Here is a 72,089-nt window from a genome sequence, read left to right as displayed (position 1 = left end):
GTACCTTATTAGTGCTAGTGACACTCTTCAACAAATCGAACATGTGTGAACCTTTGATCAGTAGTCCTTTAAAAACAAATTCACCCTGTTCATTCCAAGCCGTTACCCGCAGTTTCTGAACCATTTTGTGCAGGATATATTGTGCATGTCTTTTGCTTCTGGCCGGCATGTTTCTCAAAACATCCGTTACAACATCTCCCTCTGAACTCTCTACAGGTTCGGTCACCGCAACATCTTTATCAACCGTTCCCCCCGCATCAGCCCCAGAACCATTTTCTTGAGAGGCCATGGTTAAAGTTAAAATGTTTTGATCTTTTTCACCCTGTCTAACCAGACGGAGGTAGCGCTGTAACGTGTTGGTATACAACTGGGCTTTGGAATACTGATTTAAATCGGCCCTGGCCTGTATAGCTTTCATTTCAGAGTCCAGGTTGTTTTCGGCCGTTTGTCTAATGGGCTCTGGTCCGACAACATTTTTTCTCAGTTTCTCAAGCTGCTCCTGAGGGATCAAAAACATTTTCTGAGCATATTCCATTATTAACCCACTCTGGAAGCTAGAAGACTGGTTAGGAAAGGCACGGCTATGCTCAACAGCGGTCCTATAAAACCCCCGGTTTGATTAATCTTCTTTCTTTTTCTTTTAATAGAATACTTCTTATTAGCGATGATCTTGATAACCGCTTTTTGTTTTTTGAGTTTAGAATGTTGAGAAGGGGTTAGGGGTATATTACCGCGTAAGATGTTAAAAGCTATTTCACACAGGGTCTCGATCAAATCCGAGGGGGCCCCTGCCAGCACAGCTTTCCTATGGCGCGGGCTCCTCTCAAATAACATTTGCAAAAGCGGCAGATTTCTTTTAATCCGAACAGACATTCTTATTTATTTCCTTTTCTTTAGCACATAGACTGCCGGCCAATCGTGCGGGCACAAACCTGTTCTTAGGCGAAAGTCTTCTGGGGTTTGTGCATTTAATTCCGCAATCAAGTACCCGTAGGGTTTTTTGGTGGCATCCTCAAATGCCTCCAAAAAGAACTTGGTCTGGTTAGGGTACATTTGACGAGCCAAGACGGTGACCTGTAGTTTATCTCTGGGGTTTTTAAAAAGAATTATATAATTGGCATATAAATTAATAGTGCGGCTTTTTTTACCTTGAAAAAATAGATTTTGAACTAAATAAATAATACTTAAATTCCTATGATGAGTGTACTTTGTGAAAGCTTTTTCCACTTCACTGTTGTCACCGGCCTGCTCCATCAGGTCATCAAGGATCACTAGGTTAGTATTACCGGGCGGGAACAAGTCATCGCCACACAACGAGGCGGGGAGACCTTGCATAAATTTCAGATTATTTTTTTTCCAAGCCAAATCATCGTAGAGAGGTTGCCAGCAAGAGAAACACCACACTATGTTGTCAAGAGCTTGGGACACGGTTGCGTCCACATCTTCTATGATGTTCTTTATAAGATAGCTCTTCCCCGAATTGGAGGGACCGGCTATAATACAGGAGAAAGGGTGTTGAAGTCTGTTTTCAAAACCACCGCTAATATCCATAAGGCAGAGTGGTATAATCAGTCTTCAACACTCTTTTATTGTACACCACCCTGAACCGTTTGTTTAGTGATCTATTTTCCAACGTGTACCCCTTTTTATTGCGATAGATCTGATTTCCGGCTGTAATAATCTCACGAGGAGGCGCGTCTTTCTCGGTTACAAAACTTTCTACCAGGGTCGTCAGAGACTTGATGTTAATGAGCTTGTTGTTACAATGGTTCAGAGTGAAACCCTTAACTTTCATACAGGTCTTACCCGCAGCCGTTCTGTATGCGTAAGTCTTAGGACCCCCTGAAACAAACTCCACTATGTGGTCCTGAGGATCTAGTTCGCTCGTTAACTCCCCAAGGTAGTCCCCGAGGGGAGGGACCCAATCCCCTGGCCTGGTGACAAAGATTACAGAGTCAGTATCATGATAGAGCGTGCGTTCCTGCAACTGATCCATTAAGTTGTACAGTTCAAGCCGGGCGTAAGCCGAGGTAAAAACCGCTATGAAAACATTAACGTTCCCCTGTTTGGTGGGGAAATCTTTAGGGGCCCTCCACTGGACCTGTGCCACGTGGTCATTTAAGAATTGAAAGTGTGATACTGCATGTTGTTTGGAAAACATAAATTCTATGAACAGTTCAGGGGTTTTAATCAAGGTTGTGTTTAGACGGTAATTTCTTTCCCCAAACTTACCCCACAGACTGTTTAAAATCAGTTTGGACATTTGTCTCTTGGCGGGGTTTACAGTTATGTTCCCCGGCTCTAGACGGATCCCTTCCTTTTCAAAATATTGCTGAACGTATCGCTCTTTGGCCGCGGAGTCAACACACCATGAGGGATAGCCCGATGCCTCCTGTTTCCCTTTCAGATGGGTCATAATGTAATCAGCAAAAAGAGTATCAGTTTTTTCAGAAAAATGCCAAACCTCATACACCTTACCGACTCTGTAACCTTTCTCCACCGCCTTGTCAAGCTCAATGCTACACCAGACACCCGTCAGCGCTCTCTCTTCATCACTGTGCAGACAAGAGGTAGTTTGATTTTCAGTTTCCACACACGTTCTACACAGAGGGAACATCAATTTTCCCGAACACCTGTAAGGCAACACGGGTAAGAACAGCTCGCGAGGAGGGTACATGGTGACTTTGATCAAACTAAAGTAATGTCCGATTTCGAGAAAGTCACGATAAACAATGGTTGGACGCCCCACCGGGTACATTTTGGTCTTGTTGACATAAGGGTACAGACTGGTGAAATCATAGTAATCTACTCTCTCACCCTCCTTTACCTCATAATGTAAACAGAGGGCATTGGTACGACCCCCAAATAACGCATCCCGGGGCTCTAGACATTCAGGAAAGTCCAAGGTTTCCATAAACCATTGTACCCCCGCATCCTGTTGCTTCAGGGTCGTCCACTCGTGTTCCCAAATCACCAGCACGTTCAAACCATAGGTGTTTTTTAAAGTTTCAATTCGTTCCTGGAAATCATAGTAGATATCACCGCAGAGTTTTTGTGATTCGGGGTTAAAGGTGTTTGGGTCGAAGCACTGAGGACAGCCATGGTAAATACAACCAGCAAACTCATAAGCGGTACGCCGCCCGAACACGTCGCTAAAACCGTCTAAGTAGTAAGGCCCCATTTTGACTTCCCCTTGATTTAAAGCATGTCTGATGAATATGTTATCCCGGGCACTCAGGTATTCCAGCCACTGTATGGAGACAGTCGAAAAGTTATTTTGTCTAGCACGATAGTTGTCAGAAGTGGTGACCGCTATAGTGTTTCTCTGCAAGAAATTGGACCGATACATTTTCATGCAGAGAGACACTATGGTCACACTTTGCAAAGGGTCGAGACCCGATGTGTTGATAACCTCGGCGCAGAAACGCACACAGGCTTCTTTAAGGATCACCACATCATTTTTACAATAAGCGGCCATCTCTTCTCGGAAATCAAAAACACCTCACTTAACCGTATTGTACCATTTAAAGAATTCCTCCCTCTCATGAGACATCATAGTATCAACCCCATAATAAGAGGCGGGCGGGTAGGACCCTCGATAATTTTGAGTGTCCTTAGTATTAAAAAAATGGCAGAACCAACCTTTCTTCTGAGCCTCAAAACCCAGAGCCTTAGGCAAAGCGCTCAATTTCATGGGGAGGAAATTTAACGAGTCTATGTAACGTTAGTTGAAAGCTTCGTCGGTGAAACACATGATCTTGCTACCCTGAGCTATTATTTTTGGGGTCACCCCATTTTCCACCAGATACTTCATCAAAATGTAAGAATCATAACCCTTAGCATTGTGGGCAATAAATGTGTAATTGAGGTATTTTGGACCGCGATACCGCGTAAAGAAATCCCTGACACAACTCTCACCGCTAGCTGACCACTCACGATCCAACATGTCAATACAGTGTATATAATTAGCAACGTGGACCCCGTTTTCTTGCCGGCATTCAAAAGCAAAAAAGACATACCGGTTGTGCGGCGGCTCCTTTTTAACCGGCTGAATAAAGCACTGGTGTTCGGACCCCGAGGTTAAATCAGCATTACAGATCCTGCATCTCGGCTCCAGACATTTGTGTGGTTTAACCTCATGAAAATGGTACTGGAGGCAACACTGCGGGCAATATTTAGTTTGATCACAATAACTCAGTTTTTTAACCCCCTCAGCAGCGGCCCTCTGTACCTTATGCTCGGAAAAACAGAACGTTGAGAGACAAATCCTTAAGCAATCTTTACATTGGATGGTAGGGGCCAAACCCTTACGACATTGCGGATTGAAACAGACGTTACAGTAACCGTCACAGCGGTGCTTAAGCTTATCATTGAAGGCCTTATAACACCAATGACAAACATACGAACAACCCAAAAAAGCCGTCAAACTCTTTATTCCAAATTAATGTCTATCACCTAGGAAGAGAAACAGTGTCTGTGTATGGGTTTCAGGATGTGTCTGAAATTTAACAAATACTTCCTTTACCTCACAACGGTACCACACAACAATTTTTAAAGACAACAACTCCTCAAACTTGGTAATGTCTGAAAAGGCAACCATCTGTTGAGAGTTTAAGCCGGCCCTCTGATGAAGCATTAAAGCCTCTTGCAGAGCTTGGGGTTCAGGCATGTCGGGGGTGAGTAGTTTTATTAAACTGTAAGCAAAACAGAGCTTATTGTCCCCACTGGAACTCACCACTAATTGCCTGAGCTTGGTCCTAATTATGTCGTTCTTCAAGCATTTCGACAGTCTTCTAAGCGCCCCACCCTCAGGGTTACGAACCACATTCATTACCAGAGACAGACTTTCATCAGCTAAGATGGCTGCGTTACTTTGCAATAACGCTTCGATTTTAGCCAGACATCTAAATTATCTCCACTCAGCATTGCAGATAGGTTGCTAAACAAAGCATCCCCTCTGAGTTCTAACTGTACAACATCTCGAGGTCTGACCCTTTCAGCAACCTGTTCAAGCATTTTCTGCAAGGCCTCGTGTATGTTGACAAATATTTCTGCATAATTGTCACAATTTAAAAGTTCTGCAAAAGTAAAACGCTGAATCATTTCAAAATTGTTATAGGCCGGTCTATCTATAATCACGGGATCACTGGTACTCTTGGACACATCATCATTTTGAACCAAGCCTTCACCCCCTACATTCTCACAGAGCATGTCCTCCACAGCCTTATCAGTCTCAGAACCCTCCACATTCCGAACACCCCCACTGCTGACATCTACAAAACCCCCTTTTTGAGGAGGCTCATTTAAAGCCTGTAAAAGTCCTTCAAAGATATCCAACCGGTTAATGTCAAGACCCTCCTCTATAGTGATGGCTGCTTCTGCCGCCATCCTGTGTTCTAATTGTCTCAAATCATTTATAATAGGGGCAGAATTTGGTCGGGGTAGCTCCTCCAAAGCCTCCACCATTTCAAACAAATCGGGGTGAACTAGGGGGTGAACCTCTATAAGCGCTACCGGTGGGAGGTGGTTATTTAGATCATTGACCATCTGTAACAGGTCGGGGTTCACCGGTAAGTGTGTTAATTCACATTCTATCGGTGGTAATTGGGGGTTATTTAAATCATTTATCATTTGTAATAGTTCCAGGTTCATTGGGACATCAGAGGAGTTCACAACAGGGCCGGGGATGTTCTCTCGGGAAGGTCTTTTTGGGGCCCTAGCTTGTTCATAATCCTTTAGTTTGTGAGTTCTTTTACCAAGTCAGGACATTTTTTAATTTATTTTTTATTTTTCCAACAACCCACAATAGTAAGGCGTTTTGTGTCTATTAAAACATTAAATACGGTACAATTCGTTAGTAAGGGTATTAATAAGGGTGTTTTGGCTCTCTATCACCAGGTTTTGCCCCAGTAACACAAGTCTTTGATTTTGTAACAAAGTATGTAGCAACTCATGCCGACCTTCAGGAAGTAGCTCCGGGGGCTGGTGGCCTGGCTCAGCTTCAAAGGATGGTCGCTCCGGTAAATCTCGGTCGAAGGAGGCAGGGAGCGAGCGTATACTCATGGACGGAGACCAAGAAGGCCTTTGCGGTGACACCCTGGCCAAGCGCGGGGTACTGTTCCGCGTTTCTGTAGCCAAGAAACGGGTCTGGGGGGACGATGTTGAAACCAGGCCGTCGTTGGGTGGTGTGTCAGCCCTGACTGACGGCGACCCCTGAGGTTGTTGGATGCCTGTATTTGTTCCGCCCGACAATGCGGCGGGCTGAATCTGGGGTGTTGAATTACCCCCAGAAGGCTGTGGCCTGAGTAGATGTTGGGGGGTCTCCAAGACCACCGTGGGGGATCCTCTCGGTGATCTCACCGGGGAAGATGTTTGATCCCACTTAGACGGGGTAATTGTCCTCAATAGCTCATCCACAGAATGACTATCCCAAGAGTCTTGGGAAGAATAAAAATATACATTACATTTACATCTTTAAACGGCGACAGAAATCAAACTTAAAACAACATGTCCAGGACATTCAAAACCTTTAGCTTTTTTAGACCTTTGAAAATAGCCTTAGACATTCACTACAACACCTTATTATTTACAGACAATATATTTATTAGGACTTGATAATAAATGTAAAACAGAGAAGCCGCTGTAAATAAACTGTTTCTTAAATGTTTCTTTAAAAACTGTAATATTGTTAATAAAACACACACACACACAACAACATTTCATTTTTAAACGAACCTTCCAAGTGTAAACGCTTCCTGATCCCGGGACTTCCTGTTTCACAAACGTTTTCACGATCTGTTTAAATATTAAATACAATGAACACCTTCAAGCCTTTTCCTACAACCACTTTAAAACAGAAGTATAATAGCGGGAGATAAGCCAAACAACTTACTAAACCCTTTCAGACGGCTTTACTTCCTAACCAGACGGTACGGCAATCGGTCATTTCTAAACACGTTCCCCAGAAACAAGCCTAGACCTGTCCGGACTTCTAAAGATCTTTCCCAGAAGCCCCCGCCCTACAGGAAACGGTCACCCATGGCTTAAATATTAGCCCTCAACGGGCAAACAAAGCCCTTTTAAAAACATTAAAGTTTGAAAGATCTTACTTACCTCCACAGAATAATCGTTTCTTATGTTTTTCGGCTGGTTTAGCTTTTTGCACCGCTGTGAAGGTAAGAGACATGTTTAACCTTTAACCACACCGCTTTATAAAAAGCTTTAACCTCTTACAGGCTGCAGATATATACTCACAGCTATCAGATACCGGGGCTGACGGCCTTTCAGATTCTTGAAAGGTTACTGTTCTCGTAGGTAAAACGAAACAAGCCCTCGATGTGGAAGGCCTTTCGTTGTCTCGAACCACGTTTCTTAATACTGTTAGACAGGATAATTTTTTTAAATTAACAAAACTGGACTCAAACATCTTACAGAAACGTTATACAAACAAACAGGGGTTTAGTTCTTACCCGGTCGGCAGACAGCCTGTCTAGGGACAACCACTTCTCTTGGTCGATCCTCGGAGACATTAATCACAGGCCTTTCGATAGTATCTGTGTAATTAAAGAGACCGGCATTAATATATATTAAAACGTTTTCATAACTCTAATGAGCCTCTTCAAAACCACACACACCCATACATAAGAACCCATGAGCGCAAACACAAAAATCTTACCGTCGTTGTTCCAGATTATCTCCTCAGCGTTGGGAAATAACTGCTGTTGACTGGCTGAAAAATAATTTTACAGAACTTAAAACAGATGTTATAGCCTTATTTACAATACATGCACACAACACGCTCTGAGTCAATGAAAATAATCTGAAGACTTGCCTAAAAACTCGTTTAAATCGAAGTCGCTGATGTTGTTTCCGGACATTGTTGATCTTTAGTCTTAAATCGAAAGGTCAGTATGAGTCTGTCGAGCTGAAGACCAGACCTTCATACTTATACTGATGGCCACATGCCGGATCTGCTTGTAAGGCATTGTTCTGGTCTGGCCTTTGTGCCGCCCTGTTACCAATTAACATATCAAAACCAACCAATAAAATGACACTGCATCAAATTTCAAATAGAAACCAAGATGGAGACGATCTCTCTCCTCTCTACTCTAAACTTTTATTAGAACCTTTTGGTCTCTCAAAAAAACATTTTTAAGCATCAAGACCTATAGTCAACAACCACTAAGAATATTTCAGGCCTTTATAAGCGCTAAAAAACAACCTGAGCCAAGAAAATAACTATAAAGATCTAAAATAACTAGCGCTTTTACAGTGATTTTTTTTTTTTTTAATAGCGATGCTTTGTTTGGTAATAAACAAGTCACAAACTACTCAGAACAGCGTTTATCCCCGCAAAAGAGATATTTGGGTTTATTTTACAAAGCTTATAAATTATATAGGTTAAAAGTATTCTGAATGTTTTGATACCACACGCCATACCTACTGTTGTCTGAGCCCACACCCGCCCCCCATGGTGTGAGTGATTTAGCCTTGAGTGTTGTGATCTATTTAGCATTGAGTGATCAGTTGTTTTTATTTTTTAAACGATTCCTTATCATCAGGGATTGAGACTGCTAAAATACCTTAAAAGCATATCCTTATCTTAAGTCTAACTCTTATGAGCTTTAAGACCCTAGAATGTATTTAAGTAAAACGACTGAACACATTATGTGAGAGATAAAATATAACCACAGCTTTTTTTTTTTTTTTTTTACAAACACAATTAACCTATACACACAAACACCCACACACACACCCTCTTTTTTAATTTTATTTTTAATTAAATTTGAGGGGAGAGACAGAGCCAGATACAGTGTGGATAACATAAGTACCCTATGCAAAACAGGCATTGTTAGGACCTGGGATCATAACAGACAACAGAACTTGTTGATCTTATAAAATGATTGGGCGAGAGAGAGAGAGAGACAGACAGAGACAGTGTGAATATGATAAACGCACTATTCAAAACTGGCATTGTTAAGACCTGGGACCATTACAGACAACAGAACTTGTTGATCTTATAACGGTTTAGATTTACTAAACCATTACATGTATATTTAAAAAAGACCCCCAACCACTACAGGAAGAGCCGACCCATTCACACTCTACAGTTGACCAACAAGAACAACAAGAACAACAGGTTATGGGCGGCCTTGTTGTTCAGGGTTTTATGGGTGTACACTTTCTGACGGATATGACGTAGGAATAATTAAGGAAATAACTCTACCTAGAATCACGCCCCCCAATTATGACGTAGGAATATTAATAAGCTTAGGGCATACGTCATAACAAAATAGGCCGCACCCAAAAAAAACAACTATCTACTCATAAGAGTAACAGCAATGTCGCCGATCCTGCTACGGTCGTATTGTCACAGCAACAACATGTATCGATTTTAAAAGTGTCAGTTCCTGCGCCTCGCAAAGCTACCCTTCTGCGATCGTTTGTTCTCAAGGTCGGGATTACTTGCCACTCCGAGGAAGAGAAAACAACGGCCAGCCTTGGGGCAGAGAGATGGGGACGGGTAACACGGCACTGGCACGCGTGCACCGTGGGTTGTTTCCGCCCGGTTTTGAACCGGGGACCTTTCGCGTGTGAGGCAAACATCATAGCCACTACACTACGGAAACCAACCCGTCCTGGTGTTTCGAATGGCTCCCATCGAAGCCGGCTGGTAAAACGCACACAGGCGTTTCCCGTGGGCCAGCCTGTGAGATAAAGGTTTCTATTTTCACTGACCTATTTTGCATTGCTCAAGGGCACATCAGGACACTTTGGAAACTCTTTCAAAGGAAGAACGCCCTGAGCTATGACAAGACTTACACTTACCCCAACAAGGTGATGCTCAATGGCTTGTTCAAACAGCTGCTGCTTGTCTTGTGCCACCATCAGACAATCACAGAGCTATTGTGCCTTCTACACCTTACGGTAGCTTTACTTTAACAATAATAATGACGGCGACCACGACGACAACAAGAACAACAACAACAACAATAACATCATCATCAGATTTTAATTAAAAGTGGCTACACCAGCGTTTACAATTTCAACCTGTCGACGGACGGACGCTCTGAGTCCACCAATTTCGGGAACTCCAATGAAGAAAAACCACCTACCGCCTCCGGGGAACCACGAGGGTAAGCAGGACGAAAAGGGCCGGCCCACAGCAGGCTCTTTCCGCCCGGTTTCAAACCGGGGATCTTTCGTGCGTTAGGCGAACGTGATAACCGCTACACTTCGGAAACTGACACCGTCACCTGTTGCTTAGAACGGTTACCGTTGGAGACTGCTGGTAAAACCGACCCGTCCTGGCGTTTCGAATGGCTCCCATCGAAGCAGGCTGGTAAAACGCGCACAGGCGTTTCCCGTGGGCCAGCCTGTGAGATAAAGGTTTCTATTTTCACTGACCTTTTTTGCATTGCTCAAGGGCACATCAGGACACTTTGGAAACTCTTTCAAAGGCAGGACGCCCTGCGCTCAGACAGTGCCTGCACTTATACCAACAAGGTGATGCTGAATGGCTTGTTCAAACGGCTGGTGGTCTTCCGTCACCACCAGACTATCAGAGCTATACTGCGCCTTCAACTACATAAGAGTAACAGCAATGTCGCCGATCCTGCTACGGTCGTATTGTAACAGCAACAACATGTATCGATTTTAAAAGTGTCAGTTCCAGCGCCTCGCAAAGCTACCCTTCTTCGATCGTTTGTTCTCAAGGTCAGGATTTCTTGCCACTCCGAGGAAGAGAAAACGATGGCCGGCCGCGTTACAGGGACAGGTAACACGGCACTAGCACACGTGCACCGCGGGTTGTTTCCGCCCAGTTTCGAACCGGGGACCTGTCGCGTGTGAGGCGAACGTGATAGCCACTACACTACGGAAACCGACCCGTCCTGGCGTTTCGAATGGCTCCCATCGAAGCAGGCTGGTAAAACGCGCACAGGCGTTTCCCTTGGGCCAGCCTGTGAGATAAAGGTTTCTAATTTCACTGACCTATTTTGCATTGCTCAAGGGCAAGAGGATCCAGAAAAACAGGTTACTGAAATGATGTTTGACGCCGTGGACTGGCCGTTCTTGAAAGAGGTCATAAACTGTATAAATGATGGTTTTGACATCTTGACCAAATGTTCGCAACTGGATTTGGTTAGAAGGAGAATATGCTGGATTATGGATTATATATCCCCCTTGAATGACGACGACGATGATAAAACAGACGACGTGTGGGGTTTTGGAGGGGGGTCTGACGGCTCAGGGGCTACTCTCTTCTAAGAGGGCGGTGTGTCATGACGTAGTGAAGAGATAGGATAAAAGGCGCAACAATTCATTCATGGTTTAAAATTAAAGAGAATGTCTTACCCGAAAGCTGCGGACGTCGACAGGCTCTACAGGCCTCTTCAAACCCGGGATCACCCCTGGTTCTATTCCCCAGATTTTGTATACACTCTGGAACCCTTTGACTGCGGTTACTCTCCAAGACCTCAGACCCCGGTCCCTCAGGACGAAACAACATGCGGTGCGATGGATGTCCAAATGAGTCTCGGGGATCCCCAGCCTCTGGAGCTCATGGAGGGCCTCGATTTTGCCGAACTGTCTACCGTCTGTGCGTCTCAGGAGGGGGTCAGTCCAATGGATGTAGAAACACCCCACAAACCACCAGGCGAACCAATGAGCATCGGACAGTCCCGGGGGCGTGATGAAGACGAAGGATTTATGCCCGGGGTATGTGACCAAGTAAGCAGAGTGGTTAAAAGCACCCTGGTGTATATTCTGAGTGCTCTCATCGACCGAGCTCTGAAAGAAGTCTGTCGGGGGTGTGAAGTGAATCACCCCAGTCAGTTGAGACACAGTTGTTTGTTTGAACCAGACCGTTACTATTTCCTGTTCTATTTCAACGTGTTTTACAGAAGACTGAACAAACCGTGGCTGAAACCGGCACTAATCAAGGCGCTGTCTTACTCCCACATACATGTCACTGCGGGACAAGTCCAGAAAATCATAGATGAGATTTTGCTGGAGCTGAAAAAGGAGCCGTTTATAATAGAGAAACTTGGGCAGCTGCTCAATGACCTGGATGAGCCGAGTAGAAAAACCGCTGGCAAGCTAAAAGCTTATTTCTTCCGTAAAGAAGTTAAAGCTGGGGACAGCGACGAAGAATTCGACATCTACGCCACTGATTCAGACTCTGACCTGAACTAAGGGACTTTGAACATGGGGAATGTTCTGGACTGCTTCTGCAACTGGTTCTGTCATCAACACTCTGCAGCTAACCTGAGAGCGCTATTACACCATGTGCTTGACAGAAAAGTAGCCAACGCGAGCCTTTTCTCTACAGATTTAACCATCGATGAGGATCAACTTTCAAACCTGGAAAAGTTAATGGCTGCTGTAACAAAGATCGGGGGGTACGAACACTGGGATGAAGCGCTCAAGGGGGCCAAGAATGATATTAGGCCATTTCATCAACATCTGTATGACCTTTTACTGAGCATGTTTAATACACCTCTGTTTAATTTTAAAATAGGTCATATTGTTGTTTATTTACATATGTAACTGAGGTGTGTGCCTACAAGATAAAGAAACAGGTATATTTGTTGATATAGATCAAGTAACCAATCATCTGATTTCTTTTTGTCTGGACCGTAGAAAAAATTGTTGTGTATGTTATACTTTTCTCAAATGTCTAAAAAGGGGTATCTGCTCTCCTGAAGTTGAATAAAAAACCTTGTAAAAAACTTTGCGCATAGTGTGGGTCTGTGTGGTTATTTGACAGAATGACTCGGCAAGCTCCCCAAATGCAGGAACTATACTACAACCCAGCCAAGATTGGGGGTTTGGCGGGTAAGAAGGGTTTTCAAAGAGGACTCGCTGAGGCCGGAGTGAAGGTTAATGATGTGGTTGTTTCAGAATGGTTACGGGAACAAGACGCCTATACCTTACATAAACCTCTCAGGATTAACTTTAAAAGAAACCGCGTATATGCAACTGACATAGACTCACAATGGCAAATGGATCTAGTCGATATGTCAAATTTATCAAAACATAACAATGGTCACAAATTGATGTTGATGTGTATCGATGTTTAATCAAAATATGCCTGGGCTCGAATTCTACATAATAAAACAGGTTGAGCGGTGACGAGGGTCTTTGAGGATATATTGTCCCAGGGTCGATGTCCTAAAAAACTGCAGACTGATTAAGGAAAAGAGTTTCTCAACAGAGAATTTCAGAATCTACTGAAGAGACACAAAATACATCATTTCACCACCGGAAATGAGCTTAAAGCATCGGTAGTGGAGAGGTTTAACCGCACCATAAAGACCAAAATGTGGAGATATTTTACAGCGGTCAACACGTTCAAGTATTTTGATAAAGTTCAGGATTTTATTGATGCTTACAACCAAGGGTATCACACCAGTATTAAAATGAAGTCTATAGATGTTGATCAAAGTAATTCTTTTCAGGTCTATACAAAATTATACGGACCATTTATTAAGAAGGGAAAAACTACTTATAAGTTCAACATCGGTGATGTGGTTCGCGTTTCAAAGCTAAGGAGTACTTTTGCCAAAGGTTATGAACAAACATTTTCTGACGAATATTTTACAGTTACCGAACAGTTGGCTAGAGCCCCCCCCGTGTACCGGTTAAAAGACTATGACGGGGAGGATATAGAAGGAACGTTTTACGAAGCCGAGTTACAAAAAATTATTGTGGGTAAAGACAGTGTATACAGAGTTGAAAAGATATTAGCTGAAAAAACCCAGAACCGGAAAAAATATGTGTTGGTGAAATGGCTTGGATGGCCTGAAAAGTTCAATAGTTGGGTCCCGGAACAACAGGTTTGCGATATTCAATCCTTATAACAACATGCCCGCGGGTGTGTTGGGGGCATTACTCTCGATACTCAAGATGGAATCAGGAGGCTTCTACGTGACTCTACCCAGTAACGCCTCTCTCGATATATACCCTAAAAATGAAATATCCAGTTACACGGTACAATTTGGAAAATCTATAGATCTAAGAGGGTCGTGGGAAGTGGGGTTGGCGGAAATACAGTATCCTTACACTTGGGCTGTTTTACAAGATAAGGATGCCACCTTCGCCATTTTTGATGATGTTAAAAAGAGTCAATGGACATTCACGATACAAGGAGGTTATTATGACAATGTGGATAAAATATTAGATGAGATGCATAAACAGTTCTCAGAAGGCACCCCCAACATCAAGCTATATTACAACCCTATTAAAAACAGAGTGTACAAGGTGTCAAAACCAGGTATTAGCATTCAAACCAGCGGCCAACTGGGGCGTATATTAGGGTTCTATTCTGACACAGAGAGCAGGTTCTCAGAAGTGGTGGGGCGGCTTTTACACTCTTTATGTGTATACGGATATCATAACCCACCAGAGGGTCAGGGATAGTTATGTCCCCCTTTTGAGAAATGTACTTATTAAAGGTAAAAGCAATGACATGGTCACAATTACTTATGACAAGCCACACTACGTACCAGTCTCAAAGACCCACTTTGACAACATCACGATCGAAGTCAAATCGGATCAGAATATCAACGTACCCTTCCGCTTCGGTAAAGTTAAGTTGTCAAACTACATTTTCGACCCCTGAAACAGTGTGTACATTATTAAAATGGCTACCTCGAGGGGTTATGTAGATCCTAGCGCCAATGTGGATTATTACAAGATGCAAGATGGAACGGCTTGCCCGGTTTTGTAGGAGCCCCCACAATGTATGGCGCCGGTCTAGGAGGACTCTTTCGTGGTCTCTTTAGAATGGCCGTACCCCTGCTTAAGAGAGGCTTTGCTATAGCCAGACCCCACTTGAAATCAGCGGCTAAAAATATTGTTAGTGACGTGTTCACCAATGTTATGAACCGGGCAGCTAGCCATGAGCATCAGGAGGGTTCGGGTCTCATGGTAATGGCGAGGAGGGGGGGTAAAAGAAGAAACAGCATGTGTCCACCAGGGCGACGATGATCCGTGGCTAACAGAAAACGAAGAATCTCTCATTCTCCAACATATCGTGGAAACACTCGGAGAAGGAAGCAGCACAAGAAAAAACCTGCAAAAAGAAAGTCTCAAAGAAAGAAAAATAGAGCCTCAGGATATATCTTTTAAACATGTCTTTTGTCCACAGTCTATTGGAAGAATGCGTCAAATCAGAACTGGATCTGTTTACAGTTCCATACACTCAAACGAGTATAGATAAGAGCATATATGTAGAGATTCCCCCTCTTTCTGCAATTTCAGACATGGCCCCTCTGGAGTTTTTTATAGCTGGCAATGGCGAGGATTATAATGATTTGAAAAACACATTTATTTTAATGAACTGTAAAGTGACTAATGAGGATGGCGATGCAATCGAGAAGACGGCCAACGCTGGGGTCATCAATTACCCGGTGGCCACCATGTTTTCACAGGTGGATGTGACCCTGGGAGATCGGCTCATTAGTCAAAGCAGCAATACTTACCCCTATAGAGCCATGATGGAGTGTAAACTTAATTATAGTGAGGAGACCCTAAGCAAACAGTTCAGCCCCGGCCTTTTCTTCAAAGACAACCCGGAAGCTATGGACGACAAGGATCCAGAGGGACTCAATAAGGGTTTGCAAAAAAGAACGGCCTCTTCAACAGAAGGGAGGACCTTTGAGCTAATGGGGCATATCAATGCAGACATATTTTTCCAAGAAAAACTCATGCTCAACGGGGTAGACATTAAAATTAAAATGATCCGTAGTAAAAGTGCTTTTTATCTGATGACCCCTGATACTGAAAAATATAAACTGACCATATTATCGGCCTCGCTGTTTGTGAAAAAAGTGTCCGTCTCCCCGGCGGTTAAACTAGGACACGCGCAGGCGTTAAGTACCCGATCGAAAGAGTCTATATGAAAGTCCACAGTATCCCTGCAGGGACACGGGTGATGAACCAGGAAAATCTGTTTCTAGGACAGCTCCCAAAACAGGTTATTATTGGTCTCGTGGATAATGATGCATTTACCGGGGTTTACAACAAGAACCTTTTTAACTTTAAACATTATAACGCGGAATTTATAGCGTTGTACGTCGATGGTGTGCAGGTTCCATCCAGACCTTTTCAACCTGACTTTGAAAACGGCAATGCGGTTCGTGAATATTACAGTGTAGTACTGGCTACGGGTCGCCATCTCAAGGATCAAACTCTGCTGATCGATCGCCGGGAATACTGCAGCGGTTACACCCTGTACGGTTTCAACCTGACCCCTGACGAAGAGTGTGGACAACATTTTTCACTGATGAAGACGGGCAATATGCGTTTGGAGATGCGTTTCAAGCAGCCTCTACCACGCACTGTAAATATGGTCGTGTATGCTGTGTTTGACAACATTATTGAGGTGAATCGGAGGAGAAACGTTCTGTATGATTATTATTAAAATGAACACCAGAGAGCTCAACCACATCATGAATGCCCTGGCCGGCTCACGGAAACTGTTTCAAGGAGTCTACGCCTGCGATCAGCTACCTAAATTTAAGATCAAGAATTTACCTGCAATGTACATAATCAACACACACCCTAAAAATATGCCCGGAGAACATTGGCTGGCTATTTATCTAAGGGAGGACCACCGTGGTGAATTTTTTGATTCCTATGGAAACCCCCCGGATTTCAGACCTTTCCCTCGGAAGATCAATAACTTTCTGCTCAACAACTGTCAAGAAACCATTTACAGCGGTCGTCAAGTACAAAGTCTTCAGACCTTCACTTGTGGTCAGCACTGTGTGTTTTTCTTATATCATAGATCTAAAGGAAGGTCATACCCCGATATTATGGCCTTGTACAGTGAGGATTTAGGCCAAAATGATAAAAAAGTGGCAGAGTTTGTCAGTACACTGTGGACCCCCCTTATAACACAATGACTTACGACCCTAGCCAGTCATGTATACAGATGGGGTGTTCTTGTGAGGATTTTAAAAGATGTCATGCGTGTTAAGGTGAAAAAATAATGAAAACAGCCTTTGAATCATTAGTTTTGTTTTTATTCAAAACAATTCTTATACAAAGCAGGGGTTATGTTATAAATAAATGTACAACATTTGAAAATAAAAAAAATAAATAAAAAATTGTTTGTCGGGTCATTATTTACAGGGGAGACAAATAAAAACATGAGATTAATAAGCTTCCCAACGATGGATAGATCCTGAGGATGGTCGCTAAGCACGGTCAGAGTAATGAGATATCGGAGTCAGATCAGGCTACACCTCTTTACACAGATGGATTTTTTGTCGCGTTTCCTGGTTAGGAACTGTGGATTGGGGCATGTTCAGACAGGCCATCGCCTGTAGGAAAGCATTCCAGCCTACAGGTCGGCGACTCTCGGGTACCTTATTAGTGCTATTGACACTCTTCAACAAATCAAACATGTGTGAACCTTTGATCAGTTGTCCTTTAAAAACAAATTCACCCTGTTCATTCCAAGCCGTTACCCGCGGTTTCTGAACCATTTTGCGCAGGATATATTCTGCATGTCTCCTGCTTCTGGCCGGCATGTTTCTCAAAACATCCGTTACAACATCTCCCTCTGAACTCTCAACAGGTTCGGTCACCGCAACATCTTTATCAACCGTACCCCCCGCATCAGCCCCAGAACCATTTTCTTGAGAGGCCATGGTTAAAGTTAAAATGTTTTGATCTTTTTCACCCTGTCTAACCAGACGGAGGTAACGCTGTAACGTGTTGGTATACAACTGGGCTTTGGAATACTGATTTAAATCGGCCCTGGCCTGTATAGCTTTCATTTCAGAGTCCAGGTTGTTTTCGGCCGTTTGTCTAATGGGCTCTTGCCCGACAACATTTTTTCTCAGTTTCTCAAGCTGCTCCTGAGGGATCAAAAACATTTTCTGAGCATATTCCATTATTAACCCACTCTGGAAGCTAGAAGACTGGTTAGGAAAGGCACGGCTATGCTCAACAGCGGTCCTATAAAACCCCTGGTTTGATTAATCTTCTTTCTTTTTCTTTTAATAGAATACTTCTTATTAGCGATGATCTTGATAACCGCTTTTTGTTTTTTGAGTTTAGAATGTTAAGAAGGGGTTAGGGGTATATTACCGTGTAAGATGTTAAAAGCTATTTCACACATGGTCTCGATCAAATCCGAGGGGGCCCCTGCCAGCACAGCTTTCCTATGGCGCAGGCTCCCCTCAAATAACATTTGCAAAAGTGGCAGATTTCTTTTAATCCGAACAGACATTCTTATTTATTTCCTTTTCTTTAGCACATACACTGCCGGCCAATCGGGCGGGCACAAACCTGTTCTGAGGCGAAAGTCTTCTGGGGTTTGTGCTTTTAAGTCCGCAATCAAGTACCCGTAGGGTTTTTTGGTGGCATCCTCAAATGCCTCCAAAAAGAACTTGGTCTGGTTAGGGTACATTTGACGAGCCAAGACGGTGACCTGTAGTTTATCTCTGGGGTTTTTAAAAAGAATTATATAATTGGCATTTAAATTAATAGTGCGGCTTTTTTTACCTTGAAAAAATAGATTTTGAACTAAATAAAGAATACTTAAATTCCTATGATGAGTGTACTTTGTGAAAGCTTTTTCCACTTCACTGTTGTCACCGGCCTGCTCCATCAGGTCATCAAGGATCACTAGGTTAGTTTGACCGGGCGGGAACAAGTCATCGTCTTACAACGAGGCGGGGAGACCTTGCACAAATTTCAGATTATTTTTTTTCGAAGCCAAATCATCGTAGAGAGGTTGCCAGCAAGAGTAACACCACACTATGTTGTCAAGAGCTTGGGACACGGTTGCGTCCACATCTTCTATGATGTTCCTTATAAGATAGCTCTTCCCCGAATTGGAGGGACCAGCTATAATACAGGAGAAAGGGTGTTGAAGTCTGTTATCAAAACCACCGCTAATATCCATAAGGCAGAGTGGTATAATCAGTCTTCAACACTCCTTTATTGTACACCACCCTGAACCGTTTGTTTAGTGATCTATTTTCCAACGTGTACTCCTTTTTATTGCGATAGATCTGATTTCCGGCTGTAATAATCTCACGAGGAGGCGCGTCTTTCTCGGTTACAAAACTTTCTACCAGGGTCGTCAGAGACTTGATGTTAATGAGCTTGTTGTTACAATGGTTCAGAGTGAAACCCTTAACTTTCATACAGGTCTTACCCGCAGCCGTTCTGTATGCGTCTTAGGACCCCCTGAAACAAACTCCACTATGTGGTCCTGAGGATCTAGTTCGCTCGTTAACTCCCCAAGGTAGTCCCCGAGGGGAGGGACCCAATCCCCTGGCCTGGTGACAAAGATTACAGAGTCAGAATCATGATAGAGTGTGCGTTCCTGCAACTGATCCATTAAGTTGTACAGTTCAAGCCGGGCGTAAGCCGTGGTAAAAACCGCTATGAAAACATTAACGTTCCCCTGTTTGGTGGGGAAATCTTTAGGGGCCCTCCACTGGACCTGTGCCACGTGGTCATTTAAGAATTGAAAGTGTGATACTGCATGTTGTTTGGAAAACATAAATTCTATAAACTGTTCAGTGGTTTTAATCAAGGTTGTGTTTAGACGGTAATTTCTTTCCCCAAACTTACCCCACAGACTGTTTAAAATCAGTTTGGACATTTGTCTCTTGGCGGGGTTTACAGTTATGTTCCTGCAACTTGGTGATGTCTGAAAAGGCAACCCTCTGTTGAGAGTTTAAGCCAGCCCTCTGATGAAGCGTTAAAGCCTCTTGCAGAGCTTGGGGTTCAGGCATGTCGGGGGTGAGTAGTTTTATTAAACTGTAAGCAAAACAGAGCTTATTGTCCCTACTGGAACTCACCACTAATTGCCTGAGCTTGGTCCTAATTATGTCGTTCTTCAAGCATTTCGACAGTCTTCTAAGCGCCCCACCCTCAGGGTTACGAACCACATTCATTACCAGAGACAGACTTTCATCAGCTAAGATGGCTGCGTTACTTTGCAATAACGCTTCGATTTTAGCCAGACATCTAAATTATCTCCACTCAGCATTACAGATAGGTTGCTAAACAAATCATCCCCTCTGAGTTCTAACTGTACAACATCTCGAGGTCTGACCCTTTCAGCAACCTGTTCAAGCATTTTCTGCAAAGCCTCGTGTATGTTGACAAATATTTCTGCATAATTGTCACAATTTAAAAGTTCTGCAAAATTAAAACACTGAATCATTTCAAAATTGTTATAGGCCGGTCTATCTATAATCACGGGATCACTGGTACTCTTGGACACATCATCATTTTGAACAAAGCCTTCACCCCCTACATTCTCACAGAGCATGTCCTCCACAGCCTTATCAGTCTCAGAACCCTCCACATTCCGAACACCCCCACTGCTGACATCTACAAAACCCCCTTTTTGAGGAGGCTCATTTAAAGCCTGTAAAAGTCCTTCAAAGATATCCAACCGGTTAATGTCAAGACCCTCCTCTATAGTGATGGCTGCTTCTGCCGCCATCCTGTGTTCTAATTGTTTCAAATCATTTATAATAGGGGCAGAATTTGGTCGGGGTAGCTCCTCCAAAGACTCCACCATTTCAAACAAATCGGGGTGAACTAGGGGGTGAACCTCTATAAGCGCTACCGGTGGGAGGTGGTTATTTAGATCATTGACCATCTGTAACAGGTCGGGGTTCACCGGTAATTCTGTTAATTCACATTCTATCGGTGGTAATTGGGGGTTATTTAAATCATTTATCATTTGTAATAGTTCCAGGTTCATTGGGACATCAGAGGAGTTCACAACAGGGCCGGGGATGTTCTCTCGGGAAGGTCTTTTTGGGGCCCTAGCTTGTTCATAATCCTTTAGTTTGTGAGTTCTTTTACCAAGTCAGGACATTTTTTAATTTATTTTTTATTTTTCCAACAACCCACAATAGTAAGGCGTTTTGTGTCTATTAAAACATTAAATACGGTACAATTCGTTAGTAAGGGTATTAATAAGGGTGTTTTGGCTCTCTATCACCAGGTTTTGCCCCACTAACACAAGTCTTTGATTTTGTAACAAAGTATGTAGCAACTCATGCCGACCTTCAGGAAGTAGCTCCGGGGGCTGGTGGCCTGGCTCAGCTTCAAAGGATGGTCGCTCCGGTAAATCTCGGTCGAAGGAGGCAGGGAGCGAGTGTATACTCATGGACGGAGACCAAGAAGGCCTTTGCGGTGACACCCTGGCCAAGCGCGGGGTTACTGTTTCGCGTTTCGGTAGCCAAGAAACGGGTCTGGGGGGACGATGTTGAAACTAGGCCGTCGTTGGGTGGTGTGTCAGCCCTGACTGACGGCGACCCCTGAGGTTGTTGGATGCCTGTATTTGTTCCGCCCGACAATGCGGCGGGCTGAATCTGGGGTGTTGAATTACCCCCAGAAGGCTGTGGCCTGAGTAGATGTTGGGGGGTCTCCAAGACCATCGTGGGGGATCCTCTCGGTGATCTCACCGGGAAAGATGTTTGATCCCACTTAGACGGGGTAATTGTCCTCAATAGCTCATTCACAGAATGACTATCCCAAGAGTCTTGGGAAGAATAAAAATATACATTACATTTACATCTTTAAACGGCGACAGAAATCAAACTTAAAACAACATGTCCAGGACATTCAAAACCTTTAGCTTTTTTAGACCTTTGAAAATAGCCTTAGACATTCACTACAACGCCTTATTATTTACAGACAATATATTTATTAGGACTTGATAATAAATTTAAAACAGAGAAGCCGCTGTAAATAAACTGTTTCTTAAATGTTTCTTTAAAAACTGTAATATTGTTAATAAAACACACACACACACAACAACATTTCATTTTTAAACGAACCTTCCAAGTGTAAACGCTTCCTGATCCCGGGACTTCCTGTTTCACAAACGTTTTCACGATCTGTTTAAATATTAAATACAATGAACACCTTCAAGCCTTTTCCTACAACCACTTTAAAACAGAAGTATAATAGCGGGAGATAAGCCAAACAACTTACTAAACCCTTTCGGACGGCTTTACTTCCTAACCAGACGGTACGGCAATCGGTCATTTCTAAACACGTTCCCCAGAAACAAGCCTAGACCTGTCCGGACTTCTAAAGATCTTTCCCAGAACCCCCCGCCCTACAGGAAACGCTTAAATCGCTTAAATATTAGCCCTCAACGGGCAAACAAAGCCCTTTTAAAAACATTAAAGTTTGAAAGATCTTACTTACCTCCACAGAATAATCGTTTCTTATGTTTTTCGGCTGGTTTAGCTTTTTGCACCGCTGTGAAGGTAAGAGACATGTTTAACCTTTAACCACACCGCTTTATAAAAAGCTTTAACCTCTTACAGGCTGCAGATATATACTCACAGCTATCAGATACCGGGGCTGACGGCCTTTCAGATTCTTGAAAGGTTACGGTTCTCGAAGGTAAAACGAAACAAGCCCTCGATGTGGAAGGCCTTTCGTTGTCTCGAACCACGTTTCTTAATACTGTTAGACAGGATAATTTTTTAAAATTAACAAAACTGGACTCAAACATCTTACAGAAACGTTATACAAACAAACAGGGGTTTAGTTCTTACCCGGTCGGCAGACAGCCTGTCTAGGGACAACCACTTCTCTTGGTCGATCCTTGGAGACATTAATCACAGGCCTTTCGATAGTTTCTGTGTAATTAAAGAGACCGGCATTAATATATATTAAAACGTTTTCATAACTCTAATGAGCCGCTTCAAACCACACACACCCATGCATAAGAACCCATGAGCGCAAACACAAAAATCTTACCGTCGTTGTTCCAGATGATCTCCTCAGCGTTGGGAATTAACTCCTGTTGACTGGCTGAAAAATTATTTTACAGAACTTAAAACAGATGTTATAGCCTTATTTACAATACATGCACACAACACGCTCTGAGTCAATGAAAATAATCTGAAGACTTGCCTAAAAACTCGTTTAAATCGAATCGCTGATGTTGTTTCCGGACATTGTTGATCTTTAGTCTTAAATCGAAAGGTCAGTATGAGTCTGTCGAGCTGAAGACCAGACCTTCATACTTATACTGATGGCCACATGCCGGATCTGCTTGTAAGGCATTGTTCTGGTCTGGCCTTTGTGCCGCCCTGTTACCAATTAACATATCAAAACCAACCAATAAAATGACACTGCATCAAATTTCAAATAGAAACCAAGATGGAGACGATCTCTCTCCTCTCTACTCTAAACTTTTATTAGAACCTTTTGGTCTCTCAAAAAAACATTTTTAAACATCAAGACCTATAGTCAACAACCACTAAGAATATTTCAGGCCTTTATAAGCACTAAAAAACAACCTGAGCCTAGAAAATAACTATAAAGATCAAAAATAACTAGCGCTTTTACAGTGATTTTTTTTTTTTTTTTATAGCGATGCTATGTTTGGTATTAAACAAGTCACAAACTACTCAGAACAGCGTTTATCCCCGCAAAAGATATATTTGGGTTTATTTTACAAAGCTTATAAATTATATAGGTTAAAAGTATTCTGAATGTTTTGATATCACACGCCATACCAACTGTTGTCTTCTACACCTTACGGTAGCAACAAATCTAACTACTGCTTTACTTTAACAATAATAATGACGGCGACCACGATGACAACAAGAACAACAACAACAAGAACAACAACAACAACATCATCATCATCATCATCATCAGATTTTAATTAAAAGTGGCTACACCAGCGTTTACAATTTCAACCTGTCGACGGACGGACGCTCTGAGTGCATCGATTGCGGGCACTCCAATGAAGAAAAGACACCCACCGCCTCCGGGGAACCACGAGGGCAAGAATGACGAAAAGGGCCAGCCCACAGTAGGCTGTTTCCGCCCGGTTTCGAACCGGGGACCTTTCGCGCGTTAGGCGAACGTGATAACCGCTACACTACGGAAACTGACACCGCTGCCTCTTGCTTCAAATGGTTACCGTTAAAGCCTGCTGGTAAAACGGGCTCAGGTGTTTCAGGTCGGCTAGGCTGTGAGATGGCGTCTGAAGTGCGGCGAAAGGATGCCATTTTCACTGACCTGTTTGGCATTGCTAAAGGGCACATCAGGACACTTCGGAAACTCTTTTAAAGGCAGGACGCCCTGCGCTCTGACAGTGCCTGCACTTAACCCAACAAGGTGATGCTGAATGGCTTGTTCAAACGTCTGGTGGTCTTCCTTCACCACCAGACTATCAGAGCTATTGTGCCTTCTACACCTTACGGTAGCAACAAATCTAACTACTGCTTTACTTTAACATTAATAATGACGGCGACTACGACGACAACAAGAATAACAACAACAACATCATCATCATCAGATTTTAATTAAAAGTGGCTACACCAGCGTTTACAATTTCAACCTGTCGATGGACGAACGCTCTGAGTGCACCGATTTCGGGACACTTCGGAAACTCTTTCAAAGGCAGGACGACCTGCGCTCTGACAGTGCCTGCGTTTAGCCCTACAAGGTGATGCTGAATGGCTTGTTCAAACGGCTGGTGGTCTTCCGTCACCACCAGACTATCAGAGCTATACTGCGCCTTCAACTACATAAGAGTAACAGCAATGTCGCCGATCCTGCTACGGTCGTATTGTAACGCAACAACATGTATCGATTTTAAAAGTGTCAGTTCCAGTGCCTCGCAAAGCTACCCTTCTGCGATCGTTTGTTCTCAAGGTCAGGATTTCTTGCCACTCCGAGGAAGAGAAAACGACGGCCGGCCTTGGGGCAGAGAGATGGCGACGGGTAACACAGCACTGGCACGCATGCACCGCGGGTTGTTTCCGCCCGGTTTCGAACCAGGGACCTTTCGCGTGTGAGGCGAACGTGATAGCCACTACACTACGGAAACCGACCCGTCCTGGTGTTTCAAATGGCTCCCATCGAAGCCGGCTGGTAAAACGCGCACAGGGGTTTCCCGTGGGCCAGCCTGTGAGATAAAGGTTTCTATTTTCACTGACCTATTTTGCATTGCTCAAGGGCACATCAGGACACTTTGGAAACTCTTTCAAAGGAAGAACGCCCTGAGCTATGACAAGACTTACACTTACCCCAACAAGGTGATGTTCAATGGCTTGTTCAAACAGCTGCTGCTCGTCTTGTGCCACCATCAGACAATCACAAAGCTATTGTGCCTTCTACACCTTACGGTAGCAACAAATCTAACTACTGCTTTACTTTAACAATAATAATGACGGCGACCACGACGACAACAAGAAAAACAAGAACAACAACAACAACAAGAACAAGAACAACAACATCATCATCATCATCATCATATTTCAATTAAAAGTGGCTACACCAGCGTTTACAATTTCAACCTGTCGACGGACGGACGCTCTGAGTGCACCGATTTCGGGACACTTAGGAAACTCTATCAAAGGCAGGTCGCCCTGCGCTCTGACAGTGCCTGCACTTAGCCCAACAAGGTGATGCTGAATGGCTTGTTCAAACGGCTGGAGGTCCTCCGTCACCACCAGACTATCAGAGCTATACTGCGCCTTCGACTACATAAGAGTAACAGCAATGTCGCTGATCCTGCTACGGTCGTATTGTAACAGCTACAACATGTATCGATTTTAAAAGTGTGAGTTCCAGCGCCTCGCAAAGCTACCCTTCTGCGATCGTTTGTTCTCAAGGTCAGGATTTCTTGCCACTCCGAGGAAGAGAAAACGACGGCCGGCCTTGGGGCAGAGAGATGGCGACGGGTAACATGGCACTGTCACGCGTGCACCGCGGGTTGTTTCCGCCCGGTTTCGAACCGGGGACCTTTCGCGTGTGAGGCAAACGTGATAGCCACTACACTACGGAAAACGACCCGTCCTGGCGTTTCGAATGCCTCCCATCGAAGCAGGCTGATAAAACGCGCACAGGCGTTTCCCGTGGGCCAGCCTGTGAGATAAAGGTTTCTATTTTCACTGACCTATTTTGCATTGCTAAAGGGCACATCAGGACACTTCGGAAACTCTTTCAAAGGCAGGACGCCCTGCGCTCTGACAGTGCCTGCACTTAACCCAACAAGGTGATGCTGAATGGCTTGTTCAAACGGCTGGTGGTCTTCCGTCTCCACCAGACTATGAGAGCTATACTGCGCCTTCAACTACATAAGAGTAGATAGTAGGGTTTTTTGGGCGCGGCCTATTTTGTTATGACGTATGCCCTAAGCTTATTAATATTCCTACGTCATAATTGGGGGGCGTGATTTTAGGTAGAGTTATTTCCTTAATTATTCCTACGTCATATCCGTCAGAAAGTGTGCACCCATAAAACCCTGAACAACAAGGCCACCCATAAATACCCCCACCCCTCTGAAGGCAACGCCCCGAAACTCTCCTCTCTATTTAAGAACCCGCGCTTCTTTTAGGCAATACCTCTTTAATTCTCAGCTTCTGAAACATCCCGCTTCTTCAACATGTCCAGCGACATCAACATGAAACCCCGCAAGAAACAATCCCGGGCAAGGGTTCCTGTACTCACCAATTTGAAGATTGAACGCTCCTGGGTGTTGTTCTGGGGGGCTCGACGGGGTTACCGCTTTAAAAGGGATCCCAGCTATGTTGGAGTGGAGCTTCTTGCTTTGGGAGAGAAGGAGGGTACGTTGGAACCTTTTGAGACGGTAATTGAATACTCTTATGAGGACTGGTTGAAGGTGATGGCCTGGAGAGATCTGGGGCTTGTGGATAAGACTCTAGAAGGCTTGCAAGAGGGTCCAAGAGAATGCGAAATGGAGTCTCCGACTCAGGGTTTTGAAAGGTGTGAATGGGAAAGCTTGCAGAACTACGACAGACGACGTGTGGGGTTTTGGAGGGGGGTCTGACGGCTCAGGGGCTACTCTCTTCTAAGAGGGCGGTGTGTCGTGACGTAGTGAAGAGATAGGATAAAAGGTGCAACAATTCATTCATGGTTTAAAATTAAAGAGAATGTCTTACCCGAAAGCTGCGGACGTCGACAGGCTCTACAGGCCTCTTCAAACCCGGGATCACCCCTGGTTCTATTCCCCAGATTTTGTATACACTCTGGAACCCTTTGACTGTGGTTACTCTCCAAGACCTCAGACCCCGGTCCCTCAGGACGAAACAACATGCGGTGCGATGGATGTCCAAATGAGTCTCGGGGATCCCCAGCCTCTGGAGCTCATGGAGGGCCTTGATTTTGCCGAACTGTCTACCGTCTGTGCGTCTCAGGAGGGGGTCAGTCCAATGGATGGAGAAACACCCCACAAACCACCAGGCGACCCAATGAGCATCGGACTGTCCCGGGGGCGTGATGAAGACGCAGGATTTTTGCCCGGGGTATGTGACCAAGTAAGCAGAGTGGTTAAAAGCACCCTGGTGTATATTCTGAGTGCTCTCATCGACCGAGCTCTGAAAGAAGTCTGTCGGGGGTGTGAAGTGAATCACCCCAGTCAGTTGAGACACAGTTGTTTGTTTGAACCAGACCGTTACTATTTCCTGTTCTATTTCAACGTGTTTTACAGAAGACTGAACAAACCGTGGCTGAAACCGGCACTAATCAAGGCGCTCTCTTACTCCCACATACATGTCACTGTGGGACAAGTCCAGAAAATCATAGATGAGATTTTGCTGGAGCTGAAAAAGGAGCCGTTTATAATAGAGAAACTTGGGCAGCTGCTCAATGACCTGGATGAGCCGAGTAGAAAAACCGCTGGCAAGCTAAAAGCTTATTTCTTCCGTAAAGAAGTTAAAGCTGGGGGCAGCGACGAAGAATTCGACATCTACGCCACTGATTCAGACTCTAACCTGAACTAAGGGACTTTGAACATGGGGAATGTTCTGGACTGCTTCTGCAACTGGTTCTGTCATCAACACTCAGCAGCTAACCTGAGAGCGCTATTACACCATGTGCTTGACAGAAAAGTAGCCAACGCGAGCCTTTTCTCTACAGATTTAACCATCGATGAGGATCAACTTTCAAACCTGGAAAAGTGAATGGCTGCTGTAACAAAGACCGGGGGGTACGAACACTGGGATGAAGGGCTCAAGGGGGCCAAGAATGATATTAGGCCATTTCATCAACATCTGTATGACCTTTTACTGAGCATGTTTAATACACCTCTGTTTACTTTTAAAATAGGTCATATTGTTGTTTTATTTACATATGTAACTGAGGTGTGTGCCTACAAGATAAAGAAACAGGTATATTTGTTGATATAGATCAAGTAACCAATCATCTGATTTATTTTTGTCTGGACCGTAGAAAAAATTGTTGTGTATGTTATACTTTTCTCAAATGTCTAAAAAGTGGTATCTGCTCTCCTGAAGTTGAATAAAAAACCTTGTATAAAAACTTTGCGCATAGTGTGGGTCTGTGTGGTTATTTGACAGAATGACTCGGCAAGCTCCCCAAATGCAGGAACTATACTACAACCCAGCCAAGATTGGGGGTTTGGCGGGTAAGAAGGGTTTTCAAAGAGGACTCGCTGAGGCCGGAGTGAAGGTTAATGATGTGGTTGTTTCAGAATGGTTACGGGAACAAGACGCCTATACCTTACATAAACCTCTCAGGATTAACTTTAAAAGAAACCGCGTATATGCAACTGACATAGATTCACAATGGCAAATGGATCTAGTCGATATGTCAAATTTATCAAAACATAACAATGGTCACAAATTGATGTTGATGTGTATCGATGTGTTATCAAAATATGCCTGGGCTCGCATTCTACATAATAAAACAGGTCGGGCGGTGACAAGGGCCTTTGAGGATATATTGTCCCAGGGTCGATGTCCTAAAAAACTGCAGACTGATAAAGGAAAAGAGTTTCTCAACAGAGAATTTCAGAATCTACTGAAGAGACACAAAATACATCATTTCACCACCGGTAATGAGCTTAGGGCATCGGTAGTGGAGAGGTTTAACCGCACCATAAAGACCAAAATGTGGAGATATTTTACAGCGGTCAACACGTTCAAGTATTTTGATAAAGTTCAAGATTTTATCGATGCTTACAACCAAGGGTATCACACCAGTATTAAAATGAAGCCTTTAGATGTTGATCAAAGTAATTCTTTTAAGGTCTATAAAAAATTATACCGACCATTTATTAAGAAGGGAAAAACTACTTATTAGTTCAACATCGGTGATGTGGTTCGCGTTTCAAAGCTAAGGAGTACTTTTGCCAAAGGTTATGAACAAACATTTTCTGACGAATATTTTACAGTTACCGAACAGTTGGGTAGAGACCCCCCCGTGTACCGGTTAAAAGACTATGACAGGGAGGATATAGAAGGAACGTTTTACGAAGCCGAGTTACAAAAAATTATTGTGGGTAAAGACAGTGTATACAGAGTTGAAAAGATATTAGCTGAAAAAACCCAGAACCGGAAAAAATATGTGTTGATGAAATGGCTTGGATGGCCTGAAAAGTTCAATAGTTGGGTCCCGGAACAACAGGTTTGCGATATTCAATCCTTATAACAACATGCCCGCGGGTGTGTTGGGGGCATTACTTTCGATTCTCAAGATGGAATCAGGAGGCTTCTACGTGACTCTACCCAGTAATGCCTCTCTCGATATATATCCTAAAAATGAAATATCCAGTTACACGGTACAATTTGGAAAATCTATAGATCTAAGGGGGTCGTGGGAAGTGGGGTTGGCGGAAATACAGTATCCTTACACTTGGGCTGTTTTACAAGATAAGGATGCCACCTTCGCCATTTTTGATGATGTTAAAAAGAGTCAATGGACATTCACGATACAAGGAGGTTATTATGACAATGTGGATAAAATATTAGATGAGATGCATAAACAGTTCTCAGAAGGCACCCCCAACATCAAGCTATATTACAACCCTATTAAAAACAGAGTGTACAAGGTGTCAAAACCAGGTATTAGCATTCAAACCAGCGGCCAACTGGGGCGTATATTTGGGTTCTATTCTGACACAGAGAGCAGGTTCTCAGAAGTGGTGGGGCGGCTTTTACACTCTTTATGTGTATACGGATATCATAACCCACCAGAGGGTCGGGGATAGTTATGTCCCCCTTTTGAGAAATGTACTTAATAAAGGTAAAAGCAATGACATGGTCACAATTACTTATGACAAACCACACTACGTACCAGTCTCAAAGACCCACTTTGACAACATCACGATCGAAGTAAAATCGGATCAGAATATCAACGTACCCTTCCGCTTCGGTAAAGTTAATGTCAAACTACATTTTCGACCCCTGAAACAGTTTGTACATTATTAAAATGGCTACCTCGAGGGGTTATGTAGATCCTAGCGCCTATGTGGATTATTACAAGATGCAAGATGGAACGGCTTGCCCGGTATTGTAGGAGCCCCCACAATGTATGGCGCCGGTCTAGGAGGACTCTTTCGTGGTCTCTTTAGAATGGCCATACCCCTGCTTAAGAGAGGCTTTGCTATAGCCAGACCCCACTTGAAATCAGCGGCTAAAAATATTGTTAGTGACGTGTTCACCAATGTTATGAACCGGGCAGCTAGCCATGAGCATCAGGAGGGTTCGGGTCTCATGGTAATGGCGAGGAGGGGGGTAAAAGAAGAAACAGCATGTGTCCACCAGGGGGCGACAAAGATCCGTGGCTAACAAAAAACGAAGAATCTCTCATTCTCCAACATATCGTGGAAACACTCGGAGAAGGAAGCAGCACAAGAAAAAACCTGCAAAAAGAAAGTCTCAAAGAAAGAAAAATAGAGCCTCAGGATACATCTTTTAAACATGTCTTTTGTCCACAGTCTATCGGAAGAATGCGTCAAATCAGAACTGGATCTGTTTACAGTTCCATACACTCAAACGAGTATAGATAAGATCATATATGTAGAGATTCCCCCTCTTTCTGCAATTTCAGACACGGCCCCTCTGGAGTTTTTTATAGCTGGCAATGGCGAGGATTATATTGATTTGAATAACACATTTATTTTAATGAACTGTAAAGTGACTGATGAGGATGGCGATGCAATCGAGAAGACGACCAACGCTGGGGTCATCAATTACCCGGTGGCCACCATGTTTTCACAGGTGGATGTGACCCTGGGAGATCGGCTCATTAGTCAAAGCAGCAATACTTACCCCTATAGAGCCATGATGGAGTGTATACTTAATTATAGTGAGGAGACCCTAAGCAAACAGTTCAACCCCGGCCTTTTCTTCAAAGACATCCCGGAAGCTATGGACGACAAGGATCCAGAGGGACTCAATAAGGGTTTGCAAAAAAGAACGGCCTTTTCAACAGAAGGGAGGACCTTTGAGCTAATGGGGCATATCCATGCAGACATATTTTTCCTAGAAAAACTCATGCTCAACGGGGTAGACATTAAAATTAAAATGATCCGTAGTAAAAGTGCTTTTTGTCTGATGACCCCTGATACTGAAAAATATAAACTGACCATATTATCGGCCTCGCTGTTTGTGAAAAAAGTGTCCGTCTCCCCGGCGGTTAAACTAGGACACGCGCAGGCGTTAATGACGGCAAACGCCAAGTACCCGATCGAAAGAGTCTATATGAAAGTCCACAGTATCCCCGCAGGGACACGGGTGATGAACCAGGAAAATCTGTTTCTAGGACAGCTCCCAAAACAGGTTATTATAGGTCTCGTGGATAATGATGCATTTACCGGGGTTTACAACAAGAACCCCTTTAACTTTAAACATTATAACGCGGAATTTATAGCGTTGTACGTCGATGGTGTGCAGGTTCCATCCAGACCTTTTCAACCTGACTTTGAAAACGGCAATGTGGTTCGTGAATATGACAGTCTAGTACTGGCTACGGGTCGCCATCTCAAGGATCAAACTCCCGGCTGATCGATCGCCGGGAATACTGCAGCGGTTACACCCTGTACGGTTTCAACCTGACCCCTGACGAAGAGTGTGGACAACATTTTTCACTGATGAAGACGGGCAATATGCGTTTGGAGATGCGTTTCAAGCAGCCTCTACCACGCACTGTAAATATGGTCGTGTATGCAGTGTTTGACAACATTATTGAGGTGAATCAGAGGAGAAATGTTATGTATGATTATTATTAAAATGAACACCAGAGAGCTCAACCACATCATGAATGCCCTGGCCGGCTCACGGAAACTGTTTCAAGGAGTCTACGCCTGCGATCAGCTGCCTAAATTTAAGATCAAGAATTTACCTGCAATGTACATAATCAACACACACCCTAAAAATATGCCCGGAGAACATTGGCTGGCTATTTATCTAAGGGAGGACCACCGTGGTGAATTTTTTGATTCCTATGGAAACCCCCCGGATTTCAGACCTTTCCCTCGGAAGATCAATAACTTTCTGCTCAACAACTGTCAAGAAACCATTTACAGCGGTCGTCAAGTACAAAGTCTTCAGACCTTCACTTGTGGTCAACACTGTGTGTTTTTCTTATTTCATAGATCTAAAGGAAGGTCATACCCCGATATTATGGCCTTGTACAGTGAGGATTTAGGCCAAAATGATAAAAAAGTGGCAGAGTTTGTCAGGACACTGTGGACCCCCCCTTATAACACAATGACTTACGACCCTAGCCAGCCGTGTATACAGATGGGGTGTTCTTGTGAGGATTTTAAAAGATGTCATGCGTGTTAAGGTGAAAAAATAATGAAAACAGCCTTTGAATCATTAGTTTTGTTTTTATTCAACACAATTCTTATACAAAGCAGGGGTTATGGTATAAATAAATGTACAACATTTGAAAAATAAAAAATAAAAATAAAAAATTGTTTGTCGGGTCATTATTTACAGGGGAGACAAATAAAAACATGAGATTAATAAGCTTCCCAACAATGGATAGATCCTGAGGATGGTCGCTCAGCATGGTCAGAGTAATGAGATATCGGAGTCAGATCAGGCTCCACCTCTTTACACAGACGGATTTTTTGTCGCGTTTCCTGGTTAGGAACTGTTGATTGGGGCATGTTCAGACAGGCCATCGCCTGTAGGAAAGCATTCCAGCCTACAGGTCGGCGACTATCGGGTACCTTATTAGTGCTAGTGACACTCTTCAACAAATCGAACATGTGTGAACCTTTGATCAGTAGTCCTTTAAAAACAAATTCACCCTGTTCATTCCAAGCCGTTACCCGCAGTTTCTGAACCATTTTGTGCAGGATATATTGTGCATGTCTTTTGCTTCTGGCCGGCATGTTTCTCAAAACATCCGTTACAACATCTCCCTCTGAACTCTCTACAGGTTCGGTCACCGCAACATCTTTATCAACCGTTCCCCCCGCATCAGCCCCAGAACCATTTTCTTGAGAGGCCATGGTTAAAGTTAAAATGTTTTGATCTTTTTCACCCTGTCTAACCAGACGGAGGTAGCGCTGTAACGTGTTGGTATACAACTGGGCTTTGGAATACTGATTTAAATCGGCCCTGGCCTGTATAGCTTTCATTTCAGAGTCCAGGTTGTTTTCGGCCGTTTGTCTAATGGGCTCTGGCCCGACAACATTTTTTCTCAGTTTCTCAAGCTGCTCCTGAGGGATCAAAAACATTTTCTGAGCATATTCCATTATTAACCCACTCTGGAAGCTAGAAGACTGGTTAGGAAAGGCACGGCTATGCTCAACAGCGGTCCTATAAAACCCCCGGTTTGATTAATCTTCTTTCTTTTTCTTTTAATAGAATACTTCTTATTAGCGATGATCTTGATAACCGCTTTTTGTTTTTTGAGTTTAGAATGTTGAGAAGGGGTTAGGGGTATATTACCGCGTAAGATGTTAAAAGCTATTTCACACAGGGTCTCGATCAAATCCGAGGGGGCCCCTGCCAGCACAGCTTTCCTATGGCGCGGGCTCCTCTCAAATAACATTTGCAAAAGCGGCAGATTTCTTTTAATCCGAACAGACATTCTTATTTATTTCCTTTTCTTTAGCACATAGACTGCCGGCCAATCGTGCGGGCACAAACCTGTTCTTAGGCGAAAGTCTTCTGGGGTTTGTGCATTTAATTCCGCAATCAAGTACCCGTAGGGTTTTTTGGTGGCATCCTCAAATGCCTCCAAAAAGAACTTGGTCTGGTTAGGGTACATTTGACGAGCCAAGACGGTGACCTGTAGTTTATCTCTGGGGTTTTTAAAAAGAATTATATAATTGGCATATAAATTAATAGTGCGGCTTTTTTTACCTTGAAAAAATAGATTTTGAACTAAATAAATAATACTTAAATTCCTATGATGAGTGTACTTTGTGAAAGCTTTTTCCACTTCACTGTTGTCACCGGCCTGCTCCATCAGGTCATCAAGGATCACTAGGTTAGTATTACCGGGCGGGAACAAGTCATCGCCACACAACGAGGCGGGGAGACCTTGCACAAATTTCAGATTATTTTTTTTCCAAGCCAAATCATCGTAGAGAGGTTGCCAGCAAGAGAAACACCACACTATGTTGTCAAGAGCTTGGGACACGGTTGCGTCCACATCTTCTATGATGTTCTTTATAAGATAGCTCTTCCCCGAATTGGAGGGACCGGCTATAATACAGGAGAAAGGGTGTTGAAGTCTGTTTTCAAAACCACCGCTAATATCCATAAGGCAGAGTGGTATAATCAGTCTTCAACACTCTTTTATTGTACACCACCCTGAACCGTTTGTTTAGTGATCTATTTTCCAACGTGTACCCCTTTTTATTGCGATAGATCTGATTTCCGGCTGTAATAATCTCACGAGGAGGCGCGTCTTTCTCGGTTACAAAACTTTCTACCAGGGTCGTCAGAGACTTGATGTTAATGAGCTTGTTGTTACAATGGTTCAGAGTGAAACCCTTAACTTTCATACAGGTCTTACCCGCAGCCGTTCTGTATGCGTAAGTCTTAGGACCCCCTGAAACAAACTCCACTATGTGGTCCTGAGGATCTAGTTCGCTCGTTAACTCCCCAAGGTAGTCCCCGAGGGGAGGGACCCAATCCCCTGGCCTGGTGACAAAGATTACAGAGTCAGTATCATGATAGAGCGTGCGTTCCTGCAACTGATCCATTAAGTTGTACAGTTCAAGCCGGGCGTAAGCCGAGGTAAAAACCGCTATGAAAACATTAACGTTCCCCTGTTTGGTGGGGAAATCTTTAGGGGCCCTCCACTGGACCTGTGCCACGTGGTCATTTAAGAATTGAAAGTGTGATACTGCATGTTGTTTGGAAAACATAAATTCTATGAACAGTTCAGGGGTTTTAATCAAGGTTGTGTTTAGACGGTAATTTCTTTCCCCAAACTTACCCCACAGACTGTTTAAAATCAGTTTGGACATTTGTCTCTTGGCGGGGTTTACAGTTATGTTCCCCGGCTCTAGACGGATCCCTTCCTTTTCAAAATATTGCTGAACGTATCGCTCTTTGGCCGCGGAGTCAACACACCATGAGGGATAGCCCGATGCCTCCTGTTTCCCTTTCAGATGGGTCATAATGTAATCAGCAAAAAGAGTATCAGTTTTTTCAGAAAAATGCCAAACCTCATACACCTTACCGACTCTGTAACCTTTCTCCACCGCCTTGTCAAGCTCAATGCTACACCAGACACCCGTCAGCGCTCTCTCTTCATCACTGTGCAGACAAGAGGTAGTTTGATTTTCAGTTTCCACACACGTTCTACACAGAGGGAACATCAATTTTCCCGAACACCTGTAAGGCAACACGGGTAAGAACAGCTCGCGAGGAGGGTACATGGTGACTTTGATCAAACTAAAGTAATGTCCGATTTCGAGAAAGTCACGATAAACAATGGTTGGACGCCCCACCGGGTACATTTTGGTCTTGTTGACATAAGGGTACAGACTGGTGAAATCATAGTAATCTACTCTCTCACCCTCCTTTACCTCATAATGTAAACAGAGGGCATTGGTACGACCCCCAAATAACGCATCCCGGGGCTCTAGACATTCAGGAAAGTCCAAGGTTTCCATAAACCATTGTACCCCCGCATCCTGTTGCTTCAGGGTCGTCCACTCGTGTTCCCAAATCACCAGCACGTTCAAACCATAGGTGTTTTTTAAAGTTTCAATTCGTTCCTGGAAATCATAGTAGATATCACCGCAGAGTTTTTGTGATTCGGGGTTAAAGGTGTTTGGGTCGAAGCACTGAGGACAGCCATGGTAAATACAACCAGCAAACTCATAAGCGGTACGCCGCCCGAACACGTCGCTAAAACCGTCTAAGTAGTAAGGCCCCATTTTGACTTCCCCTTGATTTAAAGCATGTCTGATGAATATGTTATCCCGGGCACTCAGGTATTCCAGCCACTGTATGGAGACAGTCGAAAAGTTATTTTGTCTAGCACGATAGTTGTCAGAAGTGGTGACCGCTATAGTGTTTCTCTGCAAGAAATTGGACCGATACATTTTCATGCAGAGAGACACTATGGTCACACTTTGCAAAGGGTCGAGACCCGATGTGTTGATAACCTCGGCGCAGAAACGCACACAGGCTTCTTTAAGGATCACCACATCATTTTTACAATAAGCGGCCATCTCTTCTCGGAAATCAAAAACACCTCACTTAACCGTATTGTACCATTTAAAGAATTCCTCCCTCTCATGAGACATCATAGTATCAACCCCATAATAAGAGGCGGGCGGGTAGGACCCTCGATAATTTTGAGTGTCCTTAGTATTAAAAAAATGGCAGAACCAACCTTTCTTCTGAGCCTCAAAACCCAGAGCCTTAGGCAAAGCGCTCAATTTCATGGGGAGGAAATTTAACGAGTCTATGTAACGTTAGTTGAAAGCTTCGTCGGTGAAACACATGATCTTGCTACCCTGAGCTATTATTTTTGGGGTCACCCCATTTTCCACCAGATACTTCATCAAAATGTAAGAATCATAACCCTTAGCATTGTGGGCAATAAATGTGTAATTGAGGTATTTTGGACCGCGATACCGCGTAAAGAAATCCCTGACACAACTCTCACCGCTAGCTGACCACTCACGATCCAACATGTCAATACAGTGTATATAATTAGCAACGTGGACCCCGTTTTCTTGCCGGCATTCAAAAGCAAAAAAGACATACCGGTTGTGCGGCGGCTCCTTTTTAACCGGCTGAATAAAGCACTGGTGTTCGGACCCCGAGGTTAAATCAGCATTACAGATCCTGCATCTCGGCTCCAGACATTTGTGTGGTTTAACCTCATGAAAATGGTACTGGAGGCAACACTGCGGGCAATATTTAGTTTGATCACAATAACTCAGTTTTTTAACCCCCTCAGCAGCGGCCCTCTGTACCTTATGCTCGGAAAAACAGAACGTTGAGAGACAAATCCTTAAGCAATCTTTACATTGGATGGTAGGGGCCAAACCCTTACGACATTGCGGATTGAAACAGACGTTACAGTAACCGTCACAGCGGTGCTTAAGCTTATCATTGAAGGCCTTATAACACCAATGACAAACATACGAACAACCCAAAAAAGCCGTCAAACTCTTTATTCCAAATTAATGTCTATCACCTAGGAAGAGAAACAGTGTCTGTGTATGGGTTTCAGGATGTGTCTGAAATTTAACAAATACTTCCTTTACCTCACAACGGTACCACACAACAATTTTTAAAGACAACAACTCCTCAAACTTGGTAATGTCTGAAAAGGCAACCATCTGTTGAGAGTTTAAGCCGGCCCTCTGATGAAGCATTAAAGCCTCTTGCAGAGCTTGGGGTTCAGGCATGTCGGGGGTGAGTAGTTTTATTAAACTGTAAGCAAAACAGAGCTTATTGTCCCCACTGGAACTCACCACTAATTGCCTGAGCTTGGTCCTAATTATGTCGTTCTTCAAGCATTTCGACAGTCTTCTAAGCGCCCCACCCTCAGGGTTACGAACCACATTCATTACCAGAGACAGACTTTCATCAGCTAAGATGGCTGCGTTACTTTGCAATAACGCTTCGATTTTAGCCAGACATCTAAATTATCTCCACTCAGCATTGCAGATAGGTTGCTAAACAAAGCATCCCCTCTGAGTTCTAACTGTACAACATCTCGAGGTCTGACCCTTTCAGCAACCTGTTCAAGCATTTTCTGCAAGGCCTCGTGTATGTTGACAAATATTTCTGCATAATTGTCACAATTTAAAAGTTCTGCAAAAGTAAAACGCTGAATCATTTCAAAATTGTTATAGGCCGGTCTATCTATAATCACGGGATCACTGGTACTCTTGGACACATCATCATTTTGAACCAAGCCTTCACCCCCTACATTCTCACAGAGCATGTCCTCCACAGCCTTATCAGTCTCAGAACCCTCCACATTCCGAACACCCCCACTGCTGACATCTACAAAACCCCCTTTTTGAGGAGGCTCATTTAAAGCCTGTAAAAGTCCTTCAAAGATATCCAACCGGTTAATGTCAAGACCCTCCTCTATAGTGATGGCTGCTTCTGCCGCCATCCTGTGTTCTAATTGTCTCAAATCATTTATAATAGGGGCAGAATTTGGTCGGGGTAGCTCCTCCAAAGCCTCCACCATTTCAAACAAATCGGGGTGAACTAGGGGGTGAACCTCTATAAGCGCTACCGGTGGGAGGTGGTTATTTAGATCATTGACCATCTGTAACAGGTCGGGGTTCACCGGTAAGTGTGTTAATTCACATTCTATCGGTGGTAATTGGGGGTTATTTAAATCATTTATCATTTGTAATAGTTCCAGGTTCATTGGGACATCAGAGGAGTTCACAACAGGGCCGGGGATGTTCTCTCGGGAAGGTCTTTTTGGGGCCCTAGCTTGTTCATAATCCTTTAGTTTGTGAGTTCTTTTACCAAGTCAGGACATTTTTTAATTTATTTTTTATTTTTCCAACAACCCACAATAGTAAGGCGTTTTGTGTCTATTAAAACATTAAATACGGTACAATTCGTTAGTAAGGGTATTAATAAGGGTGTTTTGGCTCTCTATCACCAGGTTTTGCCCCAGTAACACAAGTCTTTGATTTTGTAACAAAGTATGTAGCAACTCATGCCGACCTTCAGGAAGTAGCTCCGGGGGCTGGTGGCCTGGCTCAGCTTCAAAGGATGGTCGCTCCGGTAAATCTCGGTCGAAGGAGGCAGGGAGCGAGCGTATACTCATGGACGGAGACCAAGAAGGCCTTTGCGGTGACACCCTGGCCAAGCGCGGGGTACTGTTCCGCGTTTCTGTAGCCAAGAAACGGGTCTGGGGGGACGATGTTGAAACCAGGCCGTCGTTGGGTGGTGTGTCAGCCCTGACTGACGGCGACCCCTGAGGTTGTTGGATGCCTGTATTTGTTCCGCCCGACAATGCGGCGGGCTGAATCTGGGGTGTTGAATTACCCCCAGAAGGCTGTGGCCTGAGTAGATGTTGGGGGGTCTCCAAGACCACCGTGGGGGATCCTCTCGGTGATCTCACCGGGGAAGATGTTTGATCCCACTTAGACGGGGTAATTGTCCTCAATAGCTCATCCACAGAATGACTATCCCAAGAGTCTTGGGAAGAATAAAAATATACATTACATTTACATCTTTAAACGGCGACAGAAATCAAACTTAAAACAACATGTCCAGGACATTCAAAACCTTTAGCTTTTTTAGACCTTTGAAAATAGCCTTAGACATTCACTACAACACCTTATTATTTACAGACAATATATTTATTAGGACTTGATAATAAATGTAAAACAGAGAAGCCGCTGTAAATAAACTGTTTCTTAAATGTTTCTTTAAAAACTGTAATATTGTTAATAAAACACACACACACACAACAACATTTCATTTTTAAACGAACCTTCCAAGTGTAAACGCTTCCTGATCCCGGGACTTCCTGTTTCACAAACGTTTTCACGATCTGTTTAAATATTAAATACAATGAACACCTTCAAGCCTTTTCCTACAACCACTTTAAAACAGAAGTATAATAGCGGGAGATAAGCCAAACAACTTACTAAACCCTTTCGGACGGCTTTACTTCCTAACCAGACGGTACGGCAATCGGTCATTTCTAAACACGTTCCCCAGAAACAAGCCTAGACCTGTCCGGACTTCTAAAGATCTTTCCCAGAACCCCCCGCCCTACAGGAAACGGTCACCCATCGCTTAAATATTAGCCCCCAACGGGCAAAACAAAGCCCTTTTAAAAACATTAAAGTTTGAAAGATCTTACTTACCTCCACAGAATAATCGTTTCTTATGTTTTTCGGCTGGTTTAGCTTTTTGCACCGCTGTGAATGTAAGAGACATGTTTAACCTTTAACCACACCGCTTTATAAAAAGCTTTAACCTCTTACAGGCTGCAGATATATACTCACAGCTATCAGATACCGGGGCTGACGGCCTTTCAGATTCTTGAAAGGTTACGGTTCTCGAAGGTAAAACGAAACAAGCCCTCGATGTGGAAGGCCTTTCGTTGTCTCGAACCACGTTTCTTAATACTGCTAGACAGGATAATTTTTTAAAATTAACAAAACTGGACTCAAACATCTTACAGAAACGTTATACAAACAAACAGGGGTTTAGTTCTTACCCGGTCGGCAGACAGCCTGTCTAGGGACAACCACTTCTCTTGGTCGATCCTCGGAGACATTAATCACAGGCCTTTCGATAGTTTCTGTGTAATTAAAGAGACCGGCATTAATATATATTAAAACGTTTTCATAACTCTAATGAGCCGCTTCAAAACCACACACACCCATACATAAGAACCCATGAGCGCAAACACAAAAATCTTACCGTCGTTGTTCCAGATGATCTCCTCAGCGTTGGGAATTAACTCCTGTTGACTGGCTGAAAAATAATTTTACAGAACTTAAAACAGATGTTATAGCCTTATTTACAATACATGCACACAACACGCTCTGAGTCAATGAAAATAATCTGAAGACTTGCCTAAAAACTCGTTTAAATCGAAGTCGCTGATGTTGTTTCCGGACATTGTTGATCTTTAGACTTAAATCGAAAGGTCAGTATGAGTCTGTCGAGCTGAAGACCAGACCTTCATACTTATACTGATGGCCACATGCCGGATCTGCTTGTAAGGCATTGTTCTGGTCTGGCCTTTGTGCCGCCCTGTTACCAATTAACATATCAAAACCAACCAATAAAATGACACTGCATCAAATTTCAAATAGAAACCAAGATGGAGACGATCTCTTCCTCTCTACTCTAAACTTTTATTAGAACCTTTAGGTCTCTCAAAAAAACATTTTTAAGCATCAAGACCTATAGTCAACAAACCACTAAGAATATTTCAGGCCTTTATAAGCGCTAAAAAACAACCTGAGCCAAGAAAATAACTATAAAGATCAAAAATAACTAGCGCCTTTACAGTGATTTTTTTTTTTTTTTTAATAGCGATGCTTTGTTTGGTATTAAACAAGTCACAAACTACTCAGAACAGCGTTTATCCCCGCAAAAGAGATATTTGGGTTTATTTTACAAAGCTTATAAATTATATAGGTTAAAAGTATTCTTAATGTTTTGATACCACATGCCATACGTACTGTTGTCTGAGCCCACCCCCGCCACCCATGGTGTGAGTGATTTAGCCTTGAGTGTTGTGATCTATTTAGCATTGAGTGATCAGTTGTTTTTATTTTTTAAACGATTCCTTATCATCAGGGATTGAGACTGCTAAAATACCTTAAAAGCATATCCTTATCTTAAGTCTAACTCTTATGAGCTTTAAGACCCTAGAATGTATTTAAGTAAAACGACTGAACACATTATGTGAGAGATAAAATATAACCACAGCTTTTTTTTTTTTTTTTTTTAAACAATTAACCTATACACACAAACACCCACACACACACCCTCTTTTTTAATTTTATTTTTAATTAAATTTGAGGGGAGAGACAGAGCCAGATACAGTGTGGATAACATAAGTACCCTATGCAAAACAGGCATTGTTAGGACCTGGGATCATAACAGACAACAGAACTTGTTGATCTTATAAAATGATTGGGCGAGAGAGAGAGAGAGACAGACAGAGACAGTGTGAATATGATAAACGCACTATTCAAAACTGGCATTGTTAAGACCTGGGACCATTACAGACAGCAGAACTTGTTGGTTTAGTAAATCTAAACCGTTATAAGATCATTACATGTATATTTAAAAAAGACCCCCAAACACTACAGGAAGAGCCGACCCATTCACACTCTACAGTTGACCAACAAGAACAACAAGAACAACAGGTTATGGGCGGCCTTGTTGTTCAGGGTTTTATGGGTGTACACTTTCTGACGGATATGACGTAGGAATAATTAAGGAAATAACTCTACCTAAAATCACGCCCCCCAATTATGACGTAGGAATATTAATAAGCTTAGGGCATACGTCATAACAAAATAGGCCGCGCCCATAAAACCCTACTATCTACTCATAAGAGTAACAGCAATGTCGCCGATCCTGCTACGGTCGTATTGTAACAGCAACAACATGTATCGATTTTAAAAGTGTCAGTTCCAGCGCCTCGCAAAGCTACCCTTCTGTGATCGTTTGTTCTCAAGGTCAGGATTTCTTGACACTCCGAGGAAGAGAAAACGATGGCCGGCCGCGTTACAGGGACAGATAACAAAGCACTAGCACGCGTGCACCGCGGTTTGTTTCCGCCCGGTTTCGAACCAGGGACCTTTCGCGTGTGAGGCGAACGTGATAGCCACTACACTACGGAAACCGACCTGTCCTGGTGTTTCGAATGGCTCCCATCGAAGCCGGCTGGTAAAACGCGCACAGGCGTTTCCCGTGGGCCAGCCTGTGAGATAAAGGTTTCTATTTTCACTGACCTATTTTGCATTGCTCAAGGACACATCAGGACACTTTGGAAACTCTTACAAAGGAAGAACGCCCTGAGCTATGACAAGACTTACACTTACCCCAACAAGGTCATGCTCACTGGCTTGTTCAAACAGCTGCTGCTCATCTTGTGCCACCATCAGACAATCACAGAGCTATTGTGCCTTCTACACCTTACGGTAGCTTTACTTTAACAATAATAATGACGGCGACCTCGACGACAAAAAGAAAAACAAGAACAACAACAACAACAACAAGAACAATAACATCATCATCAGATTTTAATTAAAAGTGGCTACACCAGCGTTTACAATTTCAACCTGTCGACGGACGGACGCTCTGAGTCCACCAATTTCGGGAACTCCAATGAAGAAAAGCCACCTACCGCCTCCGGGGAACCACGAGGGCAAGCAGGACGAAAAGGGCCGGCCCACAGCAGGCTCTTTCCGCCCGGTTTCAAACCGGGGACCTTTCGTGCGTTAGGAGAACGTGATAACCGCTACACTTCGGAAACTGACACCGTCACCTCTTGCTTAGAACGGTTACCGTTGGAGACTGCTGGTAAAACCGACCCGTCCTGGCGTTTCGAATGGCTCCCATCGAAGCAGGCTGGTAAAACGCGCACAGGCGTTTCCCGTGGGCCAGCCTGTGAGATAAAGGTTTCTATTTTCACTGACCTATTTTGCATTGCTCAAGGGCACATCAGGACACTTTGGAAACTCTATCAAAGGCAGGACGCCCTGCGCTCTGACAGTGCCTGCACTTAACCCAACAAGGTGATGCTGAATGGCTTGTTCAAACGGCTGGTGGTCTTCCTTCACCACCAGACTATCAGAGCTATTGTGCCTTCTACACCTTACGGTAGCAACAAATCTAACTACTGCTTTACTTTAACAATAATAATGACGGCGACCACGACGACAACAAGAACAACAACAAGAACAACAACATCAACAAGAACAACAACAACATCATCATCATCATCATCATCAGATTTTAATTAAAAGTGGCTACACCAGCGTTTACAATTTCATCCTGTCGACGGACGGACGCTCTGAGTGCACCGATTTCGGGATACTTCGGAAACTCTTTCAAAGGCAGGACGCCCTGCGATCAGACAGTGCCTGCACTTAGCCCAACAAGGTGATGCTGAATGGCTTGTTCAAACGGCTGGTGGTCTTCCGTCACCACCAGACTATCAGAGCTATTTTGCGCCTTCAACTACATAAGAGTAACAGCAATGTCGCCGATCCTGCTACGGTCGTATTGTAACAGCAACAACATGTATCGATTTTAAAAGTGTCAGTTCCAGCGCCTCGCAAAGCTACCCTTCTTACATCGTTTGTTCTCAAGGTCAGGATTTCTTGCCACTCCGAGGAAGAGAAAACGACAGCCACCCTTGGGGCAGAGAGATGGGGGACGGGTTACACGGCACTGGCACGCGTGCACCACGGGTTGTTTCCGCCCGGTTTCGAACCGGGGACCTTTCGCGTGTGAGGCAAACGTGATAGCCACTACACTACAGAAACCGACCCGTCCTGGTGTTTCGAATAACTCCTATCGAAGCCGGCTGGTAAAACGCACACAGGCGTTTCCCGTGGGCCAGCCTGTGAGATAAAGGTTTCTATTTTCACTGACCTATTTTGCATTGCTCAAGGGCACATCAGGACACTTTGAAAACTCTTTCAAAGGAAGAACGCCCTGAGCTATGACAAGACTTACACTTACCCCAACAAGGTGATGCTCAATGGCTTGTTCAAACAGCTGCTGCTTGTCTTGTGCCACCATCAGACAATCACAGAGCTATTGTGCCTTCTACACCTTACGGTAGCTTTACTTTAACAATAATAATGACGGCGACCACGACGACAACAAGAACAACAACAACAACAACAATAACTTCATCATCAGATTTTAATTAAAAGTGCCTACACCAGCATTTACAATTTCAACCTGTCGATTGACGGACGCTCTGAGTGCACCATTTTCGGGCACTCCAATGAAGAAAAGCCACCTAACCGCCTCCGGGGAACCACGAGGGCAAGCAGGACGAAAAGGGCCGGCCCACAGCAGGCTGTTTCCGCCCGGTTTCAAACCGGGGACCTTTCGCGTGTGAGGCAAACGTGATAGCCACTACACTACGGAAACCAACCCGTCCTGGTGTTTCGAATAACTCCTATCAAAGCCGGCTGGTAAAACGGGCTCAGGCATTTCAGGTCGGCTAGACTGTGAGATGGCGTCTGAAGTGCCGCGAAAGGATGCCATTTTCACAGACCTGTTTGGCATTGCTAAAGGGCACATCAGGACACTTTGGAAACTCTTTCAAAGGCAGGTCGCCCTGCGCTTTAAAAGGGATCCCAGCTATGTTGGAGTGGAGCTTTTTGCTTTGGGAGAGAAGGAGGGTACGTTGGAACCTTTTGAGACGGTAATTGAATACTCTTATGAGGACTGGTTGAAGGTGATGGCCTGGAGAGATCTGGGGCTTGTGGATAAGACTCTAGAAGGCTTGCAAGAGGGTCCAAGAGAATGCGAAATGGAGTCTCCGACTCAGGGTTTTGAAAGGTGTGAATGGGAAAGCTTGCAGAACTACGGTAGAGTGGTGAAGAGTCTAACTCAAACTACAGATCGTAAGGTTTTGTTTAGCAGTACCCTGATTACAAACCCTATTGAAGGGGGTGTGGAGGATCCAGAAAAACAGGTTACTGAAATTATGTTTGACGCCGTGGACTGGCCGTTCTTGAAAGAGGTCATAAACTGTATAAATGATGGTTTTGACATCTTGACCAAATGTTCGCAACTGGATTTGGTTAGAAGGAGAATATGCTGGATTATGGATTATATATCCCCCTTGAATGACGACGACGATGATAAAACAGACGACGTGTGGGGTTTTGGAGGGGGGTCTGACGGCTCAGGGGCTACTCTCTTCTAAGAGGGCGGTGTGTCGTGACGTAGTGAAGAGATAGGATAAAAGGCGCAACAATTAATTCATGGTTTAAAATTAAAGAGAATGTCTTACCCGAAAGCTGCGGACGTCGACAGGCTCTACAGGCCTCTTCAAACCCGGGATCACCCCTGGTTCTATTCCCCAGATTTTGTATACACTCTGGAACCCTTTGACTGCGGTTACTCTCCAAGACCTCAGACCCCGGTCCCTCAGGACGAAACAACATGCGGTGCGATGGATGTCCAAATGAGTCTCGGGGATCCCCAGCCTCTGGAGCTCATGGAGGGCCTCGATTTTGCCGAACTGTCTACCGTCTGTGCGTCTCAGGAGGGGGTCAGTCCAATGGATGTAGAAACACCCCACAAACCACCAGGCGACCCAATGAGCATCGGACTGTCCCAATGGCGTGATGAAGATGCAGGATTTATGCCCGGGGTATGTGACCAAGTAAGCAGAGTGGTTAAAAGCACCCTGGTGTATATTCTGAGTGCTCTCATCGACCGAGCTCTGAAAGAAGTCTGTCGGGGGTGTGAAGTGAATCACCCCAGTCAGTTGAGACACAGTTGTTTGTTTGAACCAGACCGTTACTATTTCCTGTTGTATTTCAACGTGTTTTACAGAAGACTGAACAAACCGTGGCTGAAACCGGCATTAATCAAGGCGCTGTCTTACTCCCACATACATGTAACTGTGGGACAAGTCCAGAAAATCATAGATGAGATTTTGCTGGAGCTGAAAAAGGAGCCGTTTATAATAGAGAAACTTGGGCAGCTGCTCAATGACCTGGATGAGCCGAGTAGAAAAACCGCTGGCAAGCTAAAAGCTTATTTCTTCGGTAAAGAAGTTAAAGCTGGGGGCAGCGACGAGGAATTCGACATCTACGCCACTGATTCAGACTCTGACCTGAACTAAGGGACTTTGAACATGGGGAATGTTCTGGACTGCTTCTGCAACTGGTTCTGTCATCAACACTCTGCAGCTAACCTGAGAGCGCTATTACACCATGTGCTTGACAGAAAAGTAGCCAACGCGAGCCTTTTCTCTACAGATTTAACCATCGATGAGGATCAACTTTCAAACCTGGAAAAGTGAATGGCTGCTGTAACAAAGACCGGGGGGTACGAACACTGGGATGAAGCGCTCAAGGGGGCCAAGAATGATATTAGGCCATTTCATCAACATCTGTATGACCTTTTGCTGAGCATGTTTAATACACCTCTGTTTACTTTTAAAATAGGTCATATTGTTGTTTTATTTACATATGTAACTGAGGTGTGTGCCTACAAGATAAAGAAACAGGTATATTTGTTGATATAGATCAAGTAACCAATCATCTGATTTCTTTTTGTCTGGACCGTAGAAAAAATTGTTGTGTATGTTATACTTTTCTCAAATGTCTAAAAAGGGGTATCTGCTCTCCTGAAGTTGAATAAAAAACCTTGTATAAAAACTTTGCGCATAGTGTGGGTCTGTGTGGTTATTTGACAGAATGACTCGGCAAGCTCCCCAAATGCAGGAACTATACTACAACCCAGCCAAGATTGGGGGTTTGGCGGGTAAGAAGAGTTTTCAAAGAGGACTCGCTGAGGCCGGAGTGAAGGTTAATGATGTGGTTGTTTCAGAATGGTTACGGGAACAAGACGCCTATACCTTACATAAACCTCTCAGGATTAACTTTAAAAGAAACCGCGTATATGCAACTGACATAGACTCACAATGACAAATGGATCTAGTCGATATGTCAAATTTATCAAAACATAACAATGGTCACAAATTGATGTTGATGTGTATCGATGTGTTATCAAAATATGCCTGGGCTCGCATTCTACATAATAAAACAGGTCGGGCGGTGACAAGGATATATTGTCCCAGGGTCGATGTCCTAAAAAACTGCAGACTAATAAAGGAAAAGAGTTTCTCAACAGAGAATTTCAGAATCTACTGAAGAGACACAAAATACATCATTTCACCACCGGTAATGAGCTTAAGGCATCGGTAGTGGAGAGGTTTAACCGCACCATGAAGACCAAAATCTGGAGATATTTTACAGCGGTCAACACGTTCAAGTATTTTGATAAAGTTCAGGATTTTATCGATGCTTACAACCAAGGGTATCACACCAGTATTAAAATGAAGCCTATAGATGTTGATCAAAGTAATTCTTTTAAGGTCTATAAAGAATTATACGGACCATTTATTAAGAAGGGAAAAACTACTTATAAGTTCAACATCGGTGATGTGGTTCGCGTTTCAAAGCTAAGGAGTACTTTTGCCAAAGGTTATGAACAAACATTTTCTGACGAATATTTTACAGTTACCGAACAGTTGGCTAGAGACCCCCCCGTGTACCGGTTAAAAGACTATGACGGGGAGGATATAGAAGGAACGTTTTACGAAGCCGAGTTACAAAAAATGATTGTGGGTAAAGACAGTGTATACAGAGTTGAAAAGATATTAGCTGAAAAAACCCAGAACCGGAAAAAATACGTGTTGGTGAAATGGCTTGGATGGCCTGAAAAGTTCAATAGTTGGGTCCCGGAACAACAGGTTTGCGATATTCAATCCTTATAACAACATGCCCGTGGGTGTGTTGGGGGCATTACTTTCGGTACTCAAGATGGAATCAGGAGGCTTCTACGTGACTCTACCCAGTAACGCCTCTCTCGATATATACCCTAAAAATGAAATATCCAGTTACACGGTACAATTTGGAAAATCTATAGATCTAAGGGGGTCGTGGGAAGTGGGGTTGGCGGAAATACAGTATCCTTACACTTGGGCTGTTTTACAAGATAAGGATGCCACCTTCGCCATTTTTGATGATGTTAAAATCAATGGATATTCACGATACGAGGAGGTTATTATGACAATGTGGATAAAATATTAGATGAGATGCATAAACAGTTCTCAGAAGGCACCCCCAACATCAAGCTATATTACAACCCTATTAAAAACAGAGTGTACAAGGTGTCAAAACCAGGTATTAGCATTCAAACCAGCGGCCAACTGGGGCGTATATTAGGGTTCTATTCTGACACAGAGAGCAGGTTCTCAGAAGTGGTGGGGCGGCTTTTACACTCTTTATGTGTATACGGATATCATAACCCACCAGAGGGTCGGGGATAGTTATGTCCCCCTTTTGAGAAATGTACTTATTAAAGGTAAAAGCAATGACATGGTCACAATTACTTATGACAAGCCACACTACGTACCAGTCTCAAAGACCCACTTTGACAACATCACGATCGAAGTAAAATCGGATCAGAATATCAACGTACCCTTCCGCTTCGGTAAAGTTATTGTCAAACTACATTTTCGACCCCTGAAACAGTGTGTACATTATTAAAATGGCTACCTCGAGGGGTTATGTAGATCCTAGCGCCTATGTGGATTATTACAAGATGCAAGCCGGGAACGGCTTGCCCGGTATTGTAGGAGCCCCCACAATGTATGGCGCCGGTCTAGGAGGACTCTTTCGTGGTCTCTTTAGAATGGCCGTACCCCTGCTTAGGAGAGGCTTTGCTATAGCCAGACCCCACTTGAAATCAGCGGCTAAAAATATTGTTAGTGACGTGTTCACCAATGTTATGAACCGGGCAGCTAGCCATGAGCATCAGGAGGGTTCGGGTCTCATGGTAATGGCGAGGAGGGGGGGTAAAAGAAGAAACAGCATGTGTCCACCAGGGGGAGACGAAGATCCGTGGCTAACAAAAAACGAAGAATCTCTCATTCTCCAACATATCGTGGAAATTTCAGACACGGCCCCTCTGGAGTTTTTTATAGCTGGCAATGGCGAGGATTATATTGATTTGAATAACACATTTATTTTAATAAACTGTAAAGTGACTGATGAGGATGGCGATGCAATCGAGAAGACGGCCAACGCTGGGGTCATCAATTACCCGGTGGCCACCATGTTTTCACAGGTGGATGTGACCCTGGGAGATCGGCTCATTAGTCAAAGCAGCAATACTTACCCCTATAGAGCCATGATGGAGTGTATCCTTAATTATAGTGAGGAGACCCTGAGCAAACAGTTCAGCCCCGGCCTTTTCTTCAAAGACATCACGGAAGCTATGGACGACAAGAATCCAGAGGGACTCAATAAGGGTTTTCAAAAAAGAACGGCCTCTTCAACAGAAGGGAGGACCTTTGAGCTAATGGGGCATAACCATGCAGACATATTTTTCCAAGAAAAACTCATGCTCAACAGGGTAGACATTAAAATTAAAATGATCCGTAGTAAAAGTGCTTTTTGTCTGATGACCCCTGATACTGAAAAATATAAACTGACCATATTATCGGCCTCGCTGTTTGTGAAAAAAGTGTCCGTCTCCCCGGCGGTTAAACTAGGACACACGCAGGCGTTAATGACGGCAAACGCCAAGTACCCGATCGAAAGAGTCTATATGAAAGTCCACAGTATCCCCGCAGGGACACGGGTGATGAACCAGGAAAATCTGTTTCTAGGACAGCTCCCAAAACAGGTTATTATAGGTCTCGTGGATAATGATGCATTTACCGGGGTTTACAACAAGAACCCCTTTAACTTTAAACATTATAACGCGGAATTTATAGCGTTGTACGTCGATGGTGTGCAGGTTCCATCCAGACCTTTTCAACCTGACTTTGAAAACGGCAATGCGGTTCGTGAATATTACAGTCTAGTACTGGCTACGGGTCGCCATCTCAAGGATCAAACTCTGAAGATCGATCGCCGGGAATACTGCAGCGGTTACACCCTGTACGGTTTCAACCTGACCCCTGACGAAGAGTGTGGACAACATTTTTCACTGATGAAGACGGGCAATATGCGTTTGGAGATGCGTTTCAAGCAGCCTCTACCACGCACTGTAAATATGGTTGTGTATGCTGTGTTTGACAATATTATTGAGGTGAATCAGAGGAGAAACGTTCTGTATGATTATTATTAAAATGAACACCAGAGAGCTCAACCACATCATGAATGCCCTGGCCGGCTCACGGAAACTGTTTCAAGGAGTCTACGCCTGCGATCAGCTGCCTAAATTTAAGATCAAGAATTTACCTGCAATGTACATAATCAACACACACCCTAAAAATATGCCCGGAGAACATTGGCTGGCTATTTATCTAAGGGAGGACCACCGTGGTGAATTTTTTGATTCCTATGGAAACCCCCCGGATTTCAGACCTTTCCCTCGGAAGATCAATAACTTTCTGCTCAACAACTGTCAAGAAACCATTTACAGCGGTCGTCAAGTACAAAGTCTTCAGACCTTCACTTGTGGTCAACACTGTGTGTTTTTCTTATATCATATATCTAAAGGAATGGTCATACCCCGATATTATGGCCTTGTACAGTGAGGATTTAGGCCAAAATGATAAAAAAGTGGCAGAGTTTGTCAGTACACTGTGGACCCCCCCTTATAACACAATGACTTACGACCCTAGCCAGCCATGTATACAGATGGGGTGTTCTTGTGAGGATTTTAAAAGATGTCATGCGTGTTAAGGTGAAAAAATAATGAAAACAGCCTTTGAATCATTAGTTTTGTTTTTATTCAAAACAATTCTAATACAAAGCAGGGGTTATGTTATAAATAAATGTACAACATTTGAAATTAAAAAAAAATAAATAAAAAATTGTTTGTCGGGTCATTATTTACAGGGGAGACAAATAAAAACATGAGATTAATAAGCTTCCCAACGATGGATAGATCCTGAGGATGGTCGCTCAGCACGGTCAGAGTAATGAGATATCGGAGTCAGATCAGGCTCCACCTCTTTACACAGATGGATTTTTTGTCGCGTTTCCTGGTTAGGAACTGTGGATTGGGGCATGTTCAGACAGGCCATCGCCTGTAGGAAAGCATTCCAGCCTACAGGTCGGCGACTATCGGGTACCTTATTAGTGCTAGTGACACTCTTCAACAAATCAAACATGTGTGAACCTTTGATCAGTTGTCCTTTAAAAACAAATTCACCCTGTTCATTCCAAGCCGTTACCCGCGGTTTCTGAACCATTTTGTGCAGGATATATTCTGCATGTCTTTTGCTTCTGGCCGGCATGTTTCTCAAACATGTTATATAGTGTTATAGGCCGGTCTATCTATAATCACGGCATCACTGGTACTCTTGGACACATCATCATTTTGAACAAAGCCTTCACCCCCTACATTCTCACAGAGCATGTCCTCCACAGCCTTATCAGTCTCAGAACCCTCCACATTCCGAACACCCCCACTGCTGACATCTACAAAACCGCCTTTTTGAGGAAGCTCATTTAAAGCCTGTAAAAGTCCTTCAAAGATATCCAACCGGTTAATGTCAAGACCCTCCTCTAAAGTGATGGCTGTTTCTGCCGCCATCCTGTGTTCTAATTGTCTCAATTCATTTATAATAGGGGCAGAATTTGGTCGGGGTAGCTCCTCCAAAGCCTCCACCATTTCAAACAAATCGGGGTGAACTAGGGGGTGAACCTCTATAAGCGCTACCGGTGGGAGGTGGTTATTTAGATCATTGACCATCTGTAACAGGTCGGGGTTCACCGGTAAGTCTGTTAATTCACATTCTATCGGTGGTAATTGGGGGTTATTTAAATCATTTATCATTTGTAATAGTTCCAGGTTCATTGGGACATCAGAGGAGTTCACAACAGGGCCGGGGATGTTCTCTCGGGAAGGTCTTTTTGGGGCCCTAGCTTGTTCATAATCCTTTAGTTTGTGAGTTCTTTTACCAAGTCAGGACATTTTTTAATGTATTTTTTATTTTTCCAACAACCCACAATAGTAAGGCGTTTTGTGTCTATTAAAACATTAAATACGGTACAATTCGTTAGTAAGGGTATTAATAAGGGTGTTTTGGCTCTCTATCACCAGGTTTTGCCCCACTAACAGAAGTCTTTGATTTTGTAACAAAGTATGTAGCAACTCATGCCGACCTTCAGGAAGTAGCTCCGGGGTCTGGTGGCCTGGCTCAGCTTCAAAGGATGGTCGCTCCGGTAAATCTCGGTCGAAGGAGGCAGGGAGCGAGCGTATACTCATGGACGGAGACCAAGAAGGCCTTTGCGGTGACACCCTGGCCAAGCGCGGGGTACTGTTCCGCGTTTCTGTAGCCAAGAAACGGGTCTGGGGGGACGATGTTGAAACCAGGCCGTCGTTGGGTGGTGTGTCCGCCCTGACTGACGGCGACCCCTGAGGTTGTTGGATGCCTGTATTTGTTCCGCCCGACAATGCGGCGGGCTGAATCTGGGGTGTTGAATTACCCCCAGAAGGCTGTGGCCTGAGTAGATGTTGGGGGGTCTCCAAGACCACCGTGGGGGATCCTCTCGGTGATCTCACCGGGGAAGATGTTTGATCCCACTTAGACGGGGTAATTGTCCTCAATAGCTCATCCACAGAATGACTATCCCAAGAGTCTAGGGAAGAATAAAAATATACATTACATTTACATCTTTAAACGGCGACAGAAATCAAAATTAAAACAACATGTCCTGGACATTCAAAAGCTTTAGCTTTTTTAGACCTTTGAAAATAGCCTTAGACATTCACTACAACGCCTTATTATTTACAGACAATATATTTATTAGGACTTGATAATAAATGTAAAACAGAGAAGCCACTGTAAATAAACTGTTTCTTAAATGTTTCTTTAAAAACTGTAATATTGTTAATAAAACACACACACACACAACAACATTTCATTTTTAAACGAACGTTCCAAGTGTAAACGCTTCCTGATCCCGGGACTTCCTGTTTCACAAACGTTTTCACGATCTGTTTAAATATTAAATACAATGAACACCTTCAAGCTTTTTCCTACAACCACTTTAAATCAGAAGTATAATAGCGGGAGATAAGCCAAACAACTTACTAAACCCTTTCGGACGGCTTTACTTCCTAACCAGACGGTACGGCAATCGGTCATTTCTAAACACGTTCCCCAGAAACAAGCCTAGACCTGTCCGGACTTCTAAAGATCTTTCCCAGAACCCCCCGCCCTACAGGAAACGGTCACCCATCGCTTAAATATTAGCCCTCAACGGGCAAACAAAGCCCTTTTAAAAACATTAAAGTTTGAAAGATCTTACTTACCTCCACAGAATAATCGTTTCTTATGTTTTTTGGCTGGTTTAGCTTTTTGCACCGCTGTGAAGGTAAGAGACATGTTTAACCTTTAACCACACCGCTTTATAAAAAGCTTTAACCTCTTACAGGCTGCAGACATATACTCACAGCTATCAGATACCGGGGCTGACGGCCTTTCAGATTCTTGAAAGGTTACGGTTCTCGAAGGTAAAACGAAACAAGCCCTCGATGTGGAAGGCCTTTCGTTGTCTCGAACCACGTTTCTTAATACTGTTAGACAGGATAATTTTTTAAAATTAACAAAACTGGACTCAAACATCTTACAGAAACGTTATACAAACAAACAGGGGTTTAGTTCTTACCCGGTCGGCAGACAGCCTGTCTAGGGACAACCACTTCTCTTGGTCGATCCTCGGAGACATTAATCACAGACCTTTCGATAGTTTCTGTGTAATTAAAGAGACCGGCATTAATATATATTAAAACGTTTTCATAACTCTAATGAGCCGCTTTAAAACCACACACACCCATACATAAGAACCCATGAGCGCAAACACAAAAATCTTACCGTCGTTGTTCCAGATGATCTCCTCAGCGTTGGGAATTAACTCCTGTTGACTGGCTGAAAAATAATTTTACAGAACTTAAAACAGATGTTATAGCCTTATTTACAATACATGCACACAACACGCTCTGAGTCAATGAAAATAATCTGAAGACTTGCCTAAAAACTCGTTTAAATCGAAGTCGCTGATGTTGTTTCCGGACATTGTTGATCTTTAGTCTTAAATCGAAAGGTCAGTAAGAGTCTGTCGAGCTGAAGACCAGACCTTCATACTTATAATGATGGCCACATGCCGGATCTGCTTGTAAGGCATTGTTCTGGTCTGGCCTTTGTGCCGCCCTGTTACCAATTAACATATCAAAACCAACCAATAAAATGACACTGCATCAAATTTCAAATAGAAACCATGATGGAGACGATCTCTCTCCTCTCTACTCTAAACTTTTATTAAAACCTTTTGGTCTCTCAAAAAAACATTTTTAAGCATCAAGACCTGTAGTCAACAACCACTAAGAATATTTCAGGCCTTTATAAGCACTAAAAAACAACCTGAGCCAAGAAAATAACTATAAAGATCTAAAATAACTAGCGCTTTTACAGTGATTTTTTTTTTTTTTTATAGCGATGCTTTGTTTGGTATTAAACAAGTCACAAACTACTCAGAACAGCATTTATCCCCGCAAAAGAGATATTTGGGTTTATTTTACAAAGCTTATAAATTATATAGGTTAAAAGTATTCTGAATGTTTTGATACCACACGCCATACCTACTGTTGTCTGAGCCCATTCCCGCCCCCGCCCCCCATGGTGTGAGTGATTTAGCCTTGAGTGATGTGATCTATTTAGCATTGAGTGATCAGTTGTTTTTATTTTTTAAATGATTCCTTATCATCAGGGATTGAGACTGCTAAAATACCTTAAAAGCATATCCTTATCTTAAGTCTAACTCTTATGAGCTTTAAGACCCTAGAATGTATTTAAGTAAAACGACTGAACACATTATGTGAGAGATAAAATATAACCACAGCTTTTTTTTTTTTTTTTTTACAAAAACAATTAACCTATACACACAAACACCCACACACACACCCTCTTTTTTAATTTTATTTTTAATTAAATTTGAGGGGAGAGACAGAGCCAGATACAGTGTGGATAACATAAGTACCCTATGCAAAACAGGCATTGTTAGGACCTGGGATCATAACAGACAACAGAACTTGTTGATCTTATAAAATGATTGGGCGAGAGAGAGAGAGAGAGAGACAGAGACAGTGTGAATATGATAAACGCACTATTCAAAACTGGCATTGTTAAGACCTGGGACCATTACAGACAACAGAACTTGTTGATCTTATAACGGTTTAGATTTACTAAACCATTACATGTATATTTAAAAAAGACCCCCAACCACTACAGGAAGAGCCGACCCATTCACACTCTACAGTTGACCAACAAGAACAACAAGAACAACAGGTTATGGGCGGCCTTGTTGTTCAGGGTTTTATGGGTGTACACTTTCTGACGGATATGACGTAGGAATAATTAAGGAAATAACTCTACCTAGAATCACGCCCCCCAATTATGACGTAGGAATATTAATAAGCTTAGGGCATACGTCATAACAAAATAGGCCGCGCCCAAAAAACCCTACTATCTACTCATAAGAGTAACAGCAATGTCGCCGATCCTGCTACGGTCATATTATAACAGCAACAACATGTATCGATTTTAAAAGTGTCAGTTCCAGCGCCTCGCAAAGCTACCCTTCTGTGATCGTTTGTTCTCAAGGTCAGGATTTCTTGCCACTCCGAGGAAGAGAAAACGATGGCCAGCCGCGTTACAGGGACAGGTAACACGGCACTAGCACGCGTGCACCGCGGGTTGTTTCCGCCCGGTTTCGAACTAGGGACCTTTCGCGTGTGAGGCGAACGTTATAGCCACTACACTAAGGAAACCGACCCGTCCTGGCGTTTCGAATGGCTCCCATCGAAGCAGGCTGGTAAAACGCGCACAGGCGTATCCCGTGGGCCAGCCTGTGAGATAAAGGTTTCTATTTTCACTGACCTATTTTGCATTGCTCAAGGGCACATCAGGACACTTTGGAAACTCTTTCAAAGGCAGGACGCCCTGCGCTCTGACAGTGCCTGCACTTAGCCCAACAAGGTGATGCTGAATGGCTTGTTCAAACGGCTGGTGGTCTTCCTTCACCACCAGACTATCAGAGCTATTGTGCCTTCTACACCTTACGGTAGCAACAAATCTAACTACTGCTTTACTTTAACAATAATAATGACGGCGACCACGACGACAACAACAACAACAACAACAACAACAACAACATCATCATCATCATCATCATCAGATTTTAATTAAAAGTGGCTACACCAGCGTTTACAATTTCATCCTGTCGACGGACGGACGCTCTGAGTGCACCGATTTCGGGCACTCCAATGAAGAAAAGCCACCCACTGCCTCCAGGGAACCACGAGGGCAAGCAGGATGAAAAGGACCGGCCCACAACAGGCTGTTTCCGCCCGGTTTCGAACGGGGGACCTTTCGCGCGTTAGGCAAACGTGATGACTGCTACACTACGGAAACTGACACTGTGGCCTCTTGCTTCGAATGGTTACCGTTGGAGCCTGCTGGTAAAACGGGCTCAGGCGTTTCAGGTCGGCTAGGCTGTGAGATGGCGTCTGTTGTGCCGCGAAAGGATGCCATTTTCACTGACCTGTTTGGCATTGCTAAAGGGCACATCAGGATACTTCGGAAACTCTTTCAAAGGCAGGACGCCCTGCGCTCTGACAGTGCCTGCACTTAGCCCAACAAGGTGATGCTGAATGGCTTGTTCAAACGGCTGGTGGTCTTCCGTCACCACCAGACTATCAGAGCTATACTGCGCCTTCAACTACATAAGAGTAGATAGTAGGGTTTTTTGGGCGCGGCCTATTTTGTTATGACGTATGCCCTAAGCTTATTAATATTCCTACGTCATAATTGGGGGGCATGATTTTAGGTAGAGTTATTTCCTTAATTATTCCTACGTCATATCCGTCAGAAAGTGTACACCCATAAAACCCTGAACAACAAGGCCACCCATAAATACCCCCACCCCTCTGAAGGCAACTACCCGAAACTCTCCTCTCTATTTAAGAACCCGCGCTGCTTTTAGGCAATACCTCTTTAATTCTCAGCATCAGAAACATCCCGCATCTTCAACATGTCCAGCGACATCAACATGAAACCCCGCAAGAAACAATCCCGGGCAAGGGTTCCTGTACTCACCAATTTGAAGATTGAACGCTCCTGGGTGTTGTTCTGGGGGGCTCGACGGGGTTACCGCTTTAAAAGGGATCCCAGCTATGTTGGAGTGGAGCTTTTTGCTTTGGGAGAGAAGGAGGGTACGTTGGAACCTTTTGAGACGGTAATTGAATACTCTTATGAGGACTGGTTGAAGGTGATGGCCTGGAGAGATCTGGGGCTTGTGGATAAGACTCTAGAAGGCTTGCAAGAGGGTCCAAGAGAATGCGAAATGGAGTCTCCGACTCAGGGTTTTGAAAGGTGTGAATGGGAAAGCTTGCAGAACTACGGTAGAGTGGTGAAGAGTCTATCTCTAACTACAGATCGTAAGGTTTTGTTTAGCAGTACCCTGATTACAAACCCTATTGAAGGGGGTGTGGAGGATCCAGAAAAACAGGTTACTGAAATTATGTTTGACGCCGTGGACTGTCCGTTCTTGAAAGAGGTCATAAACTGTATAAATTATGGTTTTGACATCTTGACCAAATGTTCGCAACTGGAATTGGTTAGATGGAGAATATGCTGGATTATGGATTATATATTCCCCTTGAATGACGACGACGATGATAAAACAGACGACGTGTGGGGTTTTGGAGGGGGGTCTGACGGCTCAGGGGCTACTCTCTTCTAAGAGGGCGGTGTGTCGTGACGTAGTGAAGAGATAGGATAAAAGGCGCAACAATTCATTCATGGTTTAAAATTAAAGAGAATGTCTTACCCGAAAGCTGCGGACGTCGACACGCTCTACAGGCCTCTTCAAACCCGGGATCACCCCTGGTTCTATTCCCCAGATTTTGTATACACTCTGGAACCCTTTGACTGCGGTTACTCTCCAAGACCTCAGACCCCGGTCCCTCAGGACGATACAACATGCGGTGCGATGGATGTCCAAATGAGTCTCGGGGATCCCCAGCCTCTGGAGCTCATGGAGGGCCGGGGGGTACGAACACTGGGATGAAGCGCTCAAGGGGGCCAAGAATGATATTAGGCCATTTCATCAACATCTGTATGACCTTTTACTGAGCATGTTTAATACACCTCTGTTTACTTTTAAAATAGGTCATATTGTTGTTTTATTTACATATGTAACTGAGGTGTGTGCCTACTAGATAAAGAAACAGGTATATTTGTTGATATAGATCAAGAAACCAATCATCTGATTTCTTTTTGTCTGGACCGTAGAAAAAATTGTTGTGTATGTTATACTTTTCTCAAATGTCTTAAAAGGGGTATCTGCTCTCCTGAAGTTGAATAAAAAACCTTGTATAAAAACTTTGCGCATAGTGTGGGTCTGTGTGGTTATTTGACAGAATGACTCGGCAAGCTCCCCAAATGCAGGAACTATACTACAACCCAGCCAAGATTGGGGGTTTGGCGGGTAAGAAGGGTTTTCAAAGAGGACTCGCTGAGGCCGGAGTGAAGGTTAATGATGTGGTTCTTTCAGAATGGTTACGGGAACAAGACGCCTATACCTTACATAAACCTCTCAGGATTAACTTTAAAAGAAACCGCGTATATGCAACTGACATAGACTCACAATGGCAAATGGATCTAGTCGATATGTCAAATTTATCAAAACATAACAATGGTCACAAATTGATGTTGATGTGTATCGATGAGTTATCAAAAAATGCCTGGGCTCGCATTCTACATAATAAAACAGGTCGGGCGGTGACAAGGGCCTTTGAGGATATATTGTCCCAGGGTCGATGTCCTAAAAAACTGCAGACTGATAAAGGAAAAGAGTTTCTCAACAGAGAATTTCAGAATCTACTGAAGAGACACAAAATACATCATTTCACCACCGGTAATGAGCTTAAGGCATCGGTAGTGGAGAGGTTTAACCGCACCATAAAGACCAAAATGTGGAGATATTTTACAGCGGTCAACACGTTCAAGTATTTTGATAAAGTTCAGGATTTTATCGATGCTTACAACCAAGGGTATCACACCAGTATTAAAATGAAGCCTATAGATGTTGATCAAAGTAATTCTTTTAAGGTCTATAAAAAATTATACGGACCATTTATTAAGAAGGGAAAAACTACTTATAAGTTCAACATCGGTGATGTGGTTCGCGTTTCAAAGCTAAGGAGTACTTTTGCCAAAGGTTATGAACAAACATTTTCTGACGAATATTTTACAGTTACCGAACAGTTGGCTAGAGACCCACCCGTGTACCGGTTAAAAGACTATGACGGGGAGGATATAGAAGGAACGTTTTACGAAGCCGAGTTACAAAAAATTATTGTGGGTAAAGACAGTGTATACAGAGTTGAAAAGATATTAGCTGAAAAAACCCAGAACCGGAAAAAATATGTGTTGATGAAATGGCTTGGATGGCCTGAAAAGTTCAATAGTTGGGTCCCGGAACAACAGGTTTGCGATATTCAATCCTTATAACAACTTGCCCGCGGGTGTGTTGTGGGCATTACTTTCGATACTCAAGATGGAATCAGGAGGCTTCTACGTGACTCTACCCAGTAACGCCTCTCTCGATATATACCCTAAAAATGAAATATCCAGTTACACGGTACAATTTGGAAAATCTATAGATCTAAGGGGGTCGTGGGAAGTGGGGTTGGCGGAAATACAGTATCCTTACACTTGGGCTGTTTTACAAGATAAGGATGCCACCTTCGCCATTTTTGATGATGTTAAAAAGAGTCAATGGACATTCACGATACACGGAGGTTATTATGACAATGTGGATAAAATATTAGATGAGATGCATAAACAGTTCTCAGAAGGCACCCCCAACATCAAGCTATATTACAACCCTATTAAAAACAGAGTGTACAAGGTGTCAAAACCAGGTATTAGCATTCAAACCAGCGGCCAACTGGGGCGTATATTTGGGTTCTATTCTGACACAGAGAGCAGGTTCTCAGAAGTGGTGGGGCGGCTTTTACACTCTTTATGTGTATACGGATATCATAACCCACCAGAGGGTCGGGGATAGTTATGTCCCCCTTTTGAGAAATGTACTTATTAAAGGTAAAAGCAATGACATGGTCACAATTACTTATGACAAACCACACTACGTACCAGTCTCAAAGACCCAATTTGACAACATCACGATCGAAGTAAAATCGGATCAGAATATCAACGTACCCTTCCGCTTCGGTAAAGTTAATGTCAAACTACATTTTCGACCCCTGAAACAGTGTGTACATTATTAAAATGGCTACCTCGAGGGGTTATGTAGATCCTAGCGCCTATGTGGATTATTACAAGATGCAAGATGGAACGGCTTTGCCCGGTTTTGTAGGAGCCCCCACAATGTATGGCGCCGGTCTAGGAGGACTCTTTCGTGGTCTCTTTAGAATGGCCGTACCCCTGCTTAAGAGAGGCTTTGCTATAGCCAGACCCCACTTGAAATCAGAGGCTAAAAATATTGTTAGTGACGTGTTCACCAATGTTATGAACCGGGCAGCTAGCCATGAGCATCAGGAGGGTTCGGGTCTCATGGTAATGGCAAGGAGGGGGGGTAAAAGAAGAAACAGCATGTGTCCACCAGGGCGACGACGATCCGTGGCTAACAAAAAACGAAGAATCTCTCATTCTCCAACATATCGTGGAAACACTCGGAGAAGGAAGCAGCACAAGAAAAAACCTGCAAAAAGAAAGTCTAAAAGAAAGAAAAATAGAGCCTCAGGATACATCTTTTAAACATGTCTTTTCGGAAGAATGCGTCAAATCAGAACTGGATCTGTTTACAGTTCCATACACTCAAACGAGTATAGATAAGATCATATATGTAGAGATTCCCTCTCTTTCTGCAATTTCAGACACGGCCCCTCTGGAGTTTTTTATGGCTGGCAATGGCGAGGATTATATTGATTTGAATAACACATTTATTTTAATGAACTGTAAAGTGACTGATGAGGATGGCGATGCAATCGAGAAGACGACCAACGCTGGGGTCATCAATTACCCGGTGGCCACCATGTTTTCACAGGTGGATGTGACCCTGGGAGATCGGCTCATTAGTCAAAGCAGCAATACTTACCCCTATAGAGCCATGATGGAGTGTATCCTTAATTATAGTGAGGAGACCCTAAGCAAACAGTTCAACCCCGGCCTTTTCTTCAAAGACATCCCGGAAGCTATGGACGACAAGGATCCAGAGGGACTCAATAAGGGTTTGCAAAAAAGAACGGCCTTTTCAACAGAAGGGAGGACCTTTGAGCTAATGGGGCATATCCATGCAGACATATTTTTCCAAGAAAAACTCATGCTCAACGGGGTAGACATTAAAATTAAAATGATCCGTAGTAAAAGTGCTTTTTGTCTGATGACCCCTGATACTGAAAAATATAAACTGACCATATTATCGGCCTCGCTGTTTGTGAAAAAAGTGTCCGTCTCCCCGGCGGTTAAACTAGGACACGCGCAGGCGTTAATGACGGCAAACGCCAAGTACCCGATCGAAAGAGTCTATATGAAAGTCCACAGTATCCCCGCAGGGACACGGGTGATGAACCAGGAAAATCTGTTTCTAGGACAGCTCCCAAAACAGGTTATTATAGGTCTCGTGGATAATGATGCATTTACCGGGGTTTACAACAAGAACCCCTTTATCTTTAAACATTATAACGCGGAATTTATAGCGTTGTACATCGATGGTGTGCAGGTTCCATCCAGACCTTTTCAACCTGACTTTGAAAACGGCAATGCGGTTCGTGAATATTACAGTCTAGTACTGGCTACGGGTCGCCATCTCAAGGATCAAACTCTGCTGATCGATCGCCGGGAATACTGCAGCGGTTACACCCTGTACGGTTTCAACCTGACCCCTGACGAAGAGTGTGGACAACATTTTTCACTGATGAAGACGTGCAATATGCGTTTGGTGATGCGTTTCAAGCAGCCTCTACCACGCACTGTAAATATGGTCGTGAATGCTGTGTTTGACAACATTATTGAGGAGAATCAGAGGAGAAACGTTCTGTATGATTATTATTAAAATGAACACCAGAGAGCTCAACCACATCATGAATGCCCTGGCCGGCTCACGGAAACTGTTTCAAGGAGTCTACGCCTGCGATCAGCTGCCTAAATTTAAGATCAAGAATTTACCTGCAATGTACATAATCAACACACACCCTAAAAATATGCCCGGAGAACATTGGCTGGCTATTTATCTAAGGGAGGACCACCGTGGTGAATTTTTTGATTCCTATGCAAACCCCCCGGATTTCAGACCTTTCCCTCGGAAGATAAATAACTTTCTGCTCAACAACTGTCAAGAAACCATTTACAGCGGTCGTCAAGTACAAAGTCTTCAGACCTTCACTTGTGGTCAACACTGTGTGTTTTTCTTATATCATAGATCTAAAGGAAGGTCATACCCCGATATTATGGCCTTGTACAGTGAGGATTTAGGCCAAAATGATAAAAAAGTGGCAGAGTTTGTCAGTACACTGTGGACCCCCCCTTATAACACAATGACTTACGACCCTAGCCAGCCATGTATACAGATGGGGTGTTCTTGTGAGGATTTTAAAAGATGTCATGCGTGTTAAGTTGAAAAAATAATGAAAACAGCCTTTGAATCATTAGTTTTGTTTTTATTCAACACAATTCTTATACAAAGCAGGGGTTATGGTATAAATAAATGTACAACATTTGAAAAAAAAAAAAAAAAAAAAAATTGTTTGTCGGGTCATTATTTACATGGGAGACAAATAAAAACATGATATTAATAAGCTTCCCAACGATGGATAGATCCTGAGGATGGTCGCTCAGCACGGTCAGAGTAATGAGATATCGGAGTCAGATCAGGCTCCACCTCTTTACAAGGGGCGGATTTTTTGTAGCGTTTCCTGGTTAGGAACTGTTGATTGGGGCATGTTCAGACAGGCCATCGCCTGTAGGAAAGCATTCCAGCCTACAGGTCGGCGACTATCGGGTACCTTATTAGTGCTAGTGAAACTCTTCAACAAATCAAACATGTGTGAACCTTTGATCAGTTGTCCTTTAAAAACAAATTCACCCTGTTCATTCCAAGCAGTTACCCGCGGTTTCTGAACCATTTTGTGCAGGATATATTGTGCATGTCTTTTGCTTCTGGCCGGCATGTTTCTCAAAACATCCGTTACAACATCTCCCTCTGAACTCTCAACAGGTTCGGTCACCGCAACATCTTTATCAACCGTACCCCCCGCATCAGCCCCAGAACCATTTTCTTGATAGGCCATGGTTAAAGTTAAAATGTTATGATCTTTTTCACCCTGTCTAACCAGACGGAGGTAGCGCTGTAACGTGTTGGTATACAACTGGGCTTTGGAATACTGATTTAAATCGGCCCTGGCCTGTATAGCTTTCATTTCAGAGTCCAGGTTGTTTTCGGCCGTTTGTCTAATGGGCTCTGGCCCGACAACATTTTTTCTCAGTTTCTCAAGCTGCTCCTGAGGGATCAAAAACATTTTCTGAGCATATTCCATTATTAACCCACTCTGGAAGCTAGAAGACTGGTTAGGAAAGGCACGGCTATGCTCAACAGCGGTCCTATAAAACCCCCGGTTTGATTAATCTTCTTTCTTTTTCTTTTAATAGAATACTTCTTATTAGCGATGATCTTGATAACCGCTTTTTGTTTTTTGAGTTTAGAATGTTGAGAAGGGGTTAGGGGTATATTACCACGTAAGATGTTAAAAGCTATTTCACACAGGGTCTCGATCAAATCCGAGGGGGCCCCTGCCAGCACAGCTTTCCTATGGCGCGGGCTCCCCTCAAATAACATTTGCAAAAGCGGCAGATTTCTTTTAATCCGAACAGACATTCTTATTTATTTCCTTTTCTTTAGCACATACACTGCCGGCCAATCGGGCGGGCACAAACCTGTTCTGAGGCGAAAGTCTTCTGGGGTTTGTGCTTTTAAGTCCGCAATCAAGTACCCGTAGGGTTTTTTGGTGGCATCCTCAAATGCCTCCAAAAAGAACTTGGTCTGGTTAGGGTACATTTGACGAGCCAAGACGGTGACCTGTAGTTTATCTCTGGGGTTTTTAAAAAGAATTATATAATTGGCATTTAAATTAATAGTGCGGCTTTTTTTACCTTGAAAAAATAGATTTTGAACTAAATAAATAATACTTAAATTCCTATGATGAGTGCACTTTGTGAAAGCTTTTTCCACTTCACTGTTGTCACCGGCCTGCTCCATCAGGTCATCAAGGATCACTAGATTAGTTTGACCGGGCGGGAACAAGTCATCGTCACACAACGAGGCGGGGAGACCTTGCACAAATTTCAGATTATTTTTTTTCGAAGCCAAATCATCGTAGAGAGGTTGCCAGCAAGAGTAACACCACACTATGTTGTCAAGAGCTTGGGACACGGTTGCGTCCACATCTTCTATGATGTTCTTTATAAGATAGCTCTTCCCCGAATTGGAGGGACCGGCTATAATACAGGAGAAAGGGTGTTGAAATCTGTTATCAAAACCACCGCTAATATCCATAAGGCAGAGTGGTATAATCAGTCTTCAACACTCTTTTATTGTACACCACCCTGAATCGTTTGTTTAGTGATCTATTTTCCAACGTGTACCCCTTTTTATTGCGATAGATCTGATTTCCGGCTGTAATAATCTCACGAGGAGGCGCGTCTTTCTTGGTTACAAAACTTTCTACCAGGGTCGTCAGAGACTTGATGTTAATGAGCTTGTTGTTACAATGGTTCAGAGTGAAACCCTTAACTTTCATACAGGTCTTACCCGCAGCCGTTCTGTATGCGTAAGTCTTAGGACCCCCTGAAACAAACTCCACTATGTGGTCCTGAGGATCTAGTTCGCTCGTTAACTCCCCAAGGTAGTCCCCGAGGGGAGGGACCCAATCCCCTGGCCTGGTGACAAAGATTACAGAGTCAGTATCATGATAGAGCGTGCGTTCCTGCAACTGATCCATTAAGTTGTACAGTTCAAGCCGGGCGTAAGCCGTGGTAAAAACCGCTATGAAAACATTAACGTTCCCCTGTTTGGTGGGGAAATCTTTAGGGGCCCTCCACTGGACCTGTGCCACGTGGTCATTTAAGAATTGAAAGTGTGATACTGCATGTTGTTTGGAAAACATAAATTCTATAAACTGTTCAGGGGTTTTAATCAAGGTTGTGTTTAGACGGTAATTTCTTTCCCCAAACTTACCCCACAGACTGTTTAAAATCAGTTTGGACATTTGTCTCTTGGCGGGGTTTACAGTTATGTTCCCCGGCTCTAGACGGATCCCTTCCTTTTCAAAATATTGCTGAACGTATCGCTCTTTGGCCGCGGAGTCAACACACCATGAGGGATAGCCCGATGCCTCCTGTTTCCCTTTCAGATGGGTCATAATGTAATCAGCAAAAAGAGTATCAGATTTTTCAGAAAAATGCCAAACCTCATGCACCTTACCGACTCTGTAACCTTTCTCCACCGCCTTGTCAAGCTCAATGTTACACTAGACACCCGTCAGCGCTCTCTCTTCATCACTGTGCAGACAAGAGGTAGTTTGATTTTCAGTTTCCACACACGTTCTACACAGAGGGAACATCAATTTTCCCGAACACCTGTAAGGCAACACGGGTAAGAACAGCTCGCGAGGAGGGTACATGGTGACTTTGATCAAACCAAAGTAATGTCCGATTTCGAGAAAGTCACGATAAACAATGGTTGGACGCCCCACCGGGTACATTTTGGTCTTGTTGACATAAGGGTACAGACTGGTGAAATCATAGTAATCTACTCTCTCACCCTCCTTTACCTCATAATGTAAACAGAGGGCGTTGGTACGACCCCCAAATAACACATCCCGGGGCTCTAGACGTTCAGGAAAGTCCAAGGTTTCCATAAACCGTTGTACCCCCGCATCCTGTTGCTTCAGGGTCGTCCACTCGTGTTTCCAAATCACCAGCACGTTCAAACCATAGGTGTTTTTTAAAGTTTCAATTCGTTCCTGGAAATCATAGTACATATCACCGCAGAGTTTTTGTGTTACGGGGTTAAAGGTGTTTGGGTCGAAGCACTGAGGACAGCCATGGTAAATACAACCTGCAAACTCATAAGCGGTACGCCGCCCGGACACGTCGCTAAAATCGTCTAAGTAGTAAGGCCCCATTTTGACTTCCCCTTGATTTAAAGCATGTCTGATGAAGATGTTATCCCGGGCACTCAGGTATTCCAGCCACTGTATGGAGACAGTCGAAAAGTTCTTTTGTCTAGCACGATAGTTGTCAGAAGTGGTGACCGCTATAGTGTTTTTCTGCAAGAAATTGGACCGATACATTTTCATGCAGAGAGACGCTATGGTCACACTTTGCAAAGGGTCGAGACCCGATGTGTTGATAACCTCGGCGCGGAAACGCACACAGGCTTCTTTAAGGATCACCACATCATTTTTACAATAAGCGGCCATCTCTTCTCGGAAATCAAAAACACCTCCCTTAACCGTATTGTACCATTTAAAGAATTCCTCCCTCTCATGAGACATCATAGTATCAACCCCATAATAAGAGGCGGGCGGGTAGGACCCTCGATAATTTTGAGTGTCCTTAGTATTAAAAAAATGGCAGAACCAACCTTTCTTCTGAGCCTCAAAACCCAGAGCCTTAGGCAAAGCGCTCAATTTCATGGGGAGGAAATTTAACGAGTCTATGTAACGTTAGTTGAAAGCTTCGTCGGTGAAACACATGATCTTGCTACCCTGAGCTATTATTTTTGGGGTCACCCCATTTTCCACCAGATACTTCATCAAAATGTAAGAATCATAACCCTTAGCATTGTGGGCAACAAATGTGTAATTGAGGTATTTTGGACCGCGATACCGCGTAAAGAAATCCCTGACACAACTCTCACCGCTAGCTGACCACTCACGATCCAACATGTCAATGCAGTGTATATAATTAGCAACGTGGACCCCGTTTTCTTGCCGGCATTCAAAATCAAAAAAGACATACCGGTTGTGCGGCGGCTCCTTTTTAACCGGCTGAATAAAGCACTGGTGTTCGGACCCCGGGGTTAAATCAGCACTACAGATCCTGCATCTCGGCTCCAGATATTTGTGTGGTTTAACCTCATGAAAACGGTACTGGAGGCAACACTGCGGGCAATATTTAGTTTGATCACAATAACTCCGTTTTTAAACCCCCTCAGCAGCGGCCCTCTGTACCTTATGCTCGGAAAAACAGAACGCTGAGAGACAAATCCTTAAGCAATCTTTACATCGGATGGTAGGGGCCAAACCCTTATGACATTGCGGATTGAAACAGACGTTACAGTAACCGTCACAGCGGTGCTTAAGCTTATCATTGAAGGCCTTATAACACCAATGACAAACATACGAACAACCCAAAAAAGCCGTCAAACTCTTTATTCCAAAGTAATGACTATCACTTAGGAAGAGAAACAGTGTCTGTGTATAGGTTTCAGGATGTGTCTGAAATTTCACAAATACTTCCTTTACCTCACAACGGTACCACACAACAATTTTTAAAGACAACAACTCCTCAAACTTGGTGATGTCTGAAAAGGCAACCATCTGTTGAGAGTTTAAGCCGGCCCTCTGATGAAGCATTAAAGCCTCTTGCAGAGCTTGGGGTTCAGGCATGTCGGGGGTGAGTAGTTTTATTAAACTGTAAGCAAAACAGAGCTTATTGTCCCCACTGGAACTCACCACTAATTGCCTGAGCTTGGTCCTAATTATGACGTTCTTCAAGCATTTCGACAGTCTTCTAAGCGCCCCACCCTCAGGGTTACGAACCACATTCATTACCAGAGACAGACTTTCATCAGCTAAGATGGCTGCGTTACTTTGCAATAACGCTTCGATTTTAGCCAGACATCTAAATTATCTCCACTCAGCATTACAGATAGGTTGCTAAACAAATCATCCCCTCTGAGTTCTAACTGTACAACATCTCGAGGTCTGACCCTTTCAGCAACCTGTTCAAGCATTTTTTGCAAGGCCTCGTGTATGTTGACAAATATTTCTGCATAATTGTCACAATTTAAAAGTTCTGCAAAATTAAAACGCTGAATCATTTCAAAATTGTTATAGGCCGGTCTATCTATAATCACGGGATCACTGGTACTCTTGGACACATCATCATTTTGAACAAAGCCTTCACCCCCTACATTCTCACAGAGCATGTCCTCCACAGCCTTATCAGTCTCAGAACCCTCCACATTCCGAACACCCCCACTGCTGACATCTACAAAACCCCCTTTTTGAGGAGGCTCATTTAAAGCCTGTAAAAGTCCTTCAAAGATATCCAACCGGTTAATGTCAAGACCCTCCTCTATAGTGATGGCTGCTTCTGCCGCCATCCTGTGTTCTAATTGTCTCAAATCATTTATAATAGGGGCAGAATTTGGTCGGGGTAGCTCCTCCAAAGCCTCCACCATTTCAAACAAATCGGGGTGAACTAGGGGGTGAGCCTCTATAAGCGCTACCGGTGGGAGGTGGTTATTTAGATCATTGACCATCTGTAACAGGTCGGGGTTCACCGGTAAGTCTGTTAATTCACATTCTATCGGTGGTATTTGGGGGTTATTTACATCATTTATCATTTGTAATAGTTCCAGGTTCATTGGGACATCAGAGGAGTTCACAACAGGGCCGGGGATGTTCTCTCGGGAAGGTCTTTTTGGGGCCCTAGCTTGTTCATAATCCTTTAGTTTGTGAGTTCTTTTACCAAGTCAGGACATTTTTTAATTTATTTTTTATTTTTCCAACAACCCACAATAGTAAGGCGTTTTGTGTCTATTATAACATTAAATACTGTACAATTCGTTAGTAAGGGTATTAATAAGGGTGTTTTGGCTCTCTATCACCAGGTTTTGCCCCACTAACACAAGTCTTTGATTTTGTAACAAAGTATGTAGCAACTCATGCTGACCTTCAGGAAGTAGCTCCGGGGGCTGGTGGCCTGGCTCAGCTTCAAAGGATGGTCGCTCCGGTAAATCTCGGTCGAAGGAGGCAGGGAGCGAGCGTATACTCATGGACGGAGACCAAGAAGGCCCTTGCGGTGACACCCTGGCCAAGCGCGGGGTACTGTTCCGCGTTTCTGTAGCCAAGAAATGGGTCTGGGGGAACGATGTTGAAACCAGGCCGTCGTTGGGTGATGTGTCAGCCCTGACTGACGGCGACCCATGAGGTTGTTGGATGCCTCTATTTGTTCCGCCCGACAATGCGGCGGGCTGAATCTGGGGTGTTGAATTACCCCCAGAAGGCTGTGGCCTGAGTAGATGTTGGGGGGTCTCCATGACCACCGTGGGGGATCCTCTTGGTGATCTCACCGGGGAAGATGTTTGATCCCACTTAGACGGGGTAATTGTTCTCAATAGCTCATCCACAGAATGACTATCCCAAGAGTCTTGGGAAGAATAAAAATATACATTACATTTACATCTTTAAACGGCGACAGAAATCAAACTTAAAACAACATGTCCAGGACATTCAAAACCTTTAGCTTTTTTAGACCTTTGAAAATAGCCTTAGACATTCAATACAACGCAATATTATTTACAGACAATATATTTATTAGGACTTGATAATAAATGTAAAACAGAGAAGCCGCTGTAAATAAACTGTAAATAAACTGTTTCTTAAATGTTTCTTTAAAAACTGTAATATTGTTAATAAAACACACACACACACAACAACATTTAATTTTTAAACGAACCTTCCAAGTGTAAACGATTCCTGATCCCGGGACTTCCTGTTTCACAAACGTTTTCACGATCTGTTTAAATATTAAATACAATGAACACCTTCAAGCCTTTTCCTACAACCACTTTAAAACAGAAGTATAATAGCGGGAGATAAGTCAAACAACTTACTAAACCCTTTCGGACGGCTTTACTTCCTAACCAGACGGTACGGCAATCGGTCATTTCTAAACACGTTCCCCAGAAACAAGCCTAGACCTGTCCGGACTTCTAAAGATCTTTCCCAGAACCCCCCGCCCTACAGGAAACGCTTAAATCGCTTAAATATTAGCCCTCAACGGGCAAACAAAGCCCTTTTAAAAACATTAAAGTTTGAAAGATCTTACTTACCTCCACAGAATAATCGTTTCTTATTTTTTTTGGCTGGTTTAGCTTTTTGCACCGCTGTGAAGGTAAGAGACATGTTTAACCTTTAACCACACCGCTTTATAAAAAGCTTTAACCTCTTACAGGCTGCAGATATATACTCACAGCTATCAGATACCGGGGCTGACGGCCTTTCAGATTCTTGAAAGGTTACTGTTCTAGTAGGTAAAACGAAACAAGCCCTCGATGTGGAAGGCCTTTCGTTGTCTCGAACCACGTTTCTTAATACTGTTAGACAGGATAATTTTTTAAAATTAACAAAACTGGACTCAAACATCTTACAGAAACGTTATACAAACAAACAGGGGTTTAGTTCTTACCCGGTCGGCAGACAGCCTGTCTAGGGACAACCACTTCTCTTGGTCGATCCTCGGAGACATTAATCACAGGCCTTTCGATAGTATCTGTGTAATTAAAGAGACCGGCATTAATATATATTAAAACGTTTTCATAACTCTAATGAGCCTCTTCAAAACCACACACACCCATACATAAGAACCCATGAGCGCAAACACAAAAATCTTACCGTCGTTGTTCCAGATTATCTCCTCAGCGTTGGGAAATAACTGCTGTTGACTGGCTGAAAAATAATTTTACAGAACTTAAAACAGATGTTATAGCCTTATTTACAATACATGCACACAACACGCTCTGAGTCAATAAAAATAATCTGAAGACTTGCCTAAAAACTCGTTTAAATCGAAGTCGCTGATGTTGTTTCCGGACATTGTTGATCTTTAGTCTTAAATCGAAAGGTCAGTATGAGTCTGTCGAGCTGAAGACCAGACCTTCATACTTATACTGATGGCCACATGCCGGATCTGCTTGTAAGGCATTGTTCTGGTCTGGCCTTTGTGCCGCCCTGTTACCAATTAACATATCAAAACCAACCAATAAAATGACACTGCATCAAATTTCAAATAGAAACCAAGATGGAGACGATCTCTCTCCTCTCTACTCTAAACTTTTATTAGAACCTTTTGGTCTCTCAAAAAAACATTTTTAAGCATCAAGACCTATAGTCAACAACCACTAAGAATATTTCAGGCCTTTATAAGCGCTAAAAAACAACCTGAGCCTAGAAAATAAGCATAAAGATCAAAAATAACTAGCGCTTTTACAGTGATTTTTTTTTTTTTTTTAATAGCGATGCTTTGTTTGGTATTAAACAAGTCACAAACTACTCAGAACAGCGTTTATCCCCGCAAAAGAGATATTTGGGTTTATTTTACAAAGCTTATAAATTATATAGGTTAAAAGTATTCTGAATGTTTTGATACCACACGCCATACCTACTGTTGTCTTCTACACCTTACGGTAGCAACAAATCTAACTACTGCTTTACTTTAACAATAATAATGACGGCGACCACGATGACAACAAGAACAACAACAAGAACAACAACAACAACATCATCAGATTTTAATTA

The 72,089-nt window shown here is 43.5% G+C and overlaps 5 non-coding genes across 5 annotated transcripts; all 5 read right to left on the bottom strand.

The window, feature by feature from the left end:
• Window positions 1-23,839: 23,839 nt before the first annotated feature.
• On the bottom strand, window positions 23,840-23,912 carry trnav-aac (transfer RNA valine (anticodon AAC)). Its single transcript has one exon. It is a non-coding gene; the product is annotated as a tRNA-Val (tRNA).
• An 871-nt stretch (window positions 23,913-24,783) lies between these two features.
• trnav-cac (transfer RNA valine (anticodon CAC)) lies at window positions 24,784-24,856 on the bottom strand. Its single transcript has one exon. It is a non-coding gene; the product is annotated as a tRNA-Val (tRNA).
• A 17,662-nt stretch (window positions 24,857-42,518) lies between these two features.
• On the bottom strand, window positions 42,519-42,591 carry trnav-cac (transfer RNA valine (anticodon CAC)). Its single transcript has one exon. It is a non-coding gene; the product is annotated as a tRNA-Val (tRNA).
• Window positions 42,592-44,166: 1,575 nt separating this feature from the next.
• trnav-cac (transfer RNA valine (anticodon CAC)) lies at window positions 44,167-44,239 on the bottom strand. Its single transcript has one exon. It is a non-coding gene; the product is annotated as a tRNA-Val (tRNA).
• Window positions 44,240-44,785: 546 nt separating this feature from the next.
• trnav-cac (transfer RNA valine (anticodon CAC)) lies at window positions 44,786-44,858 on the bottom strand. The gene has a single exon. It is a non-coding gene; the product is annotated as a tRNA-Val (tRNA).
• Between the last annotated feature and the right edge of the window lie 27,231 nt (window positions 44,859-72,089).

The sequence above is a fragment of the Amia ocellicauda genome (genome assembly GCF_036373705.1).
Source record: "Amia ocellicauda isolate fAmiCal2 chromosome 11 unlocalized genomic scaffold, fAmiCal2.hap1 SUPER_11_unloc_5, whole genome shotgun sequence".
NCBI classification, from domain to species: Eukaryota; Metazoa; Chordata; class Actinopteri; order Amiiformes; family Amiidae; genus Amia; species Amia ocellicauda.
This window is presented reverse-complemented; position numbering and strand designations above follow the sequence as displayed.